The 55,044-nt window shown below is 31.5% G+C and overlaps 4 protein-coding genes and 1 long non-coding RNA gene across 9 annotated transcripts; 3 read left to right on the forward strand and 2 right to left on the reverse strand.

Moving 5' to 3' along the window:
• Positions 1-18,066: 18,066 nt before the first annotated feature.
• Positions 18,067-24,865, reverse strand: LOC111386823 (sugar carrier protein A-like). 2 transcript variants are annotated; one of them, XM_023011299.1, is made up of 4 exons: positions 24,546-24,865; positions 22,919-23,238; positions 22,104-22,730; positions 18,067-18,674 (listed from the first exon to the last, which is right to left on the reverse strand). In XM_023011299.1, exons 1-4 carry the CDS (start codon positions 24,688-24,690, stop codon positions 18,240-18,242), a joined length of 1,527 nt encoding a protein of 508 aa, XP_022867067.1. In that variant the 5' UTR covers positions 24,691-24,865; the 3' UTR covers positions 18,067-18,239. The 2 variants fall into 2 exon arrangements, with proteins under 2 accessions (XP_022867067.1, XP_022867068.1); XM_023011300.1 differs by lacking the exons at positions 22,104-22,730; positions 22,919-23,238; positions 24,546-24,865 and adding an exon at positions 19,141-19,840.
• Positions 18,633-19,134, forward strand: LOC111386824. The gene is made up of 3 exons (XR_002701332.1): positions 18,633-18,708; positions 18,849-18,898; positions 19,012-19,134. It is a non-coding gene; the product is annotated as an uncharacterized LOC111386824 (long non-coding RNA).
• Positions 24,866-28,239: 3,374 nt separating the features above from the next.
• On the reverse strand, positions 28,240-37,348 carry LOC111386819 (adenylate kinase 5, chloroplastic). 3 transcript variants are annotated; one of them, XR_002701330.1, is made up of 20 exons: positions 36,939-37,347; positions 36,579-36,680; positions 35,639-35,767; positions 35,433-35,567; positions 34,324-34,470; positions 33,105-33,179; positions 32,923-33,013; positions 32,595-32,644; positions 32,324-32,452; positions 31,745-31,780; positions 31,578-31,658; positions 31,357-31,495; positions 30,681-30,760; positions 30,530-30,595; positions 29,494-29,523; positions 29,300-29,409; positions 28,789-28,926; positions 28,655-28,684; positions 28,490-28,579; positions 28,240-28,389 (listed from the first exon to the last, which is right to left on the reverse strand). XR_002701330.1 is itself a non-coding variant. In XM_023011296.1 (18 exons), the coding sequence occupies exons 1-18, from the start codon at positions 37,137-37,139 to the stop codon at positions 28,651-28,653; spliced, it is 1,773 nt and encodes a 590-aa protein (XP_022867064.1). In that variant the 5' UTR covers positions 37,140-37,348. The 3 variants fall into 3 exon arrangements, 1 of the variants encoding a protein (XP_022867064.1); XR_002701331.1 differs by lacking the exon at positions 35,433-35,567 and having other exon boundaries at positions 36,939-37,348; XM_023011296.1 differs by lacking the exons at positions 28,240-28,389; positions 28,490-28,579 and having other exon boundaries at positions 28,651-28,684; positions 36,939-37,348.
• Positions 37,349-38,237: 889 nt separating this feature from the next.
• Positions 38,238-45,992, forward strand: LOC111386838. Its single transcript, XM_023011320.1, has 8 exons — positions 38,238-38,656; positions 38,741-38,901; positions 39,573-40,518; positions 40,798-40,889; positions 42,613-42,687; positions 43,432-43,493; positions 44,738-44,807; positions 44,963-45,992. Exons 1-8 carry the CDS (start codon positions 38,515-38,517, stop codon positions 45,698-45,700), a joined length of 2,286 nt encoding a protein of 761 aa, XP_022867088.1. The 5' UTR covers positions 38,238-38,514; the 3' UTR covers positions 45,701-45,992.
• A 3,550-nt stretch (positions 45,993-49,542) lies between these two features.
• Positions 49,543-52,234, forward strand: LOC111386850 (transmembrane 9 superfamily member 11-like). 2 transcript variants are annotated; one of them, XM_023011333.1, is made up of 2 exons: positions 49,543-49,703; positions 49,925-52,234. In XM_023011333.1, the coding sequence occupies exon 2, from the start codon at positions 49,937-49,939 to the stop codon at positions 51,908-51,910; it is 1,974 nt and encodes a 657-aa protein (XP_022867101.1). In that variant the 5' UTR covers positions 49,543-49,703; positions 49,925-49,936; the 3' UTR covers positions 51,911-52,234. The 2 variants fall into 2 exon arrangements, with proteins under 2 accessions (XP_022867101.1, XP_022867102.1); XM_023011334.1 differs by having other exon boundaries at positions 49,551-49,703; positions 49,928-52,234.
• The last annotated feature ends 2,810 nt before the right edge of the window (positions 52,235-55,044 follow it).

The following is a 55,044-nucleotide window of genomic DNA, read 5'->3' on the forward strand; positions in this document are numbered from 1 at the left end:
GCTGGGACAACAAAAGAGTTTATGATTTTAGAACTTACAGGTTTAAGAAATAACCAAAGATTAACTTATCAAGTAAAATATAGTATAGATATTTGTGATTATTTTGAAGAATATAACATAGTAGGAACATATAGTAAAGATTTAATTGAAATTTTAGAAATTTTAAGAATTTTTAGAAACTTACCTGTTGAAATAAGAGAAAATATAGTAAAAAGAATTTTAGTAGAAGAATATAAACATATTTATATTTTAGAAGAAGTCTCTTATATATTATAACTCTGGATACCAAAAGACAGCTTGATTATTTAGATTTAGATTTAAGAAATACCAGTAAAAAAGTACAAAAAGTTGATAATAATATAATAAAGTGTAATTTAGAAAATAAGCATAAATTACATAGTTTATTTTCAGAAGATCCAAGTCAGAATTGTTTAATAGACTTAATCATAAATTTATCAAAAAATTTAGAATTAGGAAATAAAAAGAACATTAATTATTTAGAAATTATAAAAGAAAATATTACTGTAAGAGGTCAAGAAATTAGAAATATAAAAGAATCTTTAGATTATATCAAAAATCAAAATTCTAGTATTTTAGAAAATTTTGTTAAATTAGAAAAAATACCATCTAAAGTAGATTTAACAGAAATAAAAAGAATTTTAGATTATAATAAATCTAAAGAAATAGAAATAACATCTACATCAAGTGTAGAAAAAGATTTAAAAGTTTTAACAAATACATTAGAAAATTTAAGTTTTAGAGAAATAGGAAAAGAAAAAGTAACTAGAAGATTATCTAAAGAGTATAAATTTCCAAGATGAATACAAATCATTTCTTAGGAAGATCTAGAACAATAAATGAAGAAGTATCTACATCGAGAAATAGTACTTCAAGTATAAGCAGAAACATAATAGAAAGAGTTTTAAATAGACCAGTACAATATAATCAAAATATAGAAGAAATTATAGATCCTCAACAAGATTATTTAAGATTTCAAACTAATGGATTAAGAATTCTTAACCCAGAAATATTATATAACAGAGGAATTTTTGAGACAATGACACAATTTTTTAGACATAGTAGAGAAGTATCTGTTCAGTGTATAAGAAATCAAGTAAGAAAATTAAATTTAATATCAGAAGATTCTAAGAGAGAATTAAAAAAGAAAAATTTTAGATTCATGCATTTAGGATTAATAGTTATAGGAATAAAAGGATTAATGAGGAAGAATTTAGGATGTAAGGTTTTAGTTACCATATATGATGAAAGAATTAATAATATAGACAAAAGTATGATTGCTAGTACAGAAGTTGATATGAATAATAATAATGGAATAATTTATTGTAATCCAGATTTTTTATTAACTATTAAAGATTTTTCAGAAAAAATTAAACTAGGAATTCAAACAAAAGGATATGAAGAAGTTGAAAGTGGAGATAATTTATTAATTAGTATATGATTTTTAGGAAGATGTTCAAATAATTCCCAAACAAAATATAAAATTTATATAGATAAAGTCGTAAAATTAATGAGTAGTAAAAGAATTAATATGGTTAAACCTAAAAAATATTTATCAGAACAATTGGCAGGATTAGAATGGGATATGGATAAATTTTTAGAAAATCAAGAAACTATTATAGCACCACAGGAAGCATTAACTTATAAAGATATTCATGGAAGAACTAGTTTAAAATTTTTAGATTAGAATCAGGTACAAAGATAGAATGATTTTGAACAAGAAACTAATCCTAAAGAAGAACAAAATGAACCATTTCAAAATCAAGTTCATATAGAATTAATAGATGAAGAATTAGATAAAATAATTTACCCAAAAGAATTAGGAATGAATTTAGATAATAAAGAATTAGAAGATCAAATGCACCTTATTAAGATAATAACAGAATCTGAATATTTATATTATGATAAAGAAAAGAATATAAGAATAGGAATTATTAAAAAAGATAATGATTCAGAAAATTCAGATTTAAGTTATACAAAAGAATTTATGGAAGATTCTAATACGTATAGAACTTTTAATGATATTCCTTTTGATAAAACAATCAAACATGAGGCAATGGTTTATGGTGAAGGATTTTCCCCAATAGGAGCTTATCCTTTATACAATAACACAAAAGGAAAATATATAGCAAGAGGAAGTGAAAGACCCCTAAAAAAGAAAATAGAATTCCAATCAGATCATAAAGCACAAATTCTAAATATTACAGCACATGATCCACAGACATGGAATAATGTAATAGATGTATGGAAAAATACTATAATAGGACATTATATTATAAATTTTCAAGAAATTGAAGCCTTAGACATGTATAGATACTTAGAAACATTTTTAGGAGAAAGTGTTAAAGCCATGTGGGAAGCATTTAAATTAGAAAAGAAAGAAGAATTTGAACAATTAATTAATATGGGAAGCAATCCATATAATTTTGTCAATAAAATACAAATATTAATAATAGGAGTAGATCCAAATTCAGGACATATGAGTATACAAAGAAAAGCTATGAGAGATTTAGAACAACTAAGTCTTTACAAATGGGCTAAAGGTAGATATGTTAAAAACTTTTTAAATGAATATCATTATTTAACTTCAATATCAGGAAATACATTTAATAAAGAAATTGGAAATAAACTGTTTCATAGATTACCAGGACCATTAGGATTAGAAATTATAGAAAAATGGAATAATTTAGCATCAGTTAAAGAAGAACCAGAAAAACAATGGATTATAAGACAAATGATACAACATGTAATAAGATGTTTAGAAGAAAAATGTGTAGAATTACAAATTCAAAAACAACTTAAAAAGACAGATTATAAATTCTGTAAAGATATTTTTACTCCACAAACATATGGAGCCTCTAGTTCAAAAAAAAGTAAATATAGAAGTAAAGAAAGAAATAATAAAAAACATTTTAAGAAAAGATATTTTCTTAAAAAATCTAATAAAAGAAAACTATATTTAGATAAAAAAAAAAAAAAAAAAAAGACATGTTAGGAAATTTAAACCAAAAAAAACTTATAAAAATAGACTTAGTTGTTATGTTTGTAATAGTAATAAACATTTATCTAAAATCTGTCAAAAAATAATAAATAATTATGATAAGAAAAGTATAATAATAGAATGTACTAATGAAAATTTAATACAATTAGATGAATACGTCTAAGATAAAGAATCTATTTATAGTATTATATCAATAGAAGATAAAAATTTAGAAGAAAATAGAGAATTTGATTATGAAATAATAGATGAATTCTCTAACATAAAATTACAAGAAGAATCAGAATCAGAAGAGGAATTAAATTTAATGAATAACGTAATTATAGAATGTATATATAACTTGCAAAAATATAAAGGAGCGGATAATATAGTTTGTTATTTATGTAATTGGTATCCAGTAAGAAAGTTTCAAGCTAAATGTTTAGAATGTTATAAAGAAGTATGTATAAAATGTTTAGAAGAAAAGAATCTTATTGAAAAAGAAGAAATTAACCAAGAAATTCTAAAAGAAAAAATTGAAATATCAGAAATAAAAGTTCTTAGAAAAAGAATAGAAAGTTTAGAAGAAATGCAAAAATTTATAATTAATAAAATAGAAATGTTAGGAAAAACAATAGAAATAAAAGAACAAATTCAAGGTACAGAATATAAAGAGAAAGAATATGTTCAGGTAATATGTAATCCAAAAAAATTTAAAAGTATTAAGGTAAAACGTTATATAAGAATAGGACAATATGAAATAAAATGTTTAGGATTAATAGACTCAGGATGTAGTAATTGTATAATTAATAAGAAATTAATACCAAAACAATACATAATACATTCAGAAAAACCAATAGAAGCATAACAAATGGATGGAGAATTATATACTTACACAGAATTATTACAATCAAATAGTAAAATTAGTTTTGAAACAAACTGTAGTAGAAGTATAGAATATACTTTACCTAAAGAATCCGTTTGGGTTAGACCTTTAAAAATTAAAGATACATATTTTATTATAGGATTAAGTTTTTTATTAAAAGATAATGGAAGTGTTACAATTACTAAAGATTTTTTACATTTACAAAAATATACATTATTTACACCAACACAGACTACTTATTTTCCATCAGAGTGCATAGAGAAGCGTGATGGTAGTAGTAGTAATTTTAAGTGTGAAAAAGAAAGAGAATGTCAATTATTATTAGAAGAAGATAATTTAGAAGAAATAAATTTTGAAATTTTAGAAGAAGATAATCTAGATTTTGGAACTATAGAAATAATTGATAATGAAAAGATTTATGATATGTTAATAACGGAATAAGAAATAGAAAATTTAATATCTAGATTAGAAAAGATAGAAATAATAAGAGAAAATATTTTAAAATATTGGGAAAAAGATAAAATTTTATGTGAATTAAAAATTAAAAATCCAGAATATATAATTAAAACTAAGAATATAGAATTTACAAATTTAGATTTAGAAGATTTTAAAATACATATAAAAGAACTCTTAGAATTAGGAGTAATTAGAAAATCAGAAAGTTCTCATAGATCAACAGCTTTTATAGTTAGAAAACATTCAGAAATTGTTAGGGGAAAAAGTAAGATGGTTATTAATTATAAAAGACTTAATGATAATACTATAGATGATGCTTATAACATACCAGATAAGACAGTTTTAATAAATAAAATACAAGACTGTAAAATTTTCAGTAAATTTGATTTAAAATCAAGATTTTGGCAGGTAAAAATGCATCCAGAAAGTATTAAATGGACAGCTTTTACTTGTCCAGAAGGACATTTTGAATGGCTTATAATGCCATTTGGAGTTAAAAATGCACATAGTATTTTTCAAAGAAAAATGAAAAATATTTTTAATAAAAATAGGAATTTTGTAATAGTATACATAAATGATATTTTAGTATTTAGTAAAAATAAAAAAGAACATAGAGGACATTTACAAATAGTATTTTCAGAATTCATTAAACACGGTTTAATAATTAGTAAAAAGAAAATGATTTTATTTAAAGAATTTATAGACTTTTTAGGAGTTAACATAGGAAAAGGAAAAATTAAGTACAACCTCATATTGTTAAGAAGGCTTTAGAATTTTCAGATAAACTTGAAGATTTAAAGCAAATCCAAAAATTTTTAGGATTAGTAAATTATGCTAGACTATTTATAAAAAATTTGGGAAAAATAGCATGACCCTTATATGCAAAGACATCTCCTACAGGACAAAGATTTTTTTAATCAAGAAGACATAAAATTAGTACAACAAATAAAAGAAAAGATAAAAATTTTACCAGAATTAGCTATGCCATTAGATTCAGAATATCTAATTATATAAACAAATGGAAGTATGATAGGATGGGAAGCTATATTAATATGCAAACCCAATAAATATACTGATAAAAGTACAGAAAGAATTTGCAGATACAATAGTGGAAATTATAAAGAAAAAGGAAATTTAAGCAGCATAGATATAGAATTATTAGCTATAAATTATGCATTGGATAGTTTTGAATTATTTATTATATCTAATAAGGAAATAACTATAAGAACAGATTGTGTAACTATAATTTCCTTTATTAATAAAATGAAAATAGATTAAAAAAGAAGTAGTAGAAGAAGATTGTTAAATTTTATAGATAGAATTACAAATATAGGAATTAATATAGAATTTGAGCATATTAAAGGCAGTGATAATAAAGCAGCAGATATACTAAGTAGAATAATAATAGATAGAAATTATTAAACTTGTTTAACATAATTTTGTTATACAGATGACAAGACCAAGACCTTTAAAACCAGGAATTCCACCAGGGAATTCATTTGCATCAAGTTCTTTACCACAGAATCCATTTAATCAGAACAGACCAATGTTACAAGACAGACTAAGGTTTGGAAACCAAGAACTTATAGTATTTCCAAATAGTAATATTTCTTTCAAAATTTTACCTCATATTTCTTTATCTAGAGAAAAAAAATGTATTTTAGATAATTTATGGATTTCATATAACAAGAATCCAAAAGATCAGAAATATTTTCTTACATGCATGAATGCATCATCAGAACATTTTAGTCAGAACAAACAAAGATTTAAATTTTATATTGTTATTAAGGGAAAAAATCCAGGAATTTTCCATTCTCGGATAGAAGTTTTAGACTGTATTAAAAATTTTCTAGATCCTCTTTACAAAAGTTTTACAAATTTTCAAGAAGCATTAGATGCAGCAAGACAGCATATAGGAATAAATTTTTATTTATCTCGTTCTTTAAAAAATTACTCTAATCCTCCATTAGATTTCTTTCTAAGCAAAGATCAGAATATTTTTTGCAACACTGTGAGTGTATGTAAAGAAATTATAGAGTCATTAATGAAGCAAACCAGAACCTTTCTTTAGAAAGAACCCAACTTCAAAAGAAAGTGGCCCAACTTGAAAAAGAGATTTTGAATTTAAAAGTCCAATATCCAACAAGTACTATGGAGCCCAATAAGTCCATAGCTAGTCCAACCCAAACGGTAGCTGGTAAAGACTTATCAAATCCGTTGAAAGTTATGGACTTACCAAAAGTCCAACAGACTCAGGGGACTGTTGATTCGTCTACTAAATTAGATAATCAGACTCAGCAGACTGATAAATCTGCTACAGACAAGGGTAAAGAGATTTGGGATCTTTTAGGACAGCCCAGTGAAAATTTTGATTACTTAGTTAAATATACTCCACCAGAACATTTTTCAAACAACCCAGATCTTTCACAAGCCCAAGAAATTCATTCTAGTAAAGGAAAGGAAAAAATAGTTGACCAAGATAGTCAACATAATTTATTTTTTCAAGAAGCACAAGACCCTAATCAAGACACTGTTTCTTTAGAAAAGATTTTGAAAAAAATTGAAGAATTTCAGAAACAATCCAAAAGAGAAGAAGGAACTTCATCAAAAAGAAAGAAAAAGATTAAGAAGAAGAAAAATGATGAAGGATTAAAAGAACAAATTAAAGAAGTAGTAAATCAAACATCTAAAATAATTTTAAAAAAGAATCATGAAGAAGAAAAAGAAATTGCAGAATGCTCAAATCAAAAGGAAAAATATGAAGATAATCAGTCCAGACTTTCAGAAGATGATGAAGATTCACAGAACGAAGGATACAATAATTCAGATAGTGGAATGCCATTTTCATCAGTGACACGCCATAATCTTGATACATGAAGATTCTCAATAATGCAGAACAAGACAAATCTTGATGAAAAAAAGAAGAAAAAGCTGAAGACTTTTTTTATCAATAGACTGTAGACTTTTTGACTAAATTTTTATTATTAGAAAAGATGTCGGAACTTTTTGAAAAGAAAGATTCCCATTAGACACTTGTTAGATTTTTGATTGGCTAAAAGCTTCTCGATGAAGTGAGTGCCTTTCCTACTAAGGGTAGTTTAGAATTTTTGCCCCCAAAAATTTTTCTATTTAAAGAGACAGTTTCATTTGATTTAGGCAGAAGTTTACAACCTGTGTACTCTCTGCTATCTAAAAAGCATTTGAAACCTCTCCTCCAGAAAAATTCTCAATAAAAAAACTACTGTATAGCTGAAATCCTTGTGAATATTTTAAGGTATTCTTGTTTTATTAAGTTTATTTTTAGAACTTTAGGGATTTTCCGAAAGGGAAATCTTTAGTTGTAAATCTTTTAATGATGAATTTATAAATCCCTGATTTATGTTTTATGTCTTTATATTCATGTTTTTCTTGAAGTAAATATGTGTTATATTTCTCATTTCATCCTATGCATTTAATAAAAGTATAACTTGATTTCTAGAAGTCATATTGTTTTTAGGTTAATCCTGAGTGACCCAGATAAAGTGAAAACTTTTGGCCGGAGTGAGTCTCTTGATGTTTTCCAGAGATACTGGGGAAAGGGGTAAATTAATCTAAGAATTTTACAAGGGAGTGTCACGAATAACCTTATAAAAGGGGATCAGGTTCAAGTTTATATGTCATAGGTGGTGAAATGAAAAAAAGGGGGGGGGATTTATATATGATTCTAAGAAAAGACTTATAGAAAACTAAGGAGAGTACTGAGTAGGATTAAAGTTATCAAAAACTAAAAGTTATTAGCAGCAGTAAACAAAACAGCCAACCAAAAAACAGCCTAACCCCCTCCATTTGGTGGGGGTGTGTGTGTGTGTGTGTATATATATAGCGTGGATATATTGATGAACACGGAAAAAGAGGGGGTCACGCATAATGATGTCTAATAATTTGGTGCAATCCCTAATGTCACACACACTTGTTTGATATCAAGATACGTTCTGAAGATGGATAGTAAAAAATCATATGACTACGTAATGTTATGCATCTAGTGAACTCTACAAGATATGCGTATATCACATACAATTGAAATTGGCTACATTACATTGTGCAAAAAATATTGAACAAAAGAAAAGAACTAACAAGTCAATTGTTATTACTAACCATGTACATTCAACATCTACATGAAAGTAATGAAGTCATTAAGCACCTAAATAAAAATAAGACATCAATTTGAGATCGCGCAGATGTAGAAAATGAAAACCTTGTGAATATCAACATCATTACCTAGTATAAACATCGCCATATGTTATTATCTAAAAATGAGTTTTTGACAAATTATTTCAAACACAAAAAATAATAATAATAAAATAAAAAAAATACCGCAGTACACATTTTGAGCAAATAATTAAAAAAAAAAAACATAAACACATTATTATTCGGTGGGCATATTCTTCGTGCCATCTCTTGTTCGTGTACGGAAGTCATAAAAGTATGTTGAATTTATCATTGCGTAATTGCTGAAGAACTAATTGCTTCATACACAAATTATGTGTAACACTGTCAAATATGTATATTCGTGTTCGCATAATACATTAAAAAATCGATATTATTCCGATTCAAAGTGATATATCTAGAAAACCAAATACAATAATGCTGTATTTACCACATATTTTACAATTATAGTCTGAAAAACTATAAACTTGTGTGCTAATCTTTCCTCGAGTTGAGTTTTTCTACTCCTTCAAAAGGGTTTTTATACATCCATAGCCAAAACCCCCCAATCTCTTTAACATTCAATGATAAAGATAATTGATTTGATATATGGAATATGGATTTTGCAGAATGAGGTATGGAGGTGAGTGAACTGTGGGGGTGATTTGCGATTTTCTCGATTAGGGGATTTGGAATTTTGGTGGAATATGGTTATGCAGAATTGGGAGGGGAGGGGTTTATTTGGTAAAAGACTAGAAGTTTGGAATTTGGAACATTGACTGAATAAATTAGATTGGGACTTGTTTGGTGAAGTAATAAAAGTTGTCTAGAAAATCAATGTGTACATGATTGTTTATTATTTTTCGTTTTTACTTTGTAAAATGTAGTAATAATACTATAAAAAAAGTTAGAACATATTTTATGAATTATTATTTTAAAATGAGTATTACTTGTAATTTTCTCTTCTTTCTACGTCTTTCGTTTGTTATTGGGTCCTTACTGTTTTGTCGCTCTTTCCTTGTCAATAGAAAAATGTAATGGTTAATCGCACAACTAAGGTCCTGATATTAAAATCAATTTTTTTAAATAATTTTAATAGAAGTTGATGAAATATTTATTGAAAAATTATGAATCTTATGAAATATTTTTTTATATTTAATTAGAGAAAATTAGGCCAAATACCCTAAAAAATTAACTAAATTAATTAATACCCTAATAACTAATTAAATCAATAGAGAAAGAATTAAATACGTTATAAAAATCCCCAAATCACCCATATATATTTCATCAAATTCTTGATGCAAAAAAATAATAGCCACCACATCGTAATCAAATTTTGCCTACTCCCAACCTCATTTCTCCCCATTAATGGCCAGAATAGTATACCCAGATCTCATTTCTTCAATTTCATCATTATAACTGATGCCTTTACTACAGTTCCAATGAGCAAATCTTTCAAATTCTTCGAAACTCTTTAAACGACGGATGATTTTCATGCTAATGTGGTTTTCAATAGTGGCGAAGTGGGAATGTTTTGGTGGTGGTGTTGATGCTACTTATGGTAGTGGTTGTGGTGTTTGGGGCTGCTACGATTTTCAATAGAAATGGCGTCGAGGTGTGGTGTTGTTGATGCTGCCTGTGGTGGTGGTAGTAGTGGTTTGAGACTGCTATGGTTTTCAACAGTGGTGGCATCGAGGTGTGGTGGTGGTTTTGATGCTCCTTGTGGTGGTTGGGTTTTAGGTGATTTTTGTTGGTTGTGCAATAATTGTGTTGGCTTGAGTATATCTGAAGAAGACAAGTTGAAGAAGAAAGGACCCAATATTTTGAAGGTCTTGATGATCATATAATTCCTTTATAATTTCATTTTCAGTAGAGAAAGTGGGGTCAATGAGGATAAAGAACAGTGAGTAACAGCTAACGTGTTTGGAGGAAGGGTGGTTGGACTAAACTAGCAAAATGGCGTGGTCTTTCTTTCCTAGTATTAGATATACCCAAGTGTGCATGGGTGTGAGTATCAGTTGTGAAGTGTGTGTGACTAGTGTAAATGCATCAAGCTTGACATGGCGTGTTGAATGATTTGTTTGATTTTGGGAAATAAAAAATTATCTTTAAAATTAGAATATCAGTGTTTGTGTCACTTTTTTTTTTTTTTTTTTTTTAACTTTTTTTTTTTTTTTGTCTTTTCTCTTTTTTTTTTTTTATAAAAATGACACCAAATGGATTGTGTTATTTTGATGTTTGTCATTTTTTTTTTTTAAATTTATGTCACTTTTTTCATTTTTTGTCAATTTTTGAATTTTGTAACTATGATTGAAATTTTTTTTTTTTTTTTTTTTTTTTTTTTTTTTTTTTTTTTTTTTTTTTTTTTTTTTTTTTTTTTTTTAAATCTTGTTACTTTTTTGAGTCTTGTCACTTTTTATCTTCTTAAAAAAGTGACACCAAATGGATTGTGTTATTTTGATGTTTGTCACTTTTTTTTTTTAAATTTATGTCACTTTTTTCATTTTTTGTCAATTTTTGAATTTTGTCACTTTCTTTGAATTTGTGTCACTTTTTTTGAATTGTGAAAAAAGTGACATAAATTTTATAAAAAAGAGACTTTATGTCACTTTTTACTTTTACACAATATTTTTTACTTCTAAAAAAACTTTTCATATGATTTTTCAAAATACCCCTAATTTTAAGGGTATTTTTTAAGTTGCCCTTTTTTTTTAAATCTTGTTACTTTTTTGAGTCTTGTTACTTTTTTATCTTCTTAAAAAAGTGACACCAAATAGATTGTGCTATTTTGATGTTTGTCACTTTTTTTTTATTTATGTCACTTTTTTCGAATTTTGTCAAATTTTTAATGTTTTTCACTTTTTTTTTTTGAATTTTGTCACTTTCTTTGAGTTTATGTCATTTATTTTGAATTGTGAAAAAATTGACATAAATTTTATAAAAAAATTGACATTACATCACTTTTTAATTTTACACAGTATTTTTTACTTCTCAAAAAACTTTTCATATGATTTTTCAAAACACCTCTGATTTTAAGGGTATTTTTGTAAGTTGCCCAATTTTAAGGGTATTTTTTGAATTATGAATCTTATGAAATATATTATTAAAATTAATTATTAACTTTGATTTAGATTAAAATTTAGAAATTACCAAACAAGGATTAAATATTTGGGCGTTGAATTTAAAGAGATCAAATGAATAAAAAGTGTTTCAAAAATTAGGTGTGGCTGAAAGCAATTATTTTTTTACGATAGAGTATTTAAGCTTTTGACGTATATATAATTTTTATTTTTATTTTGCAGCAAAGAGAAACTCTACATTATTAAGTTACACCTCTATTTAATTTCTTTAAAATTGTAATTTACATTATATGTTATTGTTATTATAGTGTATATTATTTTAAAATAGTAACTTACAATTAATAAATAACATTACTCTTTACTTTTTTTAATCTTATTGCATAAACTATTTCTCCCAGTTAAAGTTAAAAACACCATCGGTCACCATAGCTAGGGAGGAGGAAATGATAGCAGATAGCCACAAAAAAAAGACATTTTTCAAAAATGACCGTTGACTACTGTTTAAAAATAAAATAAAATTAAAGAATCTATAAAAACCTTAAAAACAATGAAAATCCAATATAAATGAAAAATGTTTATTAATCAAATATGTAATTAAAATTTAATTGAAATAAATTTCTAACATTTAAAATAAAAATTAAATATTTACGATTACTTGTTCAATAAATAATTTAAATAATAAATCAATGCAAATAATTAAATCAAATAATTTAAACTAACAATTGAAACAAATAAATGGAAAACAACTGGAATAGATAATTAATTTAAATGCACAAAAATAAATAATGAACATTTAAATAATAATAAAATGATTATTTAAATGATAAATGAAAAATGTAAATAATGAATAAATGTTAATAATCAAAATATGTAATTAAAATTTAATTGAAATAAATTTCTAACATTTAAAATAAATAATTAAATATTTATGTTTACTTGTTCAATAAATAATTTAAATAATCAATCAATATAAATAATTAAATCAAATAATTTGAATCAACAATTGAAACAAATAAATGAAAAACAACTGGAATAAATAATTAATTTAAATGCACAAAAATAAATAATGAACATTTAAATAATAATTAAATGATTATTTAAATGATAAAAGAAAAATATAAATAATGAATAAATGTTAATAATCAAAATATGTAATTAAAATTTAATTGAAATAAATTTCTAATATTTAAAATAAATAATTAAATATTTACGTTTACTTGTTCAATAAATAATTTAAATAATCAATCAATATAAATAATTAAATCAAATAATTTAAATGAACAGTTGAAACAAATAAATGAAAAACAATTGAAATAAATAATTAATTGAAATGCACAAAAATAAATAATGAACATTTAAATAATGATTAAATGATTATTTAAATGAAAAATAAAAAAATGTTAATAATGAATAAATGTTAATAATCAAAATATGTAATTAAAATTTAATTGAGATAAATATTCAAAATAATTTATTTAAATAAGTAATTAAATAAGAAATATAAATATTCAAAATAATTTATTTAAATAACTAATTAAATATACATAATCCAAATTAATTAAATAAAGAATTGAAATAAATACTAAAGAATTAAAATAAACTATGAAATAAATAATTTTACAAAAATCAGTTTTTCACTTTTATAATTTGTTGTCTAATTTTGTAATTCATTTTCTTTAGTATCTGTTATTTCGTGTGTATGTTACTTATAATTCGGTTAGTTGAATGTTGTGACATTATGTTTCAAATGTTTTAATATTTGAAATTTTGTAAGATAGATTATCATTTGAATTACGTCGAACTGTAACTTTGCCAGCTTTACAGCAGTGTTGGTTTCAATCGTTTGGATTGACTCAACATGCCAATGTCGTTGATGTATATTATTTAAATATTTAATAAATTACTTTAATTGTTGATGTATATTATTTGTTTAATATATAATTATTCATTTTATACTTTATTTGTTTATTTAAATATTTCATGAATTATGTTAATTATTTATGTATATTGTTTATTTAAATAAGTAATAAATAACTAATTGAAATAAATTAAATAAATATTAATAAAAAATTTAAAATAATTAATTGAAATTATAAATAACTAAAATAAATTCAATAAACAAGTAACTTAAATGTTAATTAAGCAATTAAAATAATTAATTGACATAAATAACAAAGAAATATAAATATTTTAAAATTTACAAGATGAATTACCATTTGGACGCCGCCATGAGACAGATTCCCGACAAAGTTACGTCGAACTATAACTTTACCAGTTTCGCATTAGTCCTATATTTGTTGGATGAAGAGCATGCAGACCTGTTACACCAATCCTACTTATGACGGTAACTCTGGCACAATTAGAAAATGTATTCAAGGAATGCGATATATTTGACAAGTTGAAGTTATGGATGGTGCTTATATTAGAGAACATATTTGAAGTATCATAACAAGAAGATGTCGATCGACATTTTTCATTTAGAGATTGTTGATGACATTGACACATTCAACAACTATCTATGGGGACAAAGCTGACAGTTATCAACTCTCCTCAATGATCCTGAGATATATATTATTCATTTGTGATTTATGTTGTACGTCATTTCGAAAACTTGATGTATGGTTATTAACTCGGTGAAATGTTAATTTGTCAGCTTGAAGTGCTCATTGAGCTGACACTGTTAATCGAGGAGGAGGGTCAAAGTCATATTTGAGGAGATACAGTCAGCAGGCGATGGGGGTTCTAAACAGTGACAGAGAGGGTGACGTAGATGGTGACTGGGAGGGTAGCGGTGGAGGAGTGAGGATGTACACAGATGTTTCATTAGAATCGTTATGAATGTCAGTGAGGATGAGAGAGGTGTCGGTGGAGGGGATGAAATAATTGTATTTATGAAATAATTGTATATATATTTTTATTTATGAAATAATTGTATATATTGCAAAATTTATTTAAATAAAGTAATGAAATATTACATACATAATAAATACAACCAATTAAGATAATTTATAAATAAAATATCTAAATAAGAAGTTAAATTAAATATTAATTTTTCATTTAATTAAGTGAATAAATAAATAATTAAACAAAGTAATTCAATATTAAATAAATAATATATATAACTATACCGGAAATGACCTCCAACTTGACAAATAATGTCGCGAGTTTGGATAATGTGATAATTATGTCGGAGAAGACGATGAAAGTGACATTCTATAAGAAATATGTTATTGACGTGCCAAAGCAAATAGTTAGTAAGAGGGCTAGATTGCTGTCACAACACATTGTTTCTCCGTACACAATCGAGGCAAAGAAGAGAACATCTGTCGATGGTACGTTGCCCAACCTCTTCCGTGAATTCGACCCAAGGCGATTGTGGAATCTTCGCATTGAAGTTAGGACTATAAATGGATCGGATATATGTATCGGATCTGCTTAAATCCGATTCGATCTATTAAGAATAATTATCCTATTTGATCTGATCCAATAATCCAACGGATATTTGAATGTTAAATTCATATCCGATTAACTATGTTATCAGATATTAGATCCGAAATTGAAAAAATTAGAAAAATAAATATTTTATTTATTTTTTCATTGAAAATCATAGCCCCAACAAAATTTTAATTATTTTGAAAAATATTTGAACTGTCTTGATGGGCTCACTCATTATATTAGAAGGCCCAAATCATATATATATATTATCTAAGTGATGCTCCTTTAACTCATTTCTAAAAGAGATTTCTTTTGAAATGTTTTAGTAATATCGGATCGGATCGACCTATATCCATATTTGATTCATTTAGTTAACGGATTATCGGATTTAAATCTCGATTGGGTTATCGGATTAAGACCCTAAATTCATCTCCCATTAATTTCGTCGGATTCATATCAAATTGAAATATATTGAATTTTTAGCATCAGACTGACGTAGAGCTGATAAACCAAACGCACATTAAAATGTAAAAAAAAAATTAAATGTAAGCTTTCTTTTATGTACATTGTGATCCGTAATTGTAATAATTTAAAATGTAAGCATTTTTTAAATCGTTTATAATACTTTAGTTTTTATGTAATTGTATAATAAATAACTAATTACCCTTAATTACATGTATAACACACTATAAATAAAGAAAATTGAGGAAATCAGTGAAATATTATAAATAGAGAGTACATACGATTTAAGTAGATATTATATATTCGTCGGGTTAATTTTCATGTAATTATTAACATACTATAAATAGAGAAAATTGAGGAAACCAATAATATACTATAAATAGAGAGTATATATGATTTAAATAGATATTACACATTTGTTGGGTAGAGAGTAACATACTATAATCAAGAATTTCTCACTCGACTTCATTTGGTAAAGGAAATATATTTTCGACATTCTTGAATAATATTTGATGTCTTGAAAAAGTGATCGTGCCTAATATTCGACTTCCATCTTTGTTAGATATTCTCATGCATCATGTGATCTATGTTATAGTTAAATATTAAATAAATAATATACGTAACCAATTAAGAAATTTAATTAATGAGATAATTAAAGAATAAATTAATTTTGTATTCGAATAAGTGATTAAATAAATAATTAAATAAAGTAAAGAAATATTAAATAAACAATGTACATAACCAATTAAGATAATTAATTAATGAAATATTTAAAGAAAAAATTAAATTAAATATTAATTTTTATTTGAATAGGTTTTAAAATAAAAAATTGAATAAAGTAATTAAATATACATAACCAATTAAGATAATTAACAAAGAAATATTTAAACGAGAAATCAAATTCAATATTGGATAATTTTACATATACTAATTCATAGGGATGTCTACAATGTATATGTGAAATTTTATGAGTGAAGGATCGAAAAAATTGTTTTTCAACTCTTCAATAATATTATGTCACTTGTACATTATGGTATAATGTTTTTATTTAAACAAGCAATTAAAATAAATTAATTAAATATTAATGACTAATAATATACATAACTAATTAAGATAATTAATTATTGAAATATTTAAATAGTTAATTAATATTTAAAAATTAATTTTTTATTCAAATAAGTGATTAAAATAATAATTAAATAAGGTAATGGAATATTAAATACATAATATACACAATTAATTAAGATAATTTATAAATGAAATATCTAAATAAGAAATTAAATTAAATATAAAATTTTTATTTAATTGAGCGATTAAATAAATAAATAAACAAAGTAATTAAATATTAAATAAAGAATATACATAATTAACTAAGATAATTAATTAATGAAATATTTAAATAAGAAATTAAAATAAATACTAATTCTTTTATTTAAATAAGTTATTAAATAAATAATTAAATAAAGTAATTAAATTTTAAATGCATAAAATACATAACCAATTAAGATAAATAATTAATGAAATATTTAAATAAGAGATTAGATTAAATATTAATTTTTTATTTAATTAAGTTATTAAATAAATAATTAAACAAAGTAATTAAACAATAAATAAATAACATACATAACTAATTAAGATAATTAATTAATGAAATATTTAAATAAGAAATTAAAATAAATATTAATTTTTTTATTTGACTAATTGATTATTTGAATAAAGTAATTAAATATTAAATAAACAATATACATAACCAATTAAGATAATTAATAGAGAAATATTTAAATGAGAAATAAAATTAAATATTAATTTTTTTATTTGAGTAGGTGTTTAAAATAAATAATTAAATAAGGGCCATTAAGATAATTAATTAATGAAATATTTAAAAGAGAAACCAAATTAAATATTAATTTTTTATTTGAATAAGCGTTTAAAATCAATAATTAAATAATTTATTAAATATACATAATTAATTAAGATAATAAATTAATAAAATATTTAAATGAGAAATCAAATTAAATATTAATTTTTTATTTAAACAAGTGATTAAATAAATAAATTAAATATTAAATAAATAATATACATAATTGATTAAGATAATTAATTAAGAAAATATTTAAACAAGAAAGTAAAATAAATATTAATTTTTTTAATTTGAGTAATTGTTTAAAATAAATAATTAAATATAAAGTGAAAAGTGTTTGGTTTTTTAATTTGTAACTTAAGAATATTTTTGTCTTTTGAAATAAAATTCTATCTTTGTAATTGTATAAACTACTTAAGGAAATTTTTGTCTGTTACTCAATAAAATGCCATTTGGATGATTGGCAAATTTTTTTGGTTAAAGTGAAAAAATGGCTAGACTTGCCCAAACTTAAAATTAAGGGAGCGGGTTTCCATTTGAATACTCGACTTTCTTTTATTTTCAAAATAGTCATCAAACTTTGTGTTTTGTTTCAGATTAATCCATCCATTCGTCTCCCCTCCCTTGTGTATGGAGCTGAAAGATGGTTGATGCTATTATTCTTCGCGGTTCAGCATATGTAGGCAATCGAGATCACATTGTTGTATTAGGAAATTTCAACAGAATCGATTTCACTTCACTTTCATAAAAAGCCCACACAATAACAATTCATCAGATGTTTTTTCTTCATGATATTAAGCTAATAATATTAGAATATCGTCCACAGTCGACAGTCCCTTATGTGTTTGATCATTTGCTTGACTAAGTTTCTTGATACCATTACGACTCCGTTTCTGCCTCTGAGTATATGGGAACAATCTTTTTCCAGAACCAGTGTTTTTCCCACAAGAATATCATCTCTTCGATGGGCACGCCCTTTGTCTCGGGAAGGAAGAGATAGACAAAGATCGTCATGATGGTAATCCAACCCGCAAAGAAGAGGAAAATCCCAAACTTGAATGCACATAAGAGGGTGAGGAAAGATTGGCCTATTACGAATGTGAAGAAGAGATTTACTGCAACTGTAATGCTCTGTCCAGCAGATCGAGTTTCTAGTGGGAATATTTCGCTGGGGACTGTCCAGCCAAGAGGTCCCCATGACCACCCGAAAGCTGCAACAAAGAGACAGATTATAACCACAACCAATATCGAGAAGCTATTTGAAAGTCCCTCGTCACTTCTGAATTTGAGCCCCAGTATGATTGCTACTATCACCTGCATTATACATGAATATCCATTTGGAATTTAGGTAGCTGAGGCACCATTTAATAATAAAAATGCATACTTTTTGAGCTTGAATGATTAGAAGTTTCAGTTTTTTTAGTTGTCGTTAGTTACATGTATCAAATACTAACTTATAAGGATTCATGCGTGATTCACAACTTACAGGGTAATAATAGAACAAATGCTCCTGTTTAAGAGCCTGGCAGTCTATAATGGTAGGGATGAAGTTCTATAAATTCAAGTATCATGTAAATTCAAGAACTAAGAGTTTCATTTTCCCTCGTGTGTGCATAGATGTGAACCATCAGTATTGTTTTTGTATTTTCAGGCAATTTGACTACGAAGAGAACATTTCAATGATAGTTAAAGGGGCTGTGTGCTTGTGAATCACTATGGTTTCCACGAGGTGTAATACGGCATTTTGTTGGTCAGAAGAAAAGAATGGTTGTTCTCTTACCTGACACACAACCATTTGTATTCCTCCGCTAATCAGTAAAGCTCTGCGGCCCAATCTATCAACAGTCGCAATAGATATGAAAGTGGAAGAAGCGAGTACTGCTCCAGTCAAAGCCGAGGAGTAGAGAGAAGCATTTCCGCCAAATCCCATAGTCTGAAACAACACGGGGGCATAGAAAAGAATAGAATTTATGCCTGTAAGTATCTGAAAAGTTGGCATGAAGATTGCCATGACCAACTGCGGCCTGTTCCTCTTCTCAAGGATGTTTCTGAAAGGATGCTTGATAGAATTTGCAAGATCACTAGCATCAATTATGTCTTGCAATTCTGCATGGACATCTGAGGTTCCCCTGATTTTCTCGAGAACATTTTGTCCCTTTTCTTTTAATCCTCTTTCAATTAAACTGTTAGGTGTTTCAGGAAGAAATATCCCGCCTATTGCCATCAAAATAGCAGGTACTGCTGCAAGGCCTAGGGAAAGCCTCCACCCCCATGGCCTAAGCTTCTCTGTTCCATAGTTTATCATGTTTGCTGTGAAGATCCCAAGTGTCGTTGCCAATTGAAACATCATATTTAGGCCTCCTCGAAGATGAGTTGGTGCCATTTCTGACAAATACAGCGGCACTGCCTTCAAGCACAAACAAGAGAGCGAGCAGGCAATTTGCATTGCTTCAGTTTGTTCTTCGATTATAACATTTTCTAACTCGCTTTGGTCTAATATGACTGCAAAAATTGTATCAACTTTTTCATTTATGATGCAACTTTCAGTGGAACTAGTCTCTGAATGGAAGTCTCTCTCTTTAATGCTTGGACCAATATGGTAGCCCCTACTTCTCTCAGTTTCCCGTCTACTATATTTCTAAATAAATATAAATAAGCATAAATGCACATGTACATGGGGGTGGGCTCGTCTACTACGGGGTTTTACCGAGCTCGCTCAACAAAAGTGCAAAGGGCTAGTTGCATGGTGAAATCGCTGCTCGACTAACTGGTGAGGCGCGCCTGAGTTGACCAGCAGTTGACACCCATACACGTACAATTTGGAGTTTGGGTATTAGATATTTTAGGTTTGGTTCATTGAATTTCTACACTTAATCATATATTTTAATACTAGAACCACTATACTAATCCTCGTTTTGATTCAATTTTAATTCTTAAATTTTGTATCAAATTGTCAATATGCACTGCGCATGAAAGACGGCAAAAGGTGGACTTCTTGGGTGTTGACGATTTTCTAATATTAATTTCGTAGTGGCAATAAATAAATGAATCGTGCTTGGTGAGCAACATGGATGACAATTTTGTTTACAGAATGCCACATGACATTATGTTATTAGATAGTTTAAACAAAAAAAATTATTTTTTGCAACCAACTATTTTTTGCCAACACACCACATTGCCACATTGTCATCCTAGGTTTTACAAATAGCAAAATCATAAATAAATATTACATTACTCTATTATGTGATGAAATTGAACTTCAACTAATATTGGTTTATATAGCCTTTTGTTCATATTTAATTCTGTCGATTTATCGTATCATATATCTAAACATTTCTTCTAATCGTACAAGCCAAGAGCATAGGATAGTTCGTGCAATCAACTTATAATTAATTACATACATATGTTGATAATGAGGAAGAGTAATGCTATTTAGCTTCTTTGGAGTTACAACATCAGTTTAAGTGGCGTTAATGTGAAAATAGGTGGAATTAAATAATTTATTTAATTTCACATTTCATCAGCCTATCATTTAGGTAACTTAGATTGGGTTTGTAATCTTACATAGCATTATTCAATGAAAGAACTAACACTATAGTCTTTTTATGTATAACGAAAAAGGGAACCATTTTTTCAACTGATAATTTTGACACAATTTTTTAAACAAATAATCATGAGTTTTAATTTAAGTCAATCTAACGCTCAATATCTTATAGATCTCGAGTGGTTATAATAAATTCTCCAATGATCTTAGTGAAATATGTATTGAGCGTTGAATTAATATAAACTAAAAGTCACGATTATTTGTCGAATAAATATGTTAAATTTATGAGCAGAAGGAACGGTCCCACTTAAAAAAATTAAAATTCATGCAACAATACCTTTAAAAGTATTTTTTCCAATGTTTTGAAAATTGGAGCGAACATGAATCCGAAAAAAGTAAGGGGTTAAGCCTCAATGGGTTGAACTGAGGCCGAACCAAAATTGAACCGATCGACAAAAATAATAAATAATAAATATCCTTTAAAAAAAAAAAAATCTAACCCTAATTGGTTAATTCCAATTAGGGGTGGGAACGGGTCGGTTCGGTTCTAAAGAGAATCGAACCGAACCAAAATTCTCGAGTATTTAGCAAATGGAACCGTCGGGTCCAAATGTAATTATGGAACCGTTCGGATTCGGTTCCGTTCGGTTCAGTTCGGTTCTGTGAGGTTCTGTACCATAATTAATTTTTTTAACATTTATAACAACATTATATAAATATAACTAATGACGCATTCAATGGTTTTGAAATGTCAGGGACTAGTAGACTACCTTGTTCAAATGATCGCTACGGTCAAAATTTTGATTGGCGGAGGTCACAGCGTCGATCGACTATTATATAGGTTTTGGAATGTCAGCGATGCTGCAAAAGTCAAAACAGCGTTATGCACTTTAATGTAAGTGTTTAGGGTTATTTAGTGGGTTGGATCTTGTTCGACTAAGAAACGTAATAATAAAATGGGTAATTTGGCCAAAAGTTAAAAAATTAGAATGAAACAAATTATTGGACCAAAAATTTGGATTTATAAATTGTTAATTTGTTTAGAAAAAATTAAAATTTAAATAATTTAATTTATTCAATATAAAAAAAAATTAGAAAGATTCGGTTCTTAGGGCTGTGTGCTTGTGAATCACTATGGTTTCCATGAGGTGTATTACGGCATTTTGTTGGTCAGAAGAAAAGAATGGTTGTTCTCTTACCTGACACACAACCATTTGTATTCCTCCGCTAATCAGTAAAGCTCTGCGGCCCAATCTATCAACAGTCGCAATAGATATGAAAGTGGAAGAAGCGAGTACTGCTCCAGTCAAAGCCGAGGAGTAGAGAGAAGCATTTCCACCAAATCCCATAGTCTGAAACAACACGGGGGCATAGAAAAGAATAGAATTTATGCCTGTAAGTATCTGAAAAGTTGGCATGAAGATTGCCATGACCAACTGCGGCCTGTTCCTCTTCTCAAGGATGTTTCTGAAAGGATGCTTGATAGAATTTGCAAGATCACTAGCATCAATTATGTCTTGCAATTCTGCATGGACATCTGAGGTTCCCCTGATTTTCTCGAGAACATTTTGTCCCTTTTCTTTTAATCCTCTTTCAATTAAACTGTTAGGTGTTTCAGGAAGAAATATCCCGCCTATTGCCATCAAAATAGCAGGTACTGCTGCAAGGCCTAGGGAAAGCCTCCACCCCCATGGCCTAAGCTTCTCTGTTCCATAGTTTATCATGTTTGCTGTGAAGATCCCAAGTGTCGTTGCCAATTGAAACATCATATTTAGGCCTCCTCGAAGATGAGTTGGTGCCATTTCTGACAAATACAGCGGCACTGCCTTCAAGCACAAACAAGAGAGCGAGCAGGCAATTTGCATTGCTTCAGTTTGTTCTTCGATTATAACATTTTCTAACTCGCAAAGTTTTTATAACGGAGTTTATACTAAATTTTATGATCACATGGTATTTAAGTCCTAAGCCAAGATAAGGCCCAGGCTGAATCAGTTCGATGGAGGTGAAAGTTTACCTGGTTTCCGAATCCAATGCCAACACCAAGCATGATCCGACCGAAAATGAGCATTGCCAGATTTACTGCTGACGCATCTAAAGTGGCTCCTATAATAAAACTTAATCCACCACAGATGATACTTCCTCGACGCCCATACTTCCGTGTGATGGGAGATGCTACAATAGACGATACCAAGCCAGCAAGATATAGAGAAGAAGTAAATGCTGCAAGGCCTTGGTTGTTGTATTTGCAGTAGTTGTTTTCATGCGCGTGCTTTTTTTGTCTGTAGACTGCGGGGAAGAATTTCACGAGAAATCCATCCATTGAGGTGACTCCACCTGTCAATAATAATTACAGACATCTTCAGTTTCTCAGCCATTCACTGGCATATTAGTTCTTCCCATTCCCCCAATTTATATGCATTTGTTCTGCAGTTATAAGCTTATATTTGACAGCCATTCAAACCCAACAGCTAGAGAACCCAAAATTTACTGTCTGAAACTTTGATCTGTACTTCTCAGAAAAGACACAAATTTTAAACTAAATTGTTTGACAGAAGAACTTTATAAGTTTCCCAAAATTGAAGATAGAGATCAAGCAATAGAATTTCGATTTTTGTGTGGAAAGATATTGATTGGTAGAACCTTTGATAAAAAGAAAGAGATTGTTGGTGGGCTGCCTCTCTAATCTTGGCTGGACCAAATTTAGTAATATTGGGCCTTGTCGGGTTGGTTGATCCAACGAGTTGAAATGTTTGGAAATGAAAAGCGTTTTTGGAAACATGTTTTTTCTTAATAAAGGGCGACTGTCGTGGACCTTACACTTAGCACCTTTGCGATCGTTGGATCATTGATATTTTGATGGACTGTTAAAAGTCTCGTGACTCTTTTGCCCTAATGTGAGTGAATGGTTCTATGAGGGTTTTCTGGACTCATCAGTTCTTGTATCTTTCTGAAAACAATCTCTAATTTGAGTGATGTTAGGATTGTATTTGGTATACGATCCGTGAGATTGTAGAAAACTAAATGTTGTATAAAAGAGAGGCGAAAGAAAACTGAAATTGAAGGAACAGTGGTTTCTTCATACATTTTGTATCGATTCTTTGTGATTCTTAGTGGATTCGAGCCTAATTTACTTTTGTAGATCGGGTGAGTAGGCCTTTTGGTTGAACATCCGGCCCTTAGGGGCGAAAATTCTTGTGTTATTTATGTTTCTGTAATTCTTTATTGCTGCAATCAATTTTTGAATGAAATCATAATCATGAGACCAACAGAGATGCTGACACTGTGTATGAATCACTCACATATTCTTTTGAATTATATATATCCGGGGGATTATTTTGGAAAAGTAGTAGGGATATGCAAGAACAAATCCCACACACACACTCAAATTTTAAACACATTTCATATTTTAATCCCTTCTCTAACTTTCTGGTCAGAGCCTGTTCGGTCACCATCTTGGCCACCAATCTGGACCAACCGGGCTGTTCGTTTTGCTGGAACAGATAGTGGGTTCAAGATCTTTCTATCAACATACATGAATATAAAGATGAATTTATAATTGTTCTTCTTTCTGATAAGGCCTAAGGGAGACTTTTTGTGGCAGGTAATAAACATAGAATTTAAAACACATTAAGAGTTTGTACCTGAAATTCCAATATCATAGCCGAAGAGTGATCCTCCAACTGCAGCAACTATACAGGCGATGATAACAAAAGCAGTGACCCTTCCCTTGTACTGCTCTGCTCTCTCTTTTGCCACACCTCTTGGTGCAAAAGACCCTCCAGCCATGGCTATCTACCTTCCACCAAAAGTTTGGCTGAGGTATCTGAATTTCAATTCTTTCGAGTTGACTATTTATGTGCACTCAATAACTCTTTGAAACATAGTAACTAGAACACGTCATTTTAGTTTTGGTCTAATATGACTGCAAAAATTGTATCAACTTTTTCATTTATGATGCAACTTTCAGTGGAACTAGTCTCTGAATGGAAGTCTCTCTCTTTAATGCTTGGACCAATATGGTAGCCCCTACTTCTCTCAGTTTCCCGTCTACTATATTTCTAAATAAATATAAATAAGCATAAATGCACATGTACATGGGGGTGGGCTCGTCTACTACGGGGTTTTACCGAGCTCGCTCAACAAAAGTGCAAAGGGCTAGTTGCATGGTGAAATCGCTGCTCGACTAACTGGTGAGGCGCGCCTGAGTTGACCAGCAGTTGACACCCATACACGTACAAGTTGGAGTTTGGGTATTAGATATTTTAGGTTTGGTTCATTGAATTTCTACACTTAATCATATATTTTAATACTAGAACCACTATACTAATCCTCGTTTTGATTCAATTTTAATTCTTAAATTTTGTATCAAATTGTCAATATGCACTGCGCATGAAAGACGGCAAAAGGTGGACTTCTTGGGTGTTGACGATTTTCTAATATTAATTTCGTAGTGGCAATAAATAAATGAATCGTGCTTGGTGAGCAACATGGATGACAATTTTGTTTACAGAATGCCACATGACATTATGTTATTAGATAGTTTAAACAAAAAAAATTATTTTTTGCAACCAACTATTTTTTGCCAACACACCACATTGCCACATTGTCATCCTAGGTTTTACAAATAGCAAAATCATAAATAAATATTACATTACTCTATTATGTGATGAAATTGAACTTCAACTAATATTGGTTTATATAGCCTTTTGTTCATATTTAATTCTGTCGATTTATCGTATCATATATCTAAACATTTCTTCTAATCGTACAAGCCAAGAGCATAGGATAGTTCGTGCAATCAACTTATAATTAATTACATACATATGTTGATAATGAGGAAGAGTAATGCTATTTAGCTTCTTTGGAGTTACAACATCAGTTTAAGTGGCGTTAATGTGAAAATAGGTGGAATTAAATAATTTATTTAATTTCACATTTCATCAGCCTATCATTTAGGTAACTTAGATTGGGTTTGTAATCTTACATAGCATTATTCAATGAAAGAACTAACACTATAGTCTTTTTATGTATAACGAAAAAGGGAACCATTTTTTCAACTGATAATTTTGACACAATTTTTTAAACAAATAATCATGAGTTTTAATTTAAGTCAATCTAACGCTCAATATCTTATAGATCTCGAGTGGTTATAATAAATTCTCCAATGATCTTAGTGAAATATGTATTGAGCGTTGAATTAATATAAACTAAAAGTCACGATTATTTGTCGAATAAATATGTTAAATTTATGAGCAGAAGGAACGGTCCCACTTAAAAAAATTAAAATTCATGCAACAATACCTTTAAAAGTATTTTTTCCAATGTTTTGAAAATTGGAGCGAACATGAATCCGAAAAAAGTAAGGGGTTAAGCCTCAATGGGTTGAACTGAGGCCGAACCAAAATTGAACCGATCGACAAAAATAATAAATAATAAATATCCTTTAAAAAAAAAAAAATCTAACCCTAATTGGTTAATTCCAATTAGGGGTGGGAACGGGTCGGTTCGGTTCTAAAGAGAATCGAACCGAACCAAAATTCTCGAGTATTTAGCAAATGGAACCGTCGGGTCCAAATGTAATTATGGAACCGTTCGGATTCGGTTCCGTTCGGTTCAGTTCGATTCTGTTAGGTTCTGTACCATAATTAATTTTTTTAACATTTATAACAACATTATATAAATATAACTAATGACACATTCAATGGTTTTGAAATGTCAGGGACTAGTAGACTACCTTGTTCAAATGATCGCTACGGTCAAAATTTTGATTGGCGGAGGTCACAGCGTCGATCGACTATTATATAGGTTTTGGAATGTCAGCGATGCTGCAAAAGTCAAAACAGCGTTATGCACTTTAATGTAAGTGTTTAGGGTTATTTAGTGGGTTGGATCTTGTTCGACTAAGAAACGTAATAATAAAATGGGTAATTTGGCCAAAAGTTAAAAAATTAGAATGAAACAAATTATTGGACCAAAAATTTGGATTTATAAATTGTTAATTTGTTTAGAAAAAATTAAAATTTAAATAATTTAATTTATTCAATATAAAAAAAAATTAGAAAGATTCGGTTCTTATTCGATTTTTCGATTCTTGGTCTAGAACCAAACCGTACCCATCGGTTCTCAATTCAGATACCCGTTCGAATATTTAATTTGACAAAAATCATCGGATTCGATTTGGGAGATTTGCCTAGCCCTATCTCCAATTCAACCATACTATTAGCAAATACACTCTCTCTAATTTATTATCATTAGTCAAATATTGTTTATCGAACAATAATTTAGTGCAAAACAAAAAGAAATAATATTAAATTAAAAAATGATGGGACCCATCTACTTCTTTAAAACAAAAGTGTAGCCTGTCATTACCGTCATCCAACTTTCTTGATTTTGAGAATTGAGAGAGATGATCATACAGTCATTGAAAGAAGAACGGTGAACGTGAAAGAGAAACAGAACAAAATCAATAGTTCTAATATCTGAAAAATAGAAAGCAAAAAAGAAAAAAAGATGATGAAACATAAAGCAACAACAGTTTCTTTCAACCTCATCAAAGGTAAGATTAAAAGGATAAAGATCACTTCTAAATCTAGAAAGAAATTGAAAAGTCACCGGATTTTTTCCTTTTTTGTATCTTGATTCTGACCATTCAACTTGTAAAAATCTTTTCCGGGTCTCCGATTTTCGATTAGCCATCCGGTTTAACAGTTTTGACACCGATTTTTGAATGAACAGTTTTGTGAGTATAATCAAATTGATTTTGCTGTCGGTTTCCAATTTTTCCGGTTCACCTATCCGATCCGATCTTAAGAACACTGATTTTTTAATGAACGATTTTTGAATAAAATTGCACATGCTAATATTTCAACCCTGTCGCCTATGAAATAAAGAGCGTGATAACTGAGCCCCTTTTCGACTATCGTTTATTAAAACTTATTTTCAACTCCACATTTTATAAAATCCATAAGTTTTATTAATTTTTTTGTCCTATATTTCACCAACTTCTATTAAAATTTATTAAAAAAAATAAATTTTAATTTATCCAAATCAAACAAGGACTTGGTATCTTCACATTCCGCGTTCCTTATTGCATTCATTACTCGTAAAATTCGTATATAGGTTAAACTTTTTTCTTCAATTTCCAACAATTGATTTAACATCAAGACAAAAGACGAATAGCATTGAAAACGGAAATTGTATTTATCAATATGTGCTTTGGATTAATAGAAGAGTCATATATATTACTCCTACACTAATTCATATATATACAAATGCAATGCACGTTCACAACTTATAGTACAAGTTGATTATTTAACAAAGGTATTCTAATATATATGAATAAAATATCACTTTTTCATTTAAAACCCAAGTATAGTAGAACTCTCTCTCTCAATTGGCAAAATACTACCATAAGGTTGCATTTTTCACCTCGTAATGCTGGAATATAGAAATCTTATTGTTAGATGGATAACCATTTCCAAGATTCTGTGGCAGGAAAAATGGAAAAAAGTAAAATTAATTAAAAGTGTGAAAAATATAACTCAATCTTCAGTTTAAAGTATTGAGCGATGGGTGTTTTATGTACCATTATCCCTGATAGACTGATAGGGACAGAGGGTGCAGTTCTTAGTCGACGCCTGCTTTTTTGGCTCAAAGTATGCCACTCAAGAAGCCCCTAAAAGGAAATGAAAGTATGTCATTAACATCAAACGAATTTCATATGTACAATGAAATGAACTTGTATTCTTACCATATTCCGGTCGCTCTTTTAGTTTCATTTCTGCAAGTATAGTATGACAATCAAATTATGATACATATGGACTAATTACTGGAGGCAAACTTCAAAAGCAAGCAGCTAACTTTCAAAATATAGAGTTGTGTTACCTAGTTTTTCCTTCAAATGCGTCGTTGATTTCTTCTCCAGTAGGTCTTTTTGGAAATGTTGACAAGATTACATATTTCTCCTTCCCAGCAGATACATCCACCCTCTTGTACAACTCGTACTCATACGGGTAAGACATCCTGATATTATAATGCAACTTCTCTTGTGAGCCTCAACATGGACAATTATTCCATAATAGTTTCCAAAAATTATTGGCATCCCCTCAGCATTAGTACTCTACATTTCTGCTTATATTTACTCATGTATATCTATCTTTATATCCCCTCATACAGCCAGAGTCAGTGAGAACTCAAGTACTTGACATGTTACTTCAGAGAACATTGTAAAAAAAAATTGAGGTGAGTTTAATAATGCATGTCATTCCAAAAATATAGCTCATAGCTTCAATACTAACTATAAACCATAAACATTGCATACAGCAAGAGGGGAGGAAATTACTTATAAATTGGTTTTGAAAGAAATGGCAGGACTATAAATTACTAATAATCACACCTGAGAGCCCCCATGATAGGATATTGTGTCCCCGCATAATAGAGCAGCCGGAAGCAGTAGCATATTTCAAATGAAGCGGCATATTCTAATCTCTTCTCTCGACCCATTGTCTTGCAGATAACTCACAAATTAGAAACTCACCAAATAGATGCTGTGATCATGCAATTATTTGTGCCTGATCAGTCAGTACTTACTTGCATGATGCCACTTGAACCTGGCAAATCCTAACAATTTTCAATACGAATAATAATCAGTGATTTTTCAAGACAATCTGCATAAAGATAACCAGGATAACAGAACTGTAGTACATAGATACTTTCATTATTTCAAGTTGAAGGACGTCTGATTTTAATAGAATCCTCCAGTATACCTACCAAAAGTGGTGAAACTAATACTTAGGTACACAAAACTGATAAAAAGCTTGGTACTGCTGCTAATCTACTACCACCAACCTATGGGGCTTCTCTTATCAGGGTATCATATTCGTTATACCACTAGATATTCAATTTATGAGCTTATATTGACACTTGGACAAAATTCTATCTATGACAAAGAGGAACAGGAGTTCAAGCTTGAACTTTTTTGTGCACACGGATTTGTGCAGGTCAAATATCTATCATTCGACAAGGTCTCATATTTTAGCAAAATTTTCAAACAAGCTGAACACATTGGTTTCCATGCAAGTTTCCAACTCAAGCTAGACTTTTAGCTTAAATGAATCAACCAGATTAACAAAATTAAACTCAAGCTTACAAATTTATTAACGAACTAGTTTAAACAGGCTAGCTAAATTTTTCTAATGGACACAAAAGAGCTCAAAGTCTACTAGAGATTTTATGAATAAGTTAATTTTTTTCTTAGTTCTGCTTGTTCAAAGCCTATCAGGTGATCAAGCTCCATGCAGCTCAAGCTTTTAGTCTAGCTTGAGATCATTTGCAAGTATTTGACTCAGCATAACTTGCTCACAGCTCTAGTTGAATCATTGAAAGAAGAATATAGTAATGTGTATGGCCCAATAACTTGCTTTTGTAATAATATATTTGACTCATTTGAAAAGACTCATGCGACGAGAGTGGTTACAATTAACTCGAGGTTCAAAGTATTTTTCAGTTGCCTACCTAGGAACAAGCATCAGGGTAAGAACTAAAGTTTCTTTTACCTTTTCTTCTAAACAATATATAAATACGCATAAAGAATGAAGCATACTGCTTATAGAGTTTTTAATCCAACCTTCAGCCTAGGATTGACAAGAACAACGGGACGATGTCCTGCAGCAGTAGTCATAGCTCTAAGATCCTGCATTATTAAATTCCAGGATTGTGAAATAGAGAATCTAAATATAATCAAGAAGCGAATCACATTTTACTCTCTAGTTCCTGACATCAATGATACAGTTTCCCACAGCATTTTGAGGAGCCACTAAGATAAACATGTCATCTTGCTCATCAACCTCCTTGCCACCTGCAGACACACAGTACATATTCATATCGAGGGTCATATCACCAGTGAACTTATATTTTGAAGTCCTTCAAACTGAATTCACAAACTATTGCTGCAATAAATCAATAACTGACAAGAAACCAGACAAAAGAGCATGTAAAAGATAAGAGCACCAAGATTATCTTATTCCAAAAATTTAGAATACTAATATTACAGTAATTCCAACATTAGCATTCTCATCATCATGGAATTACTATCTTCACCAACATTATTACCTTCATGCTTGTTTGGTATTGATTTTAAGTACTTATACGTTGTGGATCCCATGGAATGTGTGGATAATAAGTAAATAGTAAGTTATGGATTTTACAAAATGTACAAATAAAAAGTATGCTTGACCAGCTTAAATTTTATTTTAAGCTTTGCCAAACAGGCACTTCATCTTTACTAGAAATTAGGCGTTTCACCATAAAAGAGGACAAATAATTAACATGAAAACAAGAGAATTAGTATGCATATTGAATCAGCAATGATTACGGAATGCTAACATCCAAAAGAAATACATAACAAAGCTTCACAAAACACTTTTACACATATTAATCAACTCAGTCCAATACCTATAGAACCAATCTTGATAAAAGTATCCCTAGCACCATAATCTCCCCAATCCATGAACTCTAAAATTTTTCGAGTTCCTGCAAGCTGCAATGGCATTCCAGCAACTGCTCCTTCTCCCATAGACCCTTGCACGCAAACCTAAAAGAGAAATCTGGAAGATCAATACATACCTACTGTATGAAAAACATTAGATCAATAGTAGGAAGCCAGTTATATTAACCTTGACACGCTTTCCATCATCTGCAAAGGAAAGAGCAAGAACACGAACAAGTTCCATTAAGGTACCTATTCGATAAACATCCTGTTCATGACAAGATATCATTAACTCTGAACTGATCAGAAAGAATTAAATATAAAAAAGGAAGTGAATAAAAGAAAGATTCTCACCATTTCTGGATTCAGCTCTGGAATATTGATCTCCACCTAGAACACATCATTATTCATCATGAGCTCAAGCTCTTGACAAATTCAAGATACTAAGGTTCAAGGAATATACTACAATGCTCTTGGCCCATTCCCCAAACAAAGTAAAAGAAAAGAGGCATTTTAATAGTTATACTAACATCAACTTTCGATTTTTCTCCATCATAAGCAGTATGCCTGAGAAAAATTAAATCCTTCCAATCTCTCCCTCCCTCCCTCTCCCTCTCCATCTCTCTCTCTCTCTCTCTCTCTCTCTCTCTCTCTCTCTCTCTGATTTAAACTCGCAATTAACAGGAGTTCAGAATTTCCACACTAGATGAATATGTCCATGAAGGACCCTGCCCCTGTTTGAGTAGCAAAATACGTCCATTAACTCCTATAATTTTAGATATTCAATATCTATAAGAAGTTCATGTTGTAGCCTCACAAAGTAGCTAGATTCTCCATTAAGGAATATAATAAAATGATTATAAATAAGAAGTCATAAAGCCAACCTAACTGCATCTCTTTGAATTTAAAAAGGAACCTACAAAGATATCAGACCTTTATTTGAGTTTTCCCATCATTTATTGCTCTTTGGGTTGCTTGCAAAACATCATCATAAAAATACTCCCTGATTTCTCTAGAATGAGGAATATTATTCAGTCTGGTTGGTATTCCTCTCCAATTTTCCTGTAGAAGTCAATGGCAGAATACATGAAGGAATCTACAGAGCTAACAGTAGTCTTTTCAAACTTTATGTAGTTATCTGATATCTCAAGAGAATTCAAGAAAATGTCTATGCTTATATAAACTATAACAAGTAACTAGATACCTTGTTTGAAGGTTTCCCGTCAGAATGGCTGTCACTTACTGTTAATTTACCTGTATAGTAATGAAGATCAATGAATCCAAAACAATTACCAGCAGATAAAAGTCTGGCTGAAAATTGGCAGGTTGAGTTGAATTATTTGAGAACACGATATTTGAAAAGAGAAATATCTCTACTACTAGATATTTATGATGTCAATTTGTCTGTCCCCCATTCTCAGCCCGAGGTGTCAAATTGAAGAGCTGCAACTGATAATTTTTCATCAAAAACAAAGGCTTACAGCTCTTATATTAATTCATTGTAATTGGACATTTATGCTGGAAGAATTTACCTGATTTTGATGCCTCTTTATCTTTCTGCACTCTTGACAACAAAGAATCTATTTCCTTAAAAACCACTCCTTTTGGACGATTTCCATCAATCTATTGAATAAGTAGTAATAAGAAAAATTCATGGGAATATACACATTTACAGGGTTTGAAGTAAAACAACCATCTTCAAGTTTAACAATACCTTCTTCGATATGTTCAAGTATGTCGATAAAACCGTCTCTGCATTTTGCTTGTATATTCGCAGGCGTGATTTCACCTGAAAACATTGAATATGCATTTAGGGTAGGAATATATATTCCAATAGGTCAGTGAAGATATCCGAACGTGACTACAGGTTAGCTGTACTTTTACACTTTCTCTCACCTAACTCCATAAACACTTTATCCTTCCTAGTAATTTAACTGTTAATAGTCAAATTCCAGCATGTGAAATCATGAGGTTATGCTTATAAATTGGATCAATCTTCATATATATGTCAACATTTAACAATTCAATTATTTTGAGAATACGAGAAAGACTGATCAACTTCTGTTTAAGACGCACAATGCATAAGTTATGATATATTGGAACATTATAATATCCATATAAGGCAAGTATTGTCAAAGGATATGGAACTTTCAAGTCATTCTATTATTAAAAGTACACATTTCCAGCATGGATATGTTCAGCAACCTTTTTTCTGATTGGGCTTAACTGAAATTCCATCAGCTTCTCTTTGTTGCCAATCTATAGCCACACTATCACTTGCCTCTTGAAATCGTGTTTCTTCATATATAACTAACCGCATATTAGGTTCTTCCTGCTTATTATCAATCCCAATCAGCACCTATGCAACTTTTTCATTTTAATTAATATATATAGTCAGATTTTGAAACTTATTCATATAGCAACATCACTGCAGTACTCCCACACTTATTTCCAAGAAACATAATGCTTAAATGAGCATAGATTCAAATATTCATTTTACAGCTAATAATAGTGTATCTGAGCAGATTTGTCAGATATATTCTCCTCCATACATATGTCCTTCAAGAATGTTTGACTTCTTGTTTCCTCTGACTAGAAAATTTGCATTCAGCCAACACTACAATAAGCTTAAAGATCTTATTCAGCTTAGTAGGTAGACATCATTCACCTGTCTGTTATTTTAAAAATAATATAACAACTAACCTGAAGAAATTCTAAATTAATGCTCAGACGAAAAAGTGCATCCTAAAGGCTTCAATGGCCTTAGCATTTTAGATGAAATTCATCCACTTACAATGAAGGTATCAAACGGCACGTTCTGTGACATTTTCCAAGTTTACACGAAGTACAATGCCAGTGAGATGAACTATCCCATAAAAGCATCAGATACGTGCAGGAAACATGAGATATTTATCACCGTTAGGTTGAGATACCTTATCCTCTGTGTCATCAGGGCGAGTAATAAGCCTTGCTTTAATTTCACCATTCTCAGGAGGGAAATTATTTATATGGTAGATCCTTCCCGTTACAGGATCCAGCCTTCTACCAACACATCTGTCGATTAGAATATCATCAGGAACCTGAATAAAAGATAGTCTCTGTAAAAATAAGTCCCACAAAGCAATTCTAAATAGAGAACTAGTATTTTTCTTTGAAATGAAATAAGTAGAGTTAAAGTTAAGCTTAAGCTTAAGTCAATGCAATTGCTCATGCAACATATTTTCCTTCCATGTTATAATTAATGCTTGACACCCTAGACATGAGGAAGACTTCTCAAAAATCTTTACATATTCATGATGGTTAGTTTGGATTCATGAATTTATATATATATATATTTTGAAGCGCGTTCTCTCCTCTGCCATACAAATAGCACAAAAGAGCATATTTATAAAAAACCCTGTGCACGTAGGCAAAAAGCTACAAGTTTGCACATGATACACATTTTATATTACTAATGGGATGAGTTCACATGAACCTTGCCTGTGGAGGAATCAAGGAAATACTCCTTAGGCAGGAGTATGTGATTTTCTTTCTTCCCTTTCACCAAAATAAAAATTATGTTCTGAAAAATTCAGTTAACTTTATGTTGATAGAAAAATCCTTCTTTTTATGATAATTGAAAAAGTGTTCTACACCCTTTCTCAAGTATGCATGGAGTTACAGATGGGCTGTTACCTGAATTTCTAATACACGTCAGATCCAATACTCCTGAATAAGTTTGAATATTTAAAGCCTTTAAAGGGGATATGATCCAATATATATTAAAAAATAGTTGAATTCCATGTTCTGTTAAATTGTAGTCTTTGAGGTAGTAATATAAAATAGAACTTCATAATCTGAAAGATTATCTCTAAGTATTATTAATTTTTGAGTCTTCTACCCAAATAAATAAAGCCTTCTTTTGTCTGTGTGATATCTAATGAATTATTTGCTTATTCTTTTTTTCTTCCCTTTCTAGAAGCAGAATTGGGATGCAGCAAGCTTCCACAAACGGTTGACGTAAAAGAAGCTTTAGAACGTCAATATATAACAACACACGTACGTCAAGCATAATGTATAAATCTGGTCTAATGTTCTTTTTCTCCAAACTCTCTGCTTGGGCAAAACTTCGAGGGTATCCATCTAAGAGCCACCCCTTCTCCTGAGCATCTTTTAGAGATAACCTTGTTGTCACCATCTATAAAATGAAGTGTTACTGCAGTACATTCGTGAACTAGAGAGAAAATGCAACAAGCAAAATATACCTACAGCTGTCACAATTTCATCAGGTACTAGATGACCAGAACTCATATACTCCTTTGCTTTGTTTCCAATTTCTGTACCAGCAGATACTTCAGCTCGTAGAAGATCTCCAGTTGATACATGTACCAATCCAAACTGAAGAATCCGGGAGAGAAGTCAAAAAGAGAAAATTTATATGTTGAAACAGTTTCATTACTTGGAGAAAGCAGTGAAGACTATGGGAGTGAGATATTACTGCCAATAACTATGCTATCAGAAGCATGTTCTTTTTCTCATTACGTGTCTGCTTTTTAAGGGAGAAAGATGAATAACAAGAAGAGCATGGATCAGGTGGACCACCTTTGGTTGCTAGGACTAATCTGTAAAAATGAATGCAGCAAGCTAGATGCAACTTTTAGCTACAAGCCAACTACAAAGAGAGACTTCAAGAAAAAATCCACATTCACCTCTATTATTGAAAACAAGATCTAGCTGAAACTTACTGAATTAGGGAGTTCATGGAAAAGGAAAAAGTGTCTGAGTTATGCTTTCTATTCAAGAAGTGAATTTATTCACTTCACTTTCCTTCACCACATTCCCACTTCAGTATCAATAATTTTGTGGAAATCTAGTCACAGCTAATTTTTCTTATATTGATGAAGAGAGTAGTGCATATCTGTAGGATGGATTCATAAGAGACATGGGCATGGTAATCAGCTTAAATATGGAATGCAGAAACACTACAAGTCAAACAACCTAGGGTATTTATTTTCATTCACTCTCTCTCTCTGCCAGAAGGGTATAAGACGTCTTGTACTAGCAATAAAAGTTGATTTTCTAATGAAAGTTCACATCTAAATGTTCTTTTCCTTTCTTTCTCTTTTTTCTTTTTAGAGCAGAGTGAAAAACAGTTCTCTTGGCAACTTCACGAGTAATGACAATGTATTAGAACACGAAATTAACTCACTTTCTCAACAATCATCTCACATTGAGTCCCTTTCCCCGATGCTGGTGCCCCAGATATCACCACTTTCAATGGCTCACTTGTCGAGCACATTATCTTCAGTCCCTGCACCCAGAAAATAGAAGAAAGATTCCAACAGTTAAAACAAATCAACCAAATCAATAATAGGACATAAAAACTAACAAGTATTATTTGAAAAACAAACAACTTAGTGCATAAACATACACGTGAAAATACATTATTGTTTCGATTTTCCCTCCAGTTTGAAACCCACTTCTATAGTTGTTAATACAAAAATAAAAAGGAGTAAATTACTAGCATCTACTGCGTATTTCAGATTACAAAGAGAGATAGTAAGCTGACCTTGTGTAGGGGTTTGCTTTTAATATTGGGATTTGTATTTGCATAGACATGGCGCGAAGCTAATTGTTGCGTGACAAGAGCGGATGAAAAAGAGAGAGAATTAGGAAGTGATGATGAGGGAGATGATTTAAAGAGAGAAGAGCAGGTTGGAGTTAAAGGAACGTTGCAGCAGTGAGTGGCAGTGGGGGAGTAATTCAACATGGTTGAAAGGCGCACTAAGGGGAATTCGTTTGTGTATTGGGGCGGGGAGGATAGGTTAGGCGGCGACTGTGCTGGTGGAAGAAGGTATAAAACTCATGCACTGAGGGGTTCTGTATGTAGGGGCGCGGAGGAGGCGTCGGGTGGTCGTGGTCGTTTGTTGATTTTTTGTAACGGAGAAGGACGACGCCTGAAATTAACGGACAAACTTCGGCATTCAAGATTGGGTTGGGCCACCCGATGTTTTTGGACAACAGTAATTCAACACGTACGGTCGTACTTCGTTTGACCAACATTAAATTCTATTATATTATATTTCATTTTTCTCTTTTTTATTTTTAGTTGCACAATTTTCAATAAAATAATATTATACATAAATCGAAATTTTTTTCTTTTTTTTAACCACTATTTTTCTAAAAATACGATTCTAGTCATTTTTGTTTCTAGAAAATGGGGGCCAAACGGAGGTTAAATTATAAATTTAATTAAATAAATCATATAATTTTATTTTTAATTGAATTTATCATATCGCGTCACATAGGTTGGTGTAGGCAGAGTAATTTCCGTCTTTTTAGCTAAGCATGAAAAATACAAAAATTGGGCGGACTTATCAATTTTTTAGCAAATAATTTATTATGGAAATTAATTTTATTTATTTGGCGAAAACTTCTCACTCAATATATCATTGACCATTGATCTTTATTTTGTTTAAAGCCATTATTGAACTTTACAAAATATTTCATTAAGATGATCGATTTAGTTTGACATTCATTTTTTTAACTGAAAATTATGTGTTCATGTGTCAATTAATTTAACTATTAGGGAATTTCAATTAAATCCTACTACTTGGCTCATGAATTCTTAGTTAATAAAATGAATGTCAAATTGAATCGATAGTTTTAATTAAATATTTGGTATAGTTCAGTGATGAGTTTAAAACAAATTTAAGTTTCATAGCTAAAATGACACTAAATGTAAAATTAGTGACCATTAGAAAAATTAACCCCAATACAAAAAATAAAAAGAAACACACAGTGTTATTAATTTTCATTTTCCTCTTTTCTTTTATTGGGAGAATATTTTGTAGTACATTCCTTTCAGCAGGCAACAAGCTAATGTAACATATGCAACGCAATGAGTACTTGTACGTGCAGAATTCCTCTTATAATTTCAAAACGTACAACCTCTAATTTATCAACCACGACGGGACTCTACATCCTATATCACGCTATAATCCATCGTTGCCCAACCGAGATCTCTTTCATCTCCTTCTCACCACCGGTTCGTTAACCGCCTCCATCGCCGCACAAACACGCAGAACACACACACTCAATATACGTACGTACATTTGTATCTACATCCGCGGCGATAAATAATTATGGGTGGAAATAACAGAAAAAAGTCAAACAAAGCGAAAAGCCGCAGGTCACAGGGCTCTGCTTCTTCTTCTAAAGGAGCCCTCTTTGTAGAAGGTGGGGTATTATCTGATTGGTCCGCTTTTAGTCCTCCTCCTTCTACAGGTATTAATTTCTGGTTTTATGATTAAACCGTGCGTGTATAAAAGTATTTATTTCCTTTTCTTTAGAGATAGTTTTTTCTGTTAGGGAGGAAGTGGAATAACGGCGGAAATGGGAAATCGAAGTCGGCTTCGAGATCCGGGGGAGGAAAAGGGAGCAATTCGGATACGAAACCCGGTTCGGGTTCGGGTCCCAGCAGCGAGTCTAGGAAGAGTAGAGGAAATGCAATCGGCTACGTGTACACAAAGGTATACTTTTATGTTTATTTTTCGTGAAGAGCATATATTGTAATATTTTTCTGTGTGCGAGGATGAAATCGGTTAATGATCAAAAATTTTAGCTGAGATGTTTATTTTTTGAGATCTCTAAGATTTTCTTCTGATTTCTGAAGCGCGCTTGTTTTCGGTTTTGAGGGAAAGGTTCCTTTTTATTTTTCCGAGGGGGGGTGGGGGGGGGGTTGCTAAAAATACATTTGTGGCTCTTTTATTGAAAAATGAAGAACGTAGAAGTAATATGTTCTGCAGAATGTTAGTTTATACCCATTTTCCACAGTAAAGTGTGATTAATTTGGTGCAAGTGTTTAAAGAAAAAATGAAAAACCTAATTATTGAAAAATGAAGAACGTAGAAGTAATATGTTCTGCAGAATTTTAGTTTATAACCATTTTCCACAGTAAAGTTTGATTAATTTGGTGCAAGTGTGTAAAGAAAAAAATGAAAAACCTAATTTGTAATATCGTCAAAAAGATTTTCTTAGTTCATTTCGTATAGATAAATGTTTCTAAACTATAGAGATTTGTATTGCTGTTTACCATATTTTGTTGATCCCTAATTCACTGGATACAGATAAAAATTCTTAATATGATGTATTTAACTTGCTAGTGAAATGTTGGACCGACGATAATTCTCTTTATGGTCAGGAAAATGCATTTACGGACATGGGTGAAAACGGAGAGAACAAATTTGACAAGTCAAAACCTATAGTTTTGATTGATTCTGGGAAGACCCCAATTGTTGCCTATATGGACGAAGGACCAGTTAAGGAACCCCAACCTGTTGAATGTATGTATGACTATACTACGAATTTCACATTGGATGATAGCTCGCACAGGGGATTGGGTTTCTATGATGAAATGGAAGCAACTCCGAGCGGTTTTGGATCATCGTCCAAAATGGTTGAGAAAGAGGGTTCTACTTTCGACTCAGCTTCCTCTGAGGAGGATGAGATGGATGCTGATGTTGATTTTGTTCAAGGTGCAAATACCAAAATTGATGAGGAATTCCTGGCGGAGATGTCAACTGAGGAGGAAAGTACAGGCTTTCTGCTAATTGGAGGTAGGAAAATATATACTCATGATATCTCTGATGAGGATGAAGAAGAATTGATTGATGAAGAAAGCTCAGGTTCTCACGACACAGAAGATTCCTGCACATCATCTGATAGTGATGGCTCGTCATATAGTGGTTCAGACATTGATGAAGAAGTCGCCGCAGATTACTTTGAGGGCATTGGTGGGGCGTACAACATTGTAAATGCTGATCAGTTGGTTGGACATATTTCTGATGTGTCTGGCAGTCGTAGCAATTCTAAGGTGAACTTTGATGACACTCTAGAGAAGTTGGGTGGGATTGCTCTTCAGGAGGCATCGAGAGAGTATGGTATGAGGAAGCCTGAATCAGGAAGAAAAAATCACGTGGAAGATCGCAAATCTCCAGCTGTTAAGTATGCTTGGTCATCTGCTCTGGATGATATAATGCTTGTAAAGGATCCAAGAAATGCTTCTGGGAGAAAGAAACAGGTCGCTAGATTTCCACAATCTTGGCCTTCTGAAGGTCGCAAGAACAAGAAGTTCAGGAGAATACCAGGTGAGTACTGCTGTTACATTGAATCTCATGGTAATTGATTATTCAAACTCTGTTAGATGCTTATTTATTATTCTTCTGTGTGGTGGATTTGATGGGGAGTCATGTTTTGATATTTCTTTATAATAATTTATTTTATTCTTTACCCCGTAGATTTTACCAAGTGAGGAAATAAAATTCAGTTTGTTACTTATGATCATTGATATTGCTTTCTTTTAGCCTTTGATTATTTGTTCACATGCCTTCAATCTCGTTGCATATACTGGTAGTTAATGATCTCAGGTGAAAAAAAGAAGCATCGCAAAGAAATGATGGCAGCAAAGCGTCTGGATAGAATGATTCGCCGTGGTGTAGATCTTCAGCAGATAAATTTGGTAAGAAGGAAAGCAAACTCTGTTTTTGAGCCAGATAGTGTTTATCTTGGGTTCATATTTGGTCTTCCTCATTTCTTGTGAAAATTTTACTCATGCCAGCATTGTGGCTTGGGCATCCTCATAATGCCAATTGCCTCTGATTTCTAGATTCCGATTCTTGAAAAAGGAATTCTGAATGATGAAGTATTATGATTATGTTTCTCTTGTCTCTTTTGGTATATCTTTTCCTTTTCTTAATATCAATGTCAAGCACCACTAACTTATGTTGTATAGTTAAGCTCTTAACTAGAATTACCTTACAATCATTGCCCTGTTTACACATTCACTTTTCTAGCAAAGATAATATCCATGTGGTTGTACTTTTGCCCATTTTTGAGTTATGTGGTGGGTGTCTATCTTTTTAAAGCATGTATTCAGTAACACCAAATCATATGCCTACCCAAAGCCCAAAGTAGTGTTACCTTTTTCATTTCGATCCCAAAACCAAAATTACTACATATTCTTTCATATCCTGAGTTAGTTACCTTTTCCTAGACAATTCTTCAAATCTCTTGCAACAAAGATCTTATCTGGGGCAGGATTCCCAATACTGTTGCCTTATTGCCTTGTCTAGTCATATTTGGGAGAGTACACACCAATTACGCTAATCAACTTTCTCCTTCTACAAATCTAACTAATATTATCCTTTCCCTAGCCTGTTTAACTTCTAAGACTTCATGTTTTCAAGCAATTTAATGATTATTCCTTCCCTATTTTTTTTCTCCTCCTCTCTCTCTCTGTTCTTCTTCTTCTTATTTATCCTTGCCCTTTTGCCAAAGCTTATCTCTAATTATTGTGCCTTCTCACTCACTCATTTGACCCCTTCCATGCAAGCCATGTTAATTTTTCTCCCACACATCATTTAGTAGTTTTTAAGATTTTTCTTCTCTCAATATTCCACATTCCTATCCTAAATCTATTATTCTGGTTCATAATATACGTAAGAACGGTTGTTAATCTCTTTTCTAGCATGTTTCTCATTTCAAGTTGTCATTATTAGCAAGTACTTCTTAGTCCTAAAGCTTTTGATGGCAGGCATAATATCCTGTGCTAAGTTGGAGCGATGTTTAAATTTATTTTATGCACTAGCCATTTAGTTGTGTGATCCATTCAATTATGTGCTTATGGTTATACTCGACTCAGAGGCTTATGAGCCAGAGCATATATGATTAGTTTTTTTACTTGAATCGTGAATGTGAAAATGGGCTGCCAAAATAGGTATGACTGTTTTAAAATCAGCTTTACAAATGGGAGGTTTTGTCAGTTAGACTTGATATCCTTGAAGTCTTAGGCACACATTGTGCCTCAGGCAGGTACAGAGTTTTATGGCTAATAGCTCAGAAAATTTGGTATATACCTGTGATGTGACTGATGTGGAGACATGGTCGTTTTTGTTCTCTTATTTTACCCCAGCTATTCATCAATACCATCTTACTTTGTCTTTCTGCTCCTGTTCTGATGTATGTTTAAGGTCAGGTGTGACTATTTGTTATAGTAGAAAGGAAGTTTCTTTAAGAGAAATGTTCTTATTATAGATGTTACTTGAGAATGTGTTATAATCTACCTTAAGCCAACTGGGAACTTGACTCGGTAATTGTCTTTCACGTTTCAAATATCAGTATTATTCAATAAGGTTTGTTTAGTGAAGTCTTGGAAATGACCAACACTCTGTTTTGAACTGTAGAAGTTGCAGCAGATGGTTTTGGATGGAGTTGATATGTTATCTTTCCAGCCTATGCCCACACGTGATTGTTCTCAGGTAATCAGGCTACACCTCCACTCCTCTAGCTATCAACCTCCATTCCTTTAGTTATCATTTCCCTCCGTTTATAATCGTGTGAGCTTTTTTCCTTCTGTGGAGTGAGCATCTCTGAAGACTGTTATATTTGCAATAATTCAATTAATGGACATCAATCGATATTAGAAGTCCATCATTAACTTGAATATATGTCATATTCAACATTTTGGTTGTATGAAATTTTTTTCCAAATAGTTTAACAGTGAGTTTGCTGGTTCAATGTCAAGGTTTTTAAAATTTTCATCTGATGTCTTCTCCCTTCTCTGTATCTATATGAATATTTTTTGTGGGACTGTGTTTTCATGTTGCCTCATCTTTTGCACTGTATGTCCGTTCAAATAGTGACATGCTTTTTGTTAAAATTGGAAGGAGGGAAAGAGGAAGGGGATTAGGACTCTATCTGTTTTTGAAGGTGCAATGCAATGAGGGGCAAAGAGCCAATTTTGAAATTTCATTTCAAACCTAATCTCTCCTCTTTCCCCTGATGAAAAATATGTTGTTTCTGTGGGTTTTCTGCTCAAATTCGAAATTAGTCTAACAGAATTTACACATAAGTAAAGCATCTCTTGTTTGACGAGTAGGGGCTTATTTTTAAAAGACCACAAAATACAATCTAAGAGAACTTCTAACACCGGTACTAGATTAAATTCATCTTCATCTTACGTCCCCTTTTTTTGTGTTAACAATTGGTTTTGACTTGTATAGGTTCGGAAACTAGCTGCAATTTATCGCTTGAGAAGTGATTGCCAAGGATCTGGCAAGAAGAGGTACAGTATGTTACCTTCAATTTTTTTGAGTTATATGGTAATAACAAATATTACTTTCCTTCAATATATTTAAACTGTCAGTCAAAGTGTTGAGATAATTTATTTATTTATGAGTATTGGGTTGATTGCCGAATGCCCATGCCACTGTTCTTCTCGTTCTTTAATTTTTGGGAAGGAAAGAATGGCTTTCCTCTGCCATATGGATTTTTAGCATTTCCCTCTGCCATATGGATTTTTAGCACTTACATTCTTACGAAGTTAGGGCAAGTTGGAGGTTCCATGTTTTGGCAATGGTAAATTGGTTTCCTTTCAACTAAAACCTGTAGTTTAGTATTTCACGTCTAAATGTTCGACAATAAGTTAACACGTGATATTGAATGGGTTGTCTATCCTGATATCACATTATAAATTAACTTGATAGCAAGAACGATGTTGTGTCTAGGTCATTTTATTATCTCAACTTTAAGGAATCTTTGCCTTAGCTTTGAAACTCCAGGCTTGATGGTGTATAGCCAATGACGCAAACCTTTGTTGACAATGAAAATGACCCAAGAGGATATTCTAAGCTCGCGTCATGGGCTTCACTATTTCAAGACCTGTGTGACAATTATCTAGTCACTGTCTGCCCTTGGTCTTAGCTAATTCAGCCTTTTGGAAGTTGGGTTGATGAGATTTATGCGGAGGCGGCACAACTAAATAAGGAGTCAAGAATGGAATAATATAAGGGTTAGGAAAGATGAAGAACTGAGTTTATGTGAATGCCCTTGTATTTTTCTCAAATTGCACTTTACAACTTGGTGGAACAAATGAGCTTCCTACCTCGATTTATAGTTACACCTCCTGAAGTGAGCATTTAGATTTTTTTAATAGCATTTCCACCAAAATACTAAGATAGTTGCAAATGGAACAATCTAGAATGGTCCCTATTCAATATTCAACATGATCCCTAGAATGTTCTGGAAGTATTCTACACAACTTGTACTAGTGCAAGGCTGTTTTTATGCCTGTTGGTCTCTATTTTTGGCCACAACTGCCTCGCTACACCTGCACTTGCTACATATTTTGTCTTTGTCTGCGGGCGTGGCTATGGCTTTGGCTTTGAGCAGATCTATGGTTGCTTACCAATTGTGGGACTTCCCATTTTTTGTATCAGCTGTACATCTTATATATTATAATTGTTAGCTTTTTGGCTAACGACTTGTGTACTGATTTTCAAAGTAAAAACATGGTGTATTGTTTCTCAGGTTTGTGACGGTGATCAGAACACAGCATACATGTATGCCATCTCCCAGTGATAAAATTCGCATGGAGAAGGTATTGGATCTTGTATATCCACTCCATTCCTAGTTTTGTTGATTTTTCCTTTTTCCCTTCCACCCTTCAGTTTTACATACAAGCTGAGTCTTTAGTCCAAGAAGTTACAATTTCTCTTCCGTGTTTAACTTAGATGCGCTGTTTCTGTATTTCAGCTGATAGGAGCAGATCACGAGGATGATGATTTCACGGTGAGCAATAAGAAGTATGTTAAAGCAGATCGAGATGGAAATGCCACTTCAAACTCACAATCTTCCCGGAGAAAATCAAGTAAGAATATATCAACCCACCATGCTAGTAGGGAAGCGAGAAAGATAAATGGGGCCGGGAAAGTAGGATCCTATGCAGCTCAGCCTCTGTCATTCATCTCAAGTGGTATTATGAGTTCTGAGTCGAGAACCATTGAATCAAATGAAACAAATGAAATAGGAACTGAAAGCAAAGAGGTTTCTGACTCAGTGGAATATGGTGCATTTGAGATGCACACCACAGGGTTCGGGTCAAAAATGTTGGCCAAGATGGGATTTGTGGGTGGAGGCTTGGGAAAGGATGGAAAAGGCATGGCGCAGCCCATTGAAGTGCTTCAACGGCCTAAATCACTTGGCTTGGGTGCTGAGGTCCCTGAAACAAGTGATAAATCGACAAAAATGCTATCTCAACCTATGTCAGTTGGATCAGGTGGAAAGTTTTCTGGGAAAAATGAGAAATTGGCGAGGAAAGAAACTCAAACATTTGGCAGTTTTGAAAAGCATACCAGGGGATTTGGATCCAAGATGATGGCAAAAATGGGCTTTGTTGAAGGCTCGGGCCTTGGCAAGGAGTCACAAGGCATGGTCAATCCCTTAGTGGCAGTGAGACGTCCAAAAGCAAGAGGCTTGGGTGCAACGAGTTGAAACTGTACTGTTCATTTAGAGGAAAAGCCTATTTACCTTTCATTAAGGACGTCTTTATGTGGGTGACATGACATCCATATGCACCATTTACAGGTTTCAATTGATGTTAATGGTATTTTACTTTGTCGTAGTCTACTTGGATGAATGGTGAGGATCTTCTCGGATTCACTACGATTTGATTAGGATGAAGGGGAGAAGCTATGCTTGTTCTCTCATCTTTTCCATCAGTATGAAATGCCCGTTTGGTACGACGAGTTGCAGTTGCATGAATAATACGTCCACAATTTGAGTATTGAGTTGTTTGGAATAGATTTAGATGTCTTAATCAGTTTTCTTTAAAAACTTTTCTAACAAAAACAAAATATTATTAAAAAATTACTTGAATGATATCAAAAATAGCTTCTTAATTTTAAAAATAATTTTGACTTTTTAAAAGTTTATAATTTTGTCGTCTTTGAAAGCACGCAAGCAAAGGCATTTACTTCAAGAATTAATCTAGTGGTACATAATGGGGTGTACGATAGGGTGTACACACTCCTCATATGGGTGTGAAGTTCACTCGAATAAGTGTTTTTTATTCGGGTGGATTCCACATCCAATGTGAGAAGGGTGTACTATCTTAGCTATACCTCTATGTACCACTAGCACGACCATTACTTCAAAGTGTCTACACTTAGGGCCTGTTTGGTATCATTGTTGTTTTTACTTCGTTTACCTTAATTTTTGTTTGAAAACTACTTTTTAAAAGAACATTCTACTTCGTAAGTGTTTTTAAAGGAAACAGTATTGGACCATCTTCTTCTAAAAAAAATATCTTAACTATTAGAGGTACTTTTATAAAATTAGCTAAATGTGAAATAAAAAATTCCTCTCGACTTTTTAAAAGCCATGCCAAATAGATCCTTCAATAAGCATCTCCTTTGAAGATCGTAAATTGAGCTTTACAAGTATCATCAATTTTAAATACAGATATCTTCGTGCATATTATGCAATTTATGTCGTGAGGTCGGATTTTTAAAATCGGACGCTTCAATATCAATTTTTAAAGGTTGAACTCCAACCTTAAGGGTTCCGCACCGCCCCTACCCTGGAGTATCGTGAGGGAGGTAAATTGTAGATTATGCCTCAAAGGGTATAAGGTGGAAGGCTTCAATATCAATTTTTAGTTTCGATGGCAGATTGTATTTTCTATCAACTTCACCGTTTAACTGTCACCTCATTTGCGTATGAACCAAATTTTGAATCTCAAAATTCGAAGGAGGACTTATGCACCAAATAACTCACACAGATTCATTATCATTTTTCTTTATTAGTTTCCTAGTGGATTTTAGAGCCCCTTTGAGCCACATTATAATGAGAATGAGAATGAGAATGAGAAATAGAGCCGTTATGGACCTCACACCAGAGATAAAAATTCAAAAATGATGACTTGATGTGATGGATAACGGTCATATTTTTCATTTTAATGAAGTAAAAATGGGGTCAAACAGGGGCTTAGTGTCAAAAATTTCTCTCCACGAATTTTACTTTGTGCCATTGTGGTTGGAGACTAAGTTTGACAATGACACTCAACATTTTAACTTCTATTTCAAGTGATAATTTTGAAAATGTTGAGATGTATAATTTTACTTTTAAGTTTTGTTTTTGCTTAAACTTGTATTTGGTTCGAATGACCATCCTCAAAATTATGATGACAAGAAAGTTAATTTTAACTTGATCAACAAAGTAAATTGAAATTCAAATAATTTTTTAAAAGAACTGAGATTAAAAACTAGGAAAAAAATTGATTTACCTGGAAAATTATTTGATTAAAAAAAGGAAAAGTGATTGAAGATGAATTTATGGAAAGAATTGTAAATAATGCTAGGTCAAAAAGAGGTTCAATCAATAAATCTTGGGCTGAAATGGAAAAGCAATAATTGTTACATCTACAATGTTGACTGAAGTTTGTACAAAATTTCAAGTAGGTCCTTAAAGTATTTTAATCTATTATAGCTAATTAACGTTATAAATAAATATGATAACTTAATTAGTGAAAACTGAAAAGTAACATACAATCTAATGTGGATCTTGTTAATATCCAAGTGGACTAAACGACTTTAATTATAGGAAAGAAATTAATATCAATTAGTCAATCTTCACATTTCGTGAGTAGTTGAATTGGATGTTTCTTAGTGGCTATTTATGTGCTAGTCGGCCTTGAGAATTTTTAAGTCCTAGACGGCTCAATATTACGAGGCCCTTAATCATAAATTTTTTACAAGTATAAAATATTTAACATTTTAAATAAATAATAAATTTATATTTGAAATGAAGACTTGGTACAATCCAATGATAGAATTTCAAAAAAATTATCTCGACAACTTGAGAGACTAAGGTAACATAATATTTAACAGAATTATCACATTGGTGAAAAAAATTGGCAAATAAATACTACTAATCTTCAAAATTATTAATTGTGAAAACTCGAGCAAAATGTAAGGATGACTCGTAAGAAGAAAAGTGATTTTTAGTCATAAAAAGTGCAAAATTTAGGGATTAGATTGCAAGATAGTGAAATATATATATATTTTTAAACAATAATGTGACGAGTTAGGATTATTTAGTGATTAAAAACATCACTATATTATTATGGTTTTGATTCAAGAACCTTTTAATAAATCCAAGATTTTGAGGAACTAAAGTGAAAATAAGTTTTGAAGTCTATAATGTAGTTTTACCAAATGTGTAATTATTTGAGGATTGAGATCATTCTATTAATATTGGACTCAATCCAAAAGTCATAATAAATAGCACACTATGGATTTGAGATAAAGTTAATTTATATAAACCAAATTCAAGTTATAACTCATTAAAATAAGTACTTAATGTTTAATAATATAGTTTTTAAATTAAACCATATTACCTTAACAATATTGGGCTTTTTTAGTAGCTCATAATTAATCATGTATATTAAACTCAAAAGAAATTAATTTGGGTAAAATCAAACTAAGAAGGTGTTTGGGAGCCATTTTTATGTAAAAATGCATTTTGGAATATTAAATTGATGGAAAATGTGTGGTTGAAAAATAAGGAATTTTTATTTATTTGTGTAATATTATTTTAATGAAGAATGTGTGGTTGAAAAGAAGAGAGAGAAAAATACATTTAAAAAAAAAGGGTACCAAATGGGGTATAAAGTTAGAATCGGCAAAACAAAATTGTATTACAATAATTTAAAAATTTTTCTTTTAAAATTAGTAATTTAACCGAACTTCTACAATGTATTGTTTTCATTTTGAGTCCTATATAATTTGAGGCCCTAGGTCATTGCCTAGCTGGCTTTGACCTAGGCCAACATCTTATATATAAATCGTTTCTCATACTTATAAATTTGACACACTCATTTAACAAATAATCGTAACTTTTAATTTAAGTCAATCCAATGATCAATATGAAGTTTATTAAAATAAAGGAATTATGTGAGAATTTATTATAATCACTTGAGATCCATAAGATATTAAATGCTTAATTGATTTAAATTAAGAGTAACAATTATTTGTCAAATGAATAGGAGGAACACTTCCCGAGATTGTATACACACACATATAGTGTGGCAATAAAATGAAATACTACATGTACAGGTCTCTGCCAGGCAAGAAACAAGTTGGGTGGCCTCATAATTTTTTTTTTTTTTAAATACATGTGGGGCCGGCCCCCAAACAGTAAGACTCCCTTTTTCCAATAAAATACTGTAAGTACCAACTTAAGATTTCGTACAAACGTCAATGACCATTTCGAAATTAACTCTGACAATGTTGCTAGGGCTTTATGTTAAAACAAGAAAATTACACGAAAGAAAATGTATCAATTAATTTACCGACGCTAAAAAGATATAAATGCGTCGTCGTGCCATCTCGCCTTCTCGCTCTAAATTCACACATCTGTACTGTGCGCCATCTGCAGATCTGCTGCGGCTCAAATCTCATTTTCACAGAGTACTTCTCTCAATCCTTACTCAAAGGTCAGTAAAGATTTTTCATTTGAAAAACGTTTAATAAGGCCCTTTACTTTCTTGTTTACACGTTCTATTATATTATATACACTGTCTGATCTGATCCATCTCTATCGGAAACCCGAGAAGGTCACCTGAATTCAGAAATAGATCTTGATTAAAACTAAAACCCCTAAATTGTTTTGGTGTTTTTTCGTTATTCCTGATCTGGGCCGTTGATTTCTGCCCAGAAGACGGAGAAGATGGAATCTTTTTGCAGATTCAAGATCTGGTTGTTGACTGTTTCCTTGACCCTTTTTCAACTGGGTCAAGGTTTTTATCTCCCTGGTAGTTATCCTCACAAGTATGTGGTTGGCGATTTCTTGAATGTCAAAGTAAATTCTTTGACATCCATTGAAACTGAAATGCCCTTTGGGTATTATAGTTTGCCATTTTGCCAGCCGAAAGAGGGTGTTAAGGACAGTGCAGAAAATCTCGGCGAGCTTCTTATGGGAGATAGGATTGAGAATTCTCCCTATAGATTTAAGATGTACACGAATGCGACTGATATTTTTCTGTGCCAAACCAAGCTTTTGTCTGGTCAAGAATTTAAGCTCTTGAAGGAAAGAATTAACGAGATGTATCAGGTGAATCTAATCCTTGATAACTTGCCTGCAATTCGGTATTTTAAGAAGGATAAATATTTGTTGAGGTCCACTGGTTATCCGGTTGGTATCAAGGTTCAGGATGCATATTATGTTTTTAATCACTTGAAGTTAACTGTCCTTGTTCATAAATATGAGGAGACCAATGTTGCCCGTGTTATGGGTACTGGGGATGCAGCGGAGGTAATCTCTACTGGTAACTCGGGATCAGATGCCCCAGGCTACATGGTTGTTGGGTTTGAGGTGGTGCCTTGTAATGTCCAGCACAATACCAATTCCCTGAAGAACTTGAAGATGTATGACAAATACCCCTCCCAGATTAAGTGTGATCCTACCACAGTCACCAGTGCCATTAAGGAGAATGAGCCCATGGCTTTTACATATGAGGTGTCATTTGTTGAGAGTGATATCAAGTGGCCCTCAAGGTGGGATGCCTATTTGAAGATGGAAGGATCAAAAGTGCACTGGTTCTCGATTCTTAACTCACTTATGGTAATAACCTTCTTGGCTGGTATTGTACTTGTGATTTTCTTGCGGACAGTTAGGCGAGATCTTGCTCAGTATGAAGAGCTTGATAAGGAAGCTCAAGCCCAGATGAATGAGGAGTTGTCAGGATGGAAACTTGTTGTGGGAGATGTTTTCCGTGCCCCTAACAATCCCTCACTCTTGTGTGTGATGGTTGGAGATGGAGTTCAGATTCTTGGAATGGCAATCGTGACAATTTTGTTTGCTGCCCTTGGATTTATGTCCCCTGCCTCCCGTGGAACACTTATTACCGGTATGCTGTTTTTCTACATGATTCTTGGAATTGCAGCTGGTTATGTTGCCACTCGTCTTTGGAGGACTATGTTATGTGGAGATCACAAGGGATGGGTCTCTGTTTCATGGAGAGTTGCTTGTTTCTTCCCTGGTATCGCCTTCCTTATTCTAACCACTTTGAATTTCTTGCTATGGGGTAGTCATAGTACTGGAGCTATTCCCTTTTCTTTGTTTGTCGTACTCATTTTGCTATGGTTTTGTATCTCGGTTCCCCTTACCCTTGTTGGTGGTTACTTTGGAGCAAAGGCGCCTCATATTGAGTACCCAGTTCGAACAAATCAAATTCCCCGTGAAATTCCGCCTCAGAAGTACCCGTCTTGGCTTTTGGTCCTTGGGGCTGGTACCCTTCCATTTGGCACACTTTTCATTGAGCTCTTCTTCATCATGTCCAGTATCTGGATGGGTGGTGTATACTATGTGTTTGGGTTCCTTTTCATTGTTATGATCCTTTTGGTTGTGGTTTGTGCTGAGGTATCACTTGTTCTTACCTACATGCACCTTTGTGTTGAGGACTGGAAATGGTGGTGGAAATCTTTCTTTGCTTCTGGTTCTGTTGCCATTTACATCTTTCTTTACTCCATCAACTATCTAATATTTGACCTTAAGAGTTTGAGTGGGCCCGTCTCTGCTACCCTTTACCTCGGTTATTCACTCTTCATGGTTCTAGCAATTATGCTTGCAACGGGTGCAGTTGGGTTCCTCTCTTCATTCTGGTTTGTGCACTACCTGTTTTCTTCAGTGAAGCTCGATTGATGGGCCTCCTTGAATTTGAAGTTCAATGGTGACAAAGCAACAGCGAACAAAGATCAAAGGTTGGACGCGACACATGTAGCTTATAATTGTTTAGCTTATTTTATTGTCTCTCTATTTCTAGGGAATTCCGAAGATACCTACAATAATCTGCTGAAGTTTTGTTCAAGTGTTTATCCAGATAGAAACTATTGCAGACTAGCCATCTAGAATATGCAATGGTGATGGAATGAATATTTTCATACGAGCTTGTGCACTATTTGTCATCTAGATATGTATTAAGTAATGATGGTTATTGCAATCTATTGTTCTTCGTTTTGCTGTTTATCAGGTTTTTACTATATGCGTGGGTTGATATTCTTGTGGCTTTATAAGTACAACTAATCAATTTTTACCTATTGAACAAGCGATCTTGATTTATGATGCTATCACTTAAAAAGTTCGTGATGATGGATTAGATCTCTTTTTAGATCTGCATTGGCATGAATCTTTATTCTTTCGGTGTAGGAATCACCACACTTCTCTTGGAATTTCATTCTTGCTTTTCATTTCAGTACTTTGTGTATGCTTGCTATGTGGCATTGTTAACCATTCAATAAGCTCCTGTTTGGCTTCCATTTCTTAAAACTCATTTTTCTTCGAACTTATGTTCAAATCCCACGTTTCGTGGGCTTCACAACTTTTTTTCAATTTTTTAACAACCCATACACAAGTATGCTTGTTGTGCGGCATTTCTAAGTTCTAACCATTCATTAAACCTTTGTTTGGTTCATATTTTTTACAACTCGTTTTTCTACAAACTCAATTTTAACTCCATATTTCATGGGATTCACAACTTTTCAATATTTCAATCACATTTCATCAACTTTTATCAAAATTTACTAAAAATTGATTTTAATCCAAATCAGATAGGGGCTAAATGTGTGCATTGATCAGGAAGGGTTGGTTATACACTAAACACTGTACCTGACTCTTGTCTCATACTGGACCCTTTTTTTCCTCAAGCATCAGGTCGAATTTGTATGGACATAAATGGTCGAATCTGTACGGACATCGTCTCCTGGACATTGTCTCCTGTGAATGTTGGCAGGAAAAATCTTATATGCACCGAAATTCATAGAAATGTCACTTTTTGTGTCCAATGTTCTCCTAGAACCTGCCTTTTACTGGGTAGAGCAAAGAAACCTGTGAATTCATCTTTACTGATTTTAAGGTCAGAACTCTATATATTAGCTTCAGTAAAACCTCGAAGAAAGTATTTAAAAACAACTCAAGTTAATCTAGTTTGGAGTTTTTGTAAAGCAACTTATAATTTATCATAAATGTCATAATCAAATAACGAAACATAATATTTAGAAAATGTAATAACAAACTATATTATGAATTATTAGTACTTTTTAACTTCTTAATTCCAATGCATGATTTCTCTTTGTACTGTGCTGCAATTGATTTCTTGGCACTGTAATGGTCAGTGGTCACCTGAAATCAAAAGCTTAGAGAACATATAATCAACTTAAAAGGCACTTTAATAAATTCAAATTGCGAGTGTAGGGATAACTATGTTAGTTCTCATAGTAGAGACAAGCGAAATGGAGCAACTTAACTATTGAAAATGGAATCGTGGGAGTGTAATATAAGTGTCGTGCTGTTGTTAAACCATCCATTAAACACTTTATCAAGCTCAAAAATAGGATGTAGAGGGTGTTTGGTAGGAATTTTTATGTGAAAATGTATTTTTGAATAGTAAATTGATGGGAAATGTGTGGTTGAAAAATGAGAAATTTTTTTTGATTTACGTGTAATATTATTTTAATAAAGAATGTGTGGTTGAAAAGAAGAGAGAGAAAAATGCATTTTGATAAAAATGGGTGCCAAACAGGGCCGTAATTAGATTTCGTCATTAAGATTCATCATCTCTCTAAAGAAATCCTCTTCCCAGGAACAAGCAATTCTACTTCTTAATGCTATGGAGATGAACAAAAAATCAATTGATTTTATGATAATCAAAGAAATCAACAGTCCATTTTCTATTCAAATTTTTTGTAATCAATTCTTTTATGCTGTTTTGGACGTGGAAAATATTTTATCTACATATGGTGATCGTGGAAATACATTCTATGCATTTAGTAATTCAAGTTAATTAAGAAGTCTATTCAATGTTGAATCAAAACAAAATACTTTTTTCTTATTATACGTGATTTGTTGAACGTAGATCCAATTTTTATCCCTTTTTTTGATTTCTTGGAATGATGACTTCACCATGTCATGCTCTCGTTGAAAAATGCAATTAACTAATCATAATTCAAAAGGTCGAGAACTCAACATCACCAATTTCTAACAATTTAAAGTAAGCCTTCCTTTTTACTACTATGAGAATGAAAATAATGACATCGAATTCAAGTGACTATTAAGATATATTTGTTTTTAATTAAAGCAAAAAAATTTGCTAACTATAAGACGTTAAAATCTTGACAAGTGACATGAACGACACTCCGTATCTAACTTGTAAGAATGAAAACATTGATCTTGCACTAAATTAAATATTAAAATCTAATTGTAGTAAAAATTTTGCAAATTGGAAGATGAGAAAATCTTGACAAGTATCATGAATGACACACCGTAACTAAATTATAAGAATGAAAATAATTATTTCGCACTAAATTGAATATTAAAATCTACTAGTTTCTAATTGTAGTGAAAATTTTGGCAATTAGAAGAAGCTAAAATCTTGACAAGTGACATGAATGAATGACACTTCGTAACTAAATTTGATTACCTAAGCTCGTCTAGTTTTCTTGTATTAATCATAAAAACAATCAAAACAGGTGTATCAGGTATGAAAATATTACTAATTTTAGCAAACATTTCAATTGTCTACGAAAAGCAAGAATTATTTTTTACAAGTAATTGAGAAGGCCTATAAACAATGGTTTTATTTATTTATTTATTACAAATTTCCCACTCTTTCCCCAAATTAATTTCATAGTCATAGCCCCTGTTTGGACTGTATTTTCTCAAAAACTCATTTTCCAAAACTCATTTTTAACAACACATTCTCTCATAAAATATATTCACATGAATTCCAAAATTTTCTTTATTTTTTAATCACTCCAAAAAATTGTTATTCCGAAACATAT

The sequence above is a fragment of the Olea europaea genome, unplaced genomic scaffold (genome assembly GCF_002742605.1).
Source record: "Olea europaea var. sylvestris unplaced genomic scaffold, O_europaea_v1 scaffold374, whole genome shotgun sequence".
In the NCBI taxonomy this organism is placed as follows: Eukaryota; Viridiplantae; Streptophyta; class Magnoliopsida; order Lamiales; family Oleaceae; genus Olea; species Olea europaea.

What these genes read in the sequence shown, in the direction of transcription:
- LOC111386823 (XM_023011299.1), bottom strand. Translation starts at nt 24,690, where the DNA reads ATGGCTGGAGGGTCTTTTGCACCAAGAGGTGTGGCAAAAGAGAGAGCA. An exon ending in GCATTGGATTCGGAAACCAG is followed by an intron (nt 22,731 to 22,918) that starts GTAAACTTTCAC and finishes TTGTGCTTGAAG; the next exon opens with GCAGTGCCGCTGTATTTGTC. An exon ending in TACAAATGGTTGTGTGTCAG is followed by an intron (nt 18,675 to 22,103) that starts GTAAGAGAACAA and finishes TGTATAATGCAG; the next exon opens with GTGATAGTAGCAATCATACT.
- LOC111386819 (XM_023011296.1), bottom strand. Translation starts at nt 37,139, where the DNA reads ATGTTGAATTACTCCCCCACTGCCACTCACTGCTGCAACGTTCCTTTA. An exon ending in ACGGGAAACCTTCAAACAAG is followed by an intron (nt 32,453 to 32,594) that starts GTATCTAGTTAC and finishes TGACTTCTACAG; the next exon opens with GAAAATTGGAGAGGAATACC. An exon ending in TGGGAAACTGTATCATTGAT is followed by an intron (nt 30,596 to 30,680) that starts GTCAGGAACTAG and finishes TTAATAATGCAG; the next exon opens with GATCTTAGAGCTATGACTAC.
- LOC111386838 (XM_023011320.1), top strand. Translation starts at nt 38,515, where the DNA reads ATGGGTGGAAATAACAGAAAAAAGTCAAACAAAGCGAAAAGCCGCAGG. An exon ending in TCGGCTACGTGTACACAAAG is followed by an intron (nt 38,902 to 39,572) that starts GTATACTTTTAT and finishes CTTTATGGTCAG; the next exon opens with GAAAATGCATTTACGGACAT. An exon ending in ATAAAATTCGCATGGAGAAG is followed by an intron (nt 44,808 to 44,962) that starts GTATTGGATCTT and finishes TCTGTATTTCAG; the next exon opens with CTGATAGGAGCAGATCACGA.
- LOC111386850 (XM_023011333.1), top strand. Translation starts at nt 49,937, where the DNA reads ATGGAATCTTTTTGCAGATTCAAGATCTGGTTGTTGACTGTTTCCTTG.